General features: G+C 41.7%; 1 protein-coding gene across 1 annotated transcript; it reads left to right on the forward strand.

The window, feature by feature from the left end:
• Nucleotides 1-9,581: 9,581 nt before the first annotated feature.
• LOC309968137 (overexpressed in colon carcinoma 1 protein) lies at nt 9,582-46,292 on the forward strand. The gene is made up of 6 exons (XM_082849279.1): nt 9,582-9,649; nt 24,065-24,089; nt 40,975-41,010; nt 41,832-41,911; nt 43,261-43,296; nt 46,204-46,292. The coding sequence occupies exons 1-5, from the start codon at nt 9,604-9,606 to the stop codon at nt 43,263-43,265; spliced, it is 192 nt and encodes a 63-aa protein (XP_082705405.1). The 5' UTR covers nt 9,582-9,603; the 3' UTR covers nt 43,266-43,296; nt 46,204-46,292.
• Nucleotides 46,293-72,089: the final 25,797 nt, after the last annotated feature.

Here is a 72,089-nt window from a genome sequence, read left to right on the forward strand (position 1 = left end):
GTCTGATCTTCTTCCTACCCAGTCCTCCTTATAGACCTCTCTACTTAGTCTCCCTGTGGGTGACAGACCTGCAATGCAGCCTGAAAGGCTTTCCCTGCCTCCTTCTGATCCTTCCTCCCTGTATCTTTCAGGTGTTTCCTGTAATAAATCTCTTGCTCTGCTAACTCCTAACTCCCAGGAGACCAGAACTCATGGAACCTCTAAGTCACATTTTACTTTTACTCATATTTCATTGGCTAAATCTAATAACATGTCTGTGCCCATCTTCAAGGGGGGTGGGACACCTAATCCAGAAGACAACTAGATATTGGGGCACATTTGTAATATCTATCACAACTACTGATTTAAGCAGCTATTAATTATTCCTCCTTTTTTTTTGGCCAGCAGAGCCCCAATTTTGTTCAAGTGTCTATCCTGCACTTCCTGTCATGACCGGGGCCAACTGTAACTTACCAGAGCCAATTATAAGTGTCCTATTTACCTTCCCAGTGGCTGGACCAGGAAGGGGCATGTGATCTGATCCTGGCCAATGAAATGGGAGAGGAAGTTCTCTGGGTGCCTCCTGGCTTTAGAAAGGAATATGAAGGGGGGAAAGCTCCCTCTTTGTTGCTGAGTATTGTCATGTGTGGTTGAGCTACTCAGAGCTGAGGCAGTTGTCTTGCAACCTGTCAACAGGGAAAAATAGAAAAACAAAAATAAAACTCAGGTTGTCCAACTTTTTGTGGAGAGTCCTTTACAGAAGACAAACCGTGAAAACTGAGACTGACTGAGCTCCATGTTCTCCTGCACCTTGTTTACTCTTTCTTGTCGGATCCTTTTCAGTCACATGCCTTTTCTCTCTCTTTCACACCACATCAGTTCTTGTTTGAAGAATGAAAACAACAGCTAAATGGTGTGATTTAAAACTGGCACAGAGAGAGAAGCTAAAATTGCCCAGTCAGGAAATGAGGCATGCATTAATGATTTTCTTTTGATTCATTGTTTTTCGGAAACATCCAAATGCAGTTAGCCATTGTCCATGAAATAAAATAAGTTCTTAAAAAGGAAAAAGGAGACACTAGACTTATTCTTTCACTTCATGTTAGGGAGAGGACTGACTAACATGGGGCACTTACTGTATGCCTGACATTTTATTAGGAACTTATCATCAAATGATTTTGCATTACCCTTCGAATAAAATCTTAACTTCTTCCAAAGCCCATCCTACCCAGTGCAATTTGGCCTACTTCTTCAGTGAACCCCCTCCATTTCTGCTCTAGTTTAGCCATCCTGACCTTTTTTTTCATTTATGAAACATACCCAGCTTGTTCCTGCCTCAGGACTCTTGCACATCACATTCCTTCTACCTGGAATGCTCTTTCTTTGGTCTTCACATGTCTAATTTCTTCTCATCAATCAGACCTCAGCTAAAATAGCCCTCCCTCAGAGGGGTCTTCCTTGACCATCCAACCTAACACAGACCTCCCTCTTAGGAACCTAGTCCAGTATGCTGCTTTATTTTTTTTCCCATTGCACTTATAGTATCTGAAATTATTTTTTTTTTATTTTGATCTGTCTCCTTGCATTAGATTTTTCCTCTATGCCTTGTTCACTGCTGTATGTCAAGCATTTAGAAGAGTGGCTGGCACAAATGAGACACACAATAGTGTTTGTCCAAAGAATAGGCAGATAGCACACTCTATAACCTTATAAGGCAGAATACGTATGATTTACAAGGGCCAATGTCCTCCAGTCAAAGAATTCCAGGAACATCCTGGTAGTTGAACAAGTTGGGTTTATTGCTCATCATAGTGACAGAGAATGCACACCATGGGGAACCATGAAGCATCTCAGTAACAGAGTGTTAGAAAAGGACTTAAAACATCTGGGTTCAAGTTAGGTGATTTTGGTTGGGATTTAAGGCAGCAGCACTTTTATTTCTGGATTGGATGTTGTCGGGAAGCATGGACAGTTCTATGACAGGATATCCTTAATGAATCTCACTTACAAGGCAGGAAGACTGGAATAGTGCTAAAATTATAACTGGTAAAAAAAAAAAAGTAGCCATCATTTGTATTAGTCAGGATTGGGTGGTGTTTTTTGGTTTGCCAGTGACTTTGTTTTTGTCATATTCAGACAAGATAACTGAGTGGTCTTACTTTTGGTCTACTTCCTCAGAGTTATTGAGCCACCATCTCTGATATTGGTGTTCTGTGCAATTATCTTTAATAGGAGAACATGAAGACCTAGCTGTGAATGTCAGACCATCTTCTGGATGTCAGGGTCTGTTTTTCTCTTTCTTATGAGTGTTCTAGGGCTCCAGTGTCATACAGTGAAGAAATAAGCAAGAGTGTTTCTTTTGGCTGTTTGATAATTCCCCTCTTTCTCCCTCACCAATTCTGTATTTGTAAGGGGGTAGCCGCTGAACCAAGATGGTGGAGGCCAAGGTAGAGAAGCAGCGCTTCTAAGACGGCAGACAACTCAAAAATGCCCTATTTGCCCAAGAGTTAATTACCATCTCAGCATGAGCCCAGCTATACCTAATTTTCAAACGGAGCATGGTGTATCTTTTGTATCCTGAATGATAGGACTACCCACTCCTCACCATTGTCCCAAAGATCATGTTCAACCATCCACCAGGGCCTTGGTTCTAGTTCAAGGTTTCATTTAAACACAGCTGTACGCCTTTAGGAAAGTCTTTGTACCAGTATCCCAGCATCCCCTGGGTTCCCTGTATTCCTCTGTTAGCATCCCTGCTATATTGTAATTAATTTGTTTATAATCTGTCTACCTGGTTAGACCCTCTCCCACATGTTAGTATCCCTGGAACTTAATTTTAACAAAGGTCTTGGCCCAGGCTATAGTCTCTATAAATATTAAATGGATTTAAAATGGAGATTTAATTCCTGGCTTGAATTCATCTCACACAACATCTATTGAGTCTGTCCTATGAGCCAGGAGGACATTTTGATAAACCAGATAGTCCTTACTTTCAGGGAAATAGTGCTCATTTCTAATAGGTTAAAAAAAAGAAGAGCCGGCATTTATTTAGGGTCAAGCACTGTGTTAGGTGCTTTACATGTATCAGAATTATTAGTGCCGTTTTACAGGTAAAACAACTGATAAGTTGTGAGTTAAGTAATTTTGCTGAAGTAACACAGCTATTAAGCGGCAGAGCAGGGATTTTAACTCAGACAGTCTGACTCCAGTAATACTTGCCCAACTATTAGGTTGAAAGATGCCATATAAATTCACAGTTCTGTCATTAAATCAGAGTTCAGGTTGATCTCGGGTGGACTTGGCCTGCAGTGGCTTGAAACAGGATCTCAGTTCCCTGACCAGAGACTGAAGCCAGGCCATGGCAGTGAGAGCCCCAAATCCTAGCCACTAGACCATGAGGGCCAGTGGCTAGTGACAAGGCCCTGGATCGTCTGCTTTGGAGAAAGGAATTTCAACCAAGTGATGGAAAGTAGTGAAACAAGTAAAGCATTTATTAGGAGGAAAAAAGTATATGTGCACAGACACACATGGGTGGGCTCAGAGAAAGTGTAGTTGACAGAGCATACTATGGTCTAGTGCCCCCTCCCTTCTCTGACCTCTGAGGAAACTTTTTGCTGTGTGTAGTTTAGGAGGTTTCCTCGACCTCAAGAATGAGAAATACACAGCAGACAGCAGAAGCAAGAAGAATTACAATCCTGCAGCCTGTGGAACAAAAACCACATTCACAGAAAGATAGACAAGATGAAAAGGCAGAGGGCTATGTGCCAGATGAAGGAACAAGATAAAACCCCAGAAAAACAACTAAATGAAGTGGAGATAGGAAACCTTCCAGAAAAAGAATTCAGAATAATGATAGTGAAGATGATCCAGGACCTCAGAAAAAGAATGGAGACAGAAATTGAGAAGATGCAAGAAATGTTTAAAAAAGACCTAGAAGAATTAAGGAACAAACAAACAGAAATGAGCAATACAATAACTGAATTGAAAACTACACTAGAAGGAATCAATAGCAGAATAACTGAGGCAGAAGAACGGATAAGTGACCTGGAAGAGAGAATGGTGGAATTCACTGCTACAGAACAGAATAAAGAAAAAAGAATGAAAAGAAATGAAGACAGCCTAAGAGACCTCTGGGACAACATTAAATGCAACAGCATTCGCATTACATGGGTCCCAGAAGGAGAAGAGAGAGAGAAAGGACCCGAGAAAATATTTGAAGAGATTATAGCTGAAAACTTCCCTAATATGGGAAAGGAAATAGACACCCAAGTCCAGGAAGCACAGAGAGTCCCATACAGGATAAACGCAAGGAGAAACATGCCTAGACACATAGTAATCAAATTGGCAAAAATTAAAGACAAAGAAAAATTATTGAAAGCAGCAGGGAAAAACAACAAATAACATACAAGGGAACTCGCAGAAGGCTGACAGCTGATTTCTCAGAAGAAACTCTGCAAACTAGAAGGGAGTAGCATGACATATTTAAAGTGATGAAAGGGAAGAAACTACAACCAAGATTACCCAGCAAGAATCTCATTCAGATTCAATGGAGAAATCAAAAGCTTCAGAGACAAGCAAAAGCTAAGAGAATTCAGCACCACCAAACCAGCTCTACAACAAACACTAAAGGAGCTTCTCTAAGTGGGAAACACAAGAGAAGAAAAGGACCTACAAAAACAAACCCAAAACAATTAAGAAAATGGTAATAGGAACATACATATCATTAATTACCTTAACCATGAATGAATTAAATGCTCCAACCAAAAGACACAGGCTCGCTGAATGGATACAAAAGCAAGACCCATATATATGCTGTCTGCAAGAGACCCACTTCAGACCTAGGGACACAAACAGACTGAAAGTGAGGGGATGGAAAAAGATATTCCATGCAAATGGATATCAAAAGAAAGCTGGAGTAGCAATACTCATATCAGATAAAATAGACTTTAAAATAAAAAATATTACAAGAGACAAGGAAGGACACTACATAATGATCAAGGGATCAATCCAACAAGAAGATATATCAATTATGAACATATACGCACCCAACATAGAAGCACCTCAATACATAAGGCAACTGCTAACAACTATAAAAGAGGAAATCATCAGTAACACAATAATAGTGGGGGACTTTAACACCTTACTTACACCAATGGACAGATCATCCAAACAGAAAACTAATAAGGAAACACAAGCTTTAAATGACACAATAGACCAGATAGATTTAATTGATATTTATAGGACATTCCATCCAAAAACAGCAGATTACCCTTTCTTCTCAAGTGCACATGGAACGTTCTCCAGGATAGATCACATCTTGGGTCACAAATCAAGCCTCAGTAAATTTAAGAATATTGAAATCTTATCAAGCATCTTTTCTGACCACAACGCTATGAGATTAGAAATCAATTACAGGGAAAAAAATGTAAAAAACACAAACACATGGAGGCTAAACAATACATTACTAAATAACCAAGAGATCACTGAAGAAATCAAAGAAGAAATCAAAAAATACCTAGATACAAATGACGACAAAAACACGATGATCCAAAACCTATGGGATGTAGCAAAAGCAGTTCTAAGAGGGAATTTTATAGCAGTACAAGCCTATCTCAAGAAACAAGAAAAATCTCAAATAAACAACTGAACATTACACCTAAAGGAACTAGAGAAAGAAGAACAAACAAAACCCAAAGTTAGCAGAAGGATAGAAATCATAAAGGCCAGAGCAGAAATAAATGAAATAGAAACAAAGAAAACAATAGCAAAGATCAATAAAACTAAAAGCTGGTTCTTTGAGAAGATAAACAAAATTGATAAGCCATTAGCCAGACCCATCAAGAAAAAGAGGGAGAGTACTCAAATCAATAAAATTAGAAATGAAAAAGGAGAAGTTACAACAGACACTGCAGAAATACAAAGCATCCTAAGAGACTACAACAAGCAACTCTATGCCAATAAAATGGACAACCTGGAAGAAATGGACAAATTCTTAGGGGAGGTAAAACCTTCCAAGACTGAACCAGGAAGAAATAGAAAATATGAACAGACCAATCACAAGAAATGAAATTGAAACTGTGATTAAAAATCTCCCAACAAACAAAAGTCCAGGACCAGATGGCTTCACAGGTGAATTCCATCAAACATTTAGAGAAGAGCTAACACCCATTCTTCTCAAACTGTCCGAAAAAATTGCAGAGGAAGGAGCACTCCCAAACTCATTCTATGAGGTCACCATCACCCTGATACCAAAACCAGACAAAGATACTACAAAAAAAGAAAATTACAGACCAATATCACTGATGAATATAGATGCAAAAATCCTCAACACAATACTAGCAAACAGAATGCAGATACACATTAAAAGGATCATACACCATGATCAAGTGGGATTTATCCCAGGATGCAAGGGTTCTTCAATATATGCAAATCAATCAATGTGATATACCATATTAACAAATTGAAGAATAAAAACCATATGATCATCTTAATAGATGCAGAAAAAGCTTTTGACAAAATTCAACACCCATTTATGATAAAAGCTCTCCAGAAAGTGGGCACAGAGGGAACCTAACTCAACATAATAAAGGCCATATACGAGAAACCCACAGCAAACATCATTCTCAATGGTGAAAAACTGAAAGCATTTCCTGTAAGATCAGGAACAAGACAAGGATATCCACTCTCACCACTATTATCAACATAGTTTTGGAAGTCCTAGTCACAGCAATCAGAGAAGAAAAAGATATAAAAGAATACAACTTGGAAAATAAGAAGTAAAACTGTCACTGTTTGCAGATGACATGATACTATAAATAGAGATTCCTAAAGACTCTACCAGAAAACCGCTAGAACTAATCAATGAATTTGGTAAAGTAGCAGGATACAAAATTAATGCACAGAAATCTCTTGCATTCCTATACACTCATGATGAAAAATCTGAAAGAGAAATTAAGGAAACACTCCCATTTACCACTGCAACAAAAAGAATAAAATACCTAGGAATAAACCTACCTAGGGAGACAAAAGACCTGTATGCTGAAAACTATAAGACACTGATGAAAGAAATTAAAGATGATACAAACATATGGAGAGATATACTGTGTTCTTGGATTGGAAGAATCAATATTGTGGAAATGACTATACTACCCAAAGCAATCTACAGATTCAATGCAATACCTATCAAGTTACCAATGGCATTTTTTACAGAACTAGAACAAAAAAATCTTAAAATTTGTATGGAGACACAAAAGACCTCGAATAGCCAAAGCAGTCTTGAGGGGAAAAAAATGGAGCTGTAGGAATCAGACTCCCTGACTTCAGACTATACTACAAAGCTACAGTAATCAAGACAATATGGTACTGGCACAAAAACAGAAAGATAGATCAATGGAACAAGATAGAAAGCCCAGAGATAAACCCATGCACCTATCGTCAACTAATCTATGACAGAGTAGGCAAGGATATACAATGGAGAAAAGACAGTCTCTTCAATAAGTGGTGCTGGGAAAACTGGACAGCTACATGTAAAAGAATGAAAGTAGAACACTTCCTAACACCATACACAAAAATAAATTCAAAATGGATTAGAGACCTAAATGTAAGACTGGACACTATAAAACTCTTAGAGGAAAACATAGGAAAAACACTCTTTGACGTAAATCACAGCAAGATCTTTTTTGATCCACCTCCTAGATTAATGGAAATAAAAACAAAAATAAACAAATGGGACCTAAGGAAACTTAAAATCTTTTGCACAGCAAAGGAAACCATAAACAAGACGAAAAGACAACCCTCAGAATGGGAGAAAACATTTACAAACGAATCAACGGACAAAGGATTAATCTCCAAAATATATAAACAGCTCATGCAGCTCAATATTAAAAGAAAAAACAACCCAATCTAACAATGGGAAGAAGACCTAAATAGACATTTCTCCAAAGAAGACACACAGATGGCCAAGAAGCACATGAAAAGCTGCTCAGCATCACTAATTATTAGAGAAATGCAAATCAAAACTACAATGAGGTATCACCTCACACCAGTTAGAATGGGCTTCATCAGAAAATCTACAAGCAACAAATGCTGGAGAGGGTGTGGAGAAAAAGGAACCCTCTTGCACTGTTGGTGGGAATGTAAACTGATACATCCATTACGGAGAACAGTATGGAGGTTCCTTAAAAAACTAAAAATAGAATTACCATATGATCCAGGAATCCCACTACTGGGCATATACCCAGAGAAAACCATAATTCAAAAAGACACATGCACCCCAATGTTCATTGCAGCACTATTTACAATAGCCAGGTCATGGAAGCAACCTAAATGCCCATCGACAGACGAATGGATAAAGAAGTGGTGGTACATATATAATCAATGGAATATGACTCAGCTATAAAAAGGAACGAAATTGGGTCATTTGCTGAGACGTGGATGGATCTAGAGACTGTCATACAGAGTGAGGTAAGTGAGAAAGAGAAAAACAAATATCGTATATTAACGCATATATATGGAACCTAGAAAAATGGTACAGATGAACCGGTTTGCAGGGCAGAAATTGAGACACAAATGTAGAGAATAAACGTATGGACACCAAGGCGGGAAAGCGGCGGGGGGCGGGGGTGGTGGTGTGATGAATTGGGAGATTGGGATTGACATATATACACTAATATGTATAAAATGGATAACTAATAAGAACCTACTGTATAAAAAATATATAAAATAAAATTCAAAAAAAAAAAAAAGAATGAGAAATATGTGGTCTCTTTATCTTCTATCCAAGCAGGACTCAGCTCATCTTTGCTCCTGCCATTATCTTTATCTTGGAGTATCTGTCCACAGGGGACAGATTCCAGCTGCTCAGCCTGGGGCCCACCTATCTCCTGCCTCAAGGTTCTGGATCCAGATCATCACAATTGTGGCAGATATCCATTTTAAAGTCGAGTAGGTTAATATGACCAACATGGGGAAGACTTATGTTGCAACTGTGGATGGGGGAACAGAGTTGCATTGGTTTTCTGTTAGAGCAGAAATGGATTTCAGTGTTGGCTTCAGTCTGTAACATATTTTGGGCGCCCACCGTGCTTAAAACAGCTGTTTCCTGACACTTCCTCTCCTCCCCACATCCTGGAGCAGGGAGGGGAAGTGGCGAAAAGGAAGAAAAGGCAAAGAGGATGTGGAAGGCAAGCAGGTGGGCATCCTCTGCCGTCCAGCCTCACCCTCCAGCCTGCACCGGCAACGCCCCTCGGCCCCGCCCTCGCCCCAACCTACTTTAAACTCCCGCCCCCTCTTAACGACGACCAATGCCCAGCCGGGGAGCCCGCAGGAGGCTGCGGATTGGCCGGCGCCGCGGTTGCCCAGGTGACGGGTGGGTCCTGCTGGGTCCCAGAGCCGGGCGCGGCGGGGGCGAGGGTTGCCCGTTGGTTTCCGTCCCGGCCCGCCCAAGCCTGCGGTGCCCAGGTTTGCGCCCGTCGGTAGCTGGAGGGGGCTGTCCCCGCGCGCCCCTCCGCCCAGTGTGTTTCCTGGCGGCCTCCCGCTAGGGGCGCGACGCCCTCCGCCTCCGTCTCCGCCCCCAGGATCTGCGGCTGCCAGCTTCCGAGCGCGGCTTCCCTGGACGGCGGCGCGATGGGCTGCGGGAACTCCACCGCCACCAGCGCGGGCGCGGGCCAAGGTGAGCGCGGCGGGCGGCTGGGGGCGCGGTGACGGCGACTCGGGGGCTGTGGGGAGCTCTGCAGGGCGGGCCGCCTCTGCGGGAGAGGCCAGGAGAGAGGCGGCGAGAAGGAAGGATGCAGGGACCTCGGGCAGGGCGGGCGAGCAGCCCCCTCTCCCCGTCCCCCATTTTCGGGACAGGTGCAGACTGTCCGGTTTTGGAAAGACCGAAAGCAGGGCATGTCCCCCCTGTGCGGGGGGCGGTCGCGCCGGGACGAGGCGAGCCTGCAGAGCGATCCTGCGGAGGGAGCGCGGGGAGTCCTGGCGGCGGGGCTCCCCTGCAGCGCGTAGACCCGGAACCCTCCTGGGAGAGAGGGTTCCTACTCGTGGCCGGCGTCCGCACCCCCTCGTCCCGCAGTCGCTCCCGCAGGCCTCGCCCCCAGCCCCTCGGAACCCAGAGGCTGCACCTGGAAAAGTGCAGCAGAACAATTCAGGACTTTTTTGGGGGGAGGGGGGTGCTAGTGCGTTGGGAAGAACTGCAAACAGGGCTCTAAAAATTCATCCGAGTCTGTCTTGATGCTTAAGACCCGCTGGGCTGCTTGTACGATTTCTCTGAGAACCTGCAGTATTGAGGATGCTTTAGAATATGTGTGACAGAGCTTTAATATTAGCAGTGATCTGTTCGTATATTTTTCATTTAAAAAATAAAAAAATATTGAAAGTTTTGTTTACACCTCTTCATTTTGTTGATTGGCAGGGGAAGTCTTTTACAGATTTACGCAGTCAGCCAGGCTTTGTATCGAGTGACTTATTCCAAAACTCAACCGTTCTCTTTGATCCAGCTAGTGTCTACTGATTTACGAGTCTGGATCTGTTTTGAGTAATATCTGCTGACCTATTTTGGTGTCTTTTGGATAAAGAACTCATATCTCATCCAGTTGAGATCAATCAGATGCCACATTCCATCCTAGCCAGCAAATGGGAACAGCACTCTGATGCTGCAGTATTTTCCTAGGCGGGCATGGATGCCCTGTCAATGACTTTGTGACCTTGGGTCTGTCACTTCCCTTAACCCAGACCTCCTGGAAGATGTAGTTTAAAATTTAAGCCTTTTTCATTTATTTAAAGTTTATTTTGATGTTCACGTATGGGATCAGATATGGAAATCTGCTCATTTAATTGGCCAAGTTTGTTATTCCTCTTTGGCTGTCAGTGGCCACACAAATGGAATATTTTAAGAAACGGTGCTACAATATGTGGGATTCTAGTCCTAGAGCTTTGAATGAACCCAGGTAATAATTCATTGAAAAGTTTATCTCTTGCAGGTAACATTTACCATCGCGAATTAAGTTCTCAATCTTGTGATAGGCAGAGAGCCACTGGGGAACACATTTTTCAATTCCTGTAACAGTGACATAGGTTAGTTAGCTTAGTTAGTGCCTTAAGGCAAGGACAGGATTCTAACTTGAGAGTGGCCAGAGAGCTCTGCGTGGAAACCTGGAACAGTGTCAAGGCCATTTCCTGCACCAGGAATTACAATTGACTCTTGAGCAACATGAGGTTGAACTGTACAGGTCCACTTATACACGGATAGTTTTCAATAGTAAATACTATTGTACTACACGCTCTTTGGTCGTTTGAATCCGAGGATGTGGAACTGTGGATATAGAGGGCTGACCATAAGTTATACTCGGATTTTCAACTCTGTGGAGGGTTGAGGCCCCTAACCCCTGCGCTGTTCAAGTGTCAAGTGTATATCTCTCGATCTAACATGCACTGTGGCCCTACGCCTGCCACTGCATGTTCACCCTACTTTTAAAAAGGTTAAGAACCATTAACCACAATACACAAAAAAGGAAATTATAGGAAGGATTTGTAACAGATTTCCTTTAGAGTGGAGCTAGTTTACTTCATTTACATTTTTGTTTATTAATGAACTGCTTGTCAGGTTTGGGGATAGAGGGAGGAGTTCCACTGCTAAACCAGAATGATGATAAGGGAGCTCTGCCATGGTAATGTAACAAACAGAGAAAATATAATCCTCTTTACAAATATTTGGTTGACCTCCCCCCCCACCCCAGGAGCACATCCCTTATTATGTAAAGGGAAATACAGTTATATTGAAAAAACACTCCAAGTGCATGTCTTCTTGATGAGTAGCTTCACTTTTGTTCACGAAGGACAGCTCCTGTAAGAGCATGCTGTTCTCTCCTCAAGCTCGCTCTTTGCTAAAAATTACTGTATGTTCAGAGAAGAGCAAGATGCCGAGGGCAGACTGTAAAACGTGAAGGAGGAGAAAACATTTGAGTTGGGAGTTGTTGCATCACTTCTTTGATGGCTCTGCCCTTGTCTCTGAGAAGTCACCCCCCAAACATTTCTCTGCTAGGGAGTCCAGCTGGCTAGCTTCGGGATTTGTTCATTGTTATTTTGAAATTTTCTATCAGCTGGTGGTAGGACTTCTGTTTCAGAAAGGAGGAGAGATGGAAGGTTAAGAAAACAGTTCAGAGAAAGATGGTGGGCAGGTGCTGAACTTGAGTCTGGAGAGTGAGGCTCAAGCTTGACACTGGCACTGTGCTGGCTGTGTTACTGTGGGCATTTCATTTTACTTTTTTGTACTGTAATTATTATATTACAGTACTCTGTACTGTAATTATTATATAGTAGTAGAAACTACAACGTTGAAGGTGAAATGGTTTTCCTTGAATATTTTTCTATACGAACATGGCAAATCTACTTTCAGAGGATGCATTTGCACTTTATAATGATGCCCCCAACCTGAAATCTCCATTGTAAGCCCTGTTTTACTACCTAAGTAATTCAGGTAAAACCAGGTAATTGTTTCTGTTTTCCCTGAGCTATTTGGACAACTGCTTTTCTTGGCTTTTGTCTGGTGAAATTGGTTTCTATGACAAATTGATATTTAGTGGTGTACTTGAGTAAATTTGATTCTGTATGTCCAACATGTGGAAAAACTAAAGTGCAGTACAATGGTCAAATGGCCAGAAGGAATCAGATCATTCAGTCCCTAGATAATTCGGGTTAGATTTCCTTTATAGTAGATTTCTAACTCTATGTGCAAAGCTTTGTACCCTTTTAGGAAATTTTAGGGCAAGGGTAGGGGCAGCCAGCAAGGGATGATTGTAGAATGAAATCAGACTTTCCCCCTCTTAAGAAGCTGATTGTCTAGGTAGGAGGGTTAACCATTTGAGAACAGTTGCAAAGCAAGGTGTAGTAGAATATACATCGAACGTCCAAATGCCCAGGAGATGTTGAATAAGATGCTAGTTTAATCGGAGAAATCTTTGGGGAGGAGTCAAGCTATCAGTGCTTCAGTGTAGATGGGATCATGAGAACCATTCTGCTTACACAAGCGCTCTCTCCATTCTAATGTTTTAATAAGATCACCCTCTCAATGTAGGAATTTGATTTTTCCCAACTTAGAATTATACAAGGACTTCTTGTATTTTCCATTCATTGAAGACTCAGTACATTTTTCCTGCATAGTGTAGAGTCTAGACCCTAAACTGTAGAGAAACATCTGGGTTAAAGAGTCCATTTTTAAAAATTGAAGTATAGTAGATTTATAACATTTTGTTAATTTCTGCTGTACAGCAAAGTGATTCAGTTATACATATATATACTCTTTTATATTCTTTTCCATTATGGTTTATCTCAGGATATTAAATATAGTTCTTTGTGCTATACAGTAGGACCTTGTTATTTATCCATCCTATATATAATAGTTTGCATCTGCTAACCCCAAATGCCCACTCTATCCCCCTCTCACCCTCCCTCCGCCTTGGCAACCACAAGTCTGTTCTCTATGTCTGTGAGTCTGTTTCTGTTTCATAGGTAGGTTCATTTGTGTCATATTTTAGATTCCACATATAAGTGATATCATATGGTATTTATCTTTCTCTTTCTGGCATAAAGAGTCCATTTTTAAGGAGTTGCACTTGCTATAGGGCAGGGAGCTTTTGCTTTCTGTGTGTTTTTCTCTGCTCTCCGTCCCCACCACTCTCTCACTCAGCAATCAGATTCTCTATCCGTTTGTTTTCCCTTGAATGTATTCTCTAATTAGGCCGAGACATGAACACCCTTGCATTTGAACTGATGATCCCCAACAGGTCAGTCGTTTCCTGTATACAGTCATACATGTAGATTGTTGAGCAAGTCTGTAATGTAAACCAGAAAATCCTATTTTATGTGAACCAGAAAATCCCTTCAAAGTTTGCACGGTTCCAGATATCTACAAGAGCCTATCTCGATGCAGGCTATTTTGCAGGCTGTAGAAGCTTTCTGCAGGGCAGAGTCATTTCAGAAGTGTTCTGCTCATGGTAGTTGATTGAATTGGTGAGTTGTAGGTTTTCTACCAGAGATGTGTAACTGGCAGCTATCTGACCATAGCTTACTACTAGAATGTTTCTATAATGGTTCTTCTGTTATTTATATACTAATAGTCTGAGAAGGCGTGGAGGAGGAATTTACCAGTTCTTTATCCTATTTTATCAGTGTACCCAGGGAGTTACTCTAATTCTTTTGAGTCCAATTACTTAGGTTAGTTATCTCCTTATCCTCAATTAGATAGGTAATTGCATTCTCTTCTTTTGCTGTAGCTGTATGGTCCGTCCTTAATCTACATCTGTAAATGGTTTGGTAGTATTAAAATTCTTCCACCGTGCTCAGCATTAGTCCAGGCCATGTGGGGGGGGGGAATAATATAAAATTTTGCTGATGTCATCAAAGAAGTCATTAATATCTTGTGCTACTTCCCCCCAGCTCACTTAGGTCCCAGCCCCACCATCCTTCTTTCTGTTCTTTATGCTGAACTCATTCTTGTTTTCTATCTGTTTGAAACACTCTTTGCTGGAGAGCTGATATTTTGTTAATTTATTTATTGTCTTTTTTGTTCCCCTTCCCCAAAGGTAGGCCTCATGAGAGCCTCGCACATCTTGTTCACAGCTGGACCCTCAGCCTCTAGACCAATATCCAAACTTCCAATGGAATTTTTAGGGTCTTAAAATTTTTTCTTTTGTTGAATGAATAACTATATTGGGGAAACAAAGAAGTTGTAAAATTGAGTCCTAAATTTTCATCATGTACCCTCTGACTGATGTAACACTGGAGGGAATGAAATAAAACCTTAAGCAATCAGGGAAGCCTGCTTGGAGGAGGTGGGACTCGATTTGACTTTGAAGAATAGGTAGGATTTGAATAAGCAGAAAACAGAAAGGAGGGCATTTTTAGAGCCGTATGAAAACATAGGGACAGAAATGGGTTCGGTGCATTTCAGGGCAGTGAGAAGTCAGGCCTGACTGGGTTAGTAGTTCATGTTGGTTGCAGGGTGTTGGAAGTAAGAACAGTTAGGATGGGGGTGAGGAGGACAGAGAGGCAGGAAGGCCTCAGAATTGAGAGGAGGCACTGGAGCCAAAAAATCCTAGTTTGAATCCTGCTTTCATCATTTATCAGCTGCATGACCTTGGGCCACTTGCTTAAACTGTCTGTACCTTAGTTTCCTCAGCTGTAAAATGGGAGAGTAGTTATAGAACCTACTCAAGATTAAATGAGTTAATATATGTAAAGTGCTTAGAGCAGTGCCTCATGTAAGTACTCAGTATGCTATTTATTATTAATATAGGGAAAGACATTCATGACTGGTATAGAAGGAAAGAGCGAGCATGTAGAGTGACATAATTTAACGCTGTTGTCAGGAGTGAGTGAAGTGAGAGGGCCGTCGGTGAGTGATGGAGGCATTGATGTCAGGGACCCCTGGAAGCCAGCTAGGCTGAGGATGGGCTCCATGTGAGGGAGGAAGGGGAAGGGAGAAGGAAAAATGAACCCAAACTCTTAAAGCCTGGGCGACTGGGAGATGTTACTTCCTCTAAAGGAAGGTAAGAGGATGCAGGCGATCCATATACTCTTGGGTGTACCGCATTTGACGTGATGTGAATGATGAGGGGTGTGGAAACGCCTGTGCTCAGACAGTTACCACTGATGCAGCAGAATCAGGAGGTTCACTTGTTCCAACTCCCCAGAATCGATGTTGCAACCATGTGAATGGTTCACGAAGGTGACCCAAGTGAATTACCCAAGTTCTGCCATGAGCCACTTACAGCTCAATCTAGACATGGCTTAAATTATAGCAGCTAACTGTCAACGTGTTACCTTATGTCTGTACTTATATGGTTACCTTTATGTATTAATTTTTACCTGCTGAAAGCATAGCTACTCAGCAAGGACAACCTGTAAGCAAAGAGATTTTCTGTAAGAGCTTCCACGTTCATTAACATAATTGTATTTGCAGTAACATGGATGGACCTAGAGGGTATTATGCTAAGTAAAATAAGTCAGACAGAAAATGACAAATACTCTATGTTATCACTTACATGTTGAATCTAAAAAATGAAACAAATGAGTAACTATAACAAAACAGAAACAGATTCATAGATACAGAAAACAAACTAGTGGCTGCCAGGGGTTGGGGGTGGAGTTACGGGTGAAATAGATGAAGGGGATTAAGAGGTACAAACTACCAATTATAAAATAAGTAAGTCACAGGGATGTAAGGTACAGCACAAGGAATATAGTCAATAATATTTTAATAAGTTTGGTGCATAATCTATAAAAATATTGAATCCTATGTTCTACACCTGAAATATAATATTGTAAAGCAACTATACTTTAAAAAAATTATATTTCTAGGACACGTTGACCTGAATGTTTTTCTGCATTACTGAAGAAATGACTAATGAATCTGTATCTCTTATTGGCTTATTAAAAAATAAACACTGCTTTAGATGAACTAAAGAGCTGTTGTTCTCCTTCTTTGGGCCAAATTGAGACTATGACATAGTTTTAGAACTATTATGGGTCAGAGGAGACGTAGCAAGCTGTCAAAATTAGAGGGAACTCTGTTTATTTTTCTGTAGTTATGTTTATACAGTTCTCAGAGGGACGTTTTTCTTTTATAAAACAAATAAAGAGTAAAATGTTTCTGCATATTTTTATTATTTCCCATGAGAGCCATAATCATTTATATTTCTGATGATTTATGCTGAAAGAAGAGTGATTTGTAAATCTTTAGTACCTTTTAGAAATTCTTCATATACATAGTTTTATTTTTTGGTGTGTGTGTTTAAATTATCACTACTCAGTCTGAACAAAGAGACATGATTTAATATGTAATTTAGCAATTCATTTACTTGTGAATATTTCCAGTATGTTACATGAAAGCTATAAAGTGCATAGAGAACAGTGATGAAAAAGGCATTAATAGACTATATTCTCTAATAGACAGATGTATGTGACCTTTTAAAAAGAGAGAAATATTTTCTTTGTATTAGAATTTGGCACATGTAAGGAAACTCATAACAATAAACGTATGACTCTGAACAATATTGAAAACATACTGGGCAGTACAGCTCAATCTTTTTAACTTATAAGACTGATTAGATTACAAAGGAACATCTGTCTATAGGAACCAAGATGTTATAAATATCTGCTTAATATCACTGAACTGATGTAGTATCTTGCAGCTGGCTTTCTCAGGCACAAGGAATAAAATTTTGTCTGTGTTTGTAGAATGTATGATATGTCATATTAAACTTAATTCTCCCCCAAGATTAATTTTGCTATGTATTTCTTTTCAAAAGGGAATTTCTGTTTTTGGAGAGGTGGAGGAGGCCAGGGATGAGAAGGTGTAGTGGGTTGAATGGTGACCTCTAAAAAGATATGTTCACATCCTAATCCCTGGAATGTGTGAATGCTATCTTGTTTCGAAAAAGGGTCTTTGCAGGTATAATTAAATGAAGAATTTTGAGATGAGGACATCATCCTAGGTTGTCTGGGTAGGCCCTAAATCCAGTGATAAGTTTCCTTATAAGAGACAGACGGGGAGAAGACAGAGATACAGAGAGAAGGTGGTGTGAGGACAGGTGTAGAACAGAAAACGCACTATGTGGCCACAAGCCAAAGAATGCCAAGGAGGGCCTCCTGCCACCAGATGCTAAGAGGCCTAGAACGGATTATTCCGCGGAGCCTCTGTAGGTAGTTGGGGACTCCTGACACCTTGATTTTGTACTTCTGGCCTCCAGAATTCTGAGAGCACGTATTTCTGTTGAGTTAAGCCACCCAACTAGGGGTGATTCGTTACAGCAGCCCTGTGGAACTAATACACAAGGCTTTTTCTGCACTTGTTCTGGGAATGGGATAAAATAAGAAAATATAGTTTACAAACTATACCTGGAGCATAAATAATTATTTGCTGAAGCAAATACAGTGCAACTTAATCTTGGTGTGATTCATAAAGCATTTCAAGGTTGTTCAGGGGGTACCCGATTTTTATGGGGGTACCTGATTTTTGTAAAACATGAAGAATATCTGAGAGGTTTATTCCCTCCAGATGCTATCCACTTCTCCAGTTCTCGTACACCAACTGGGCTGTCCTACCATCCAGTTCAATTCTGATGCTCCTACCCAGAGTTAGTGTCTGTCACCATAGGTTTGAGGGCTCAGTCCCCCGAGATGGTCTCACCTCAGATGCCAGTAGCAAGGATCAGGTCCCCAGCTTACTTGCATTGCCATCTGACTTGGCAGCAAATTTGGGGGTTCTCACAGCCCCCCTCCTCAGATTTGACAATTTGCTAGAATGCCTCACAGAGTTCAGGAAGGCACTTTTCTTACTGGTTTAAACATACCAGTTTCTTATAAAGGACACAAATGAACAGCCAGATGAAGAGGTACAGGGGACATGTTAAGGGTCTCAGGGGCAGGGGGTCTCTGTCTCCATGGAGTTGGGGGCTGCCCCCTCCTGGCACATGGATGTGTTCAACTCAGAACCCTGTCCTTATAGGGTTTTTTTGTTTGTTTGTTTTTGCGGTACGCGGGCCTCTCACTGTTGTGGCCTCTCCCGTTGCGGAGCACAGGCTCCGGACGCGCAGGCTCCGCGGCTATGGCTCACGGGCCCAGCCGCTCCGCGGCATGTGGGATCTTCCCGGACCGGGGCACGAACCCGCGTCCCCTGCATCGGCAGGCGGACTCTCAACCACTGCGCCACCAGGGAAGCCCCTTATAGGGGTTTTTATGGAGGTTTCACTACATAGGCATGATTGTTCAAATCACTGGCCATTGCTGATTAACTTAATCTCCAGCCCCTCTCTTTTCCCAGGAGGACAGGGAATGGGGCTGAAAGTTCCAAGCTTCTAATCAAGCCTTGCCTTTTCTGGTGACCAGCTCCCGTCCTGAAGCTGTGTAGGGGCTGCCAAGAGTCTCCTCACTGGAATGAAAGAGGTTCCTATCACCTCTATCTCTCAGGAAATTCCAAGGGTTCTAGAAGCTCTGTGCCAGGAATGGGGAACAAAGATCAAATATCTTTCTGTGACTCCTCAATATCAGATTAAGTTTTTTAAATGTTTAAAATAAATTGAATTTGCTATGCATTTTTAAGTGACTGAGGCTTTTGACTTGGAGAATCATGAATACAATTTTAAAATCGTTTGATGAAAGTATTGATAAAAGGTATAGACTTCCCTGGCGGTCCAGTGGTTAAGACTCCACGCTCCCACTGTGGGGAGCACAGGTTCGATCCCTGGTCGGCGAATCCAACGTGCCATGCAGAGCGGCCAAAAAAAAAAAACCAACGGTGTACATAATAACGGTGAAGTGAAGTGATATTGTGAACAAGCAATAATCTTTAAGTGTTAAAGAAACAGTTACATTCAGAAGGAAATATTCTTCTTTACATACCCTAACCATTTACAATATTTGTCACTGGAACTGTATATGATACTTTTCTGAGAGCAGACCTTCCCCCCTTCTACTTTTTAGGAAGATATTTAAAATTATAATTATCAGTACTACAATTTAGGAAAATCGTCATTAAATCTTTTGACTGACAAAAATTCTAATGGTCTAGATATTTTGTGGTGCTTTTATCACACAAGAAACATTTTTACCTTGCCTCCCTTCTATTAAGGTACCACGGCTATGTTCAAATAGTAAAGAGTCATTTTGGCAGGAAATGAAGTGGTACTAACAGGAACAAATGTTCTATCCCAGACGGCTTGAAAGAAGTAGCTACACCACTATAAATATTTGTTCAATAAATGATGAATCACATGAACCATAAACATAACTTAAAGCAAATGGGATTTTGGCACTATCTGAATAGTTGTAGTCAAAGGATCTTTTGCATGAATTATCTAGAGAAGAACTCTCCGTCTGGTTAATTATAATCAATACATAGGTGAAGTGTGATTAAAATGTTGCACTGAGGGTAATCAGAATTTTTCTTCTATTTCTAATAATTTTATGATTTTATACTTTTGCAGAACAAAGAGATATTTCACATTTTATATGCCTAGATATTCTGATAGTTTTGCTGAGGGTTTCAACAATTACAGTCGTCTTTTTTTTTCCTTTTTCTCTGTGAAGCTGTGTGTTGGGAGTCGTGTTCTACCTGCCCTGGTTATAACCTTATCATTAACCCCCTGCTACCTTGCTCCTAAGAAGATGCACATCTTCTTCCCTTTTATAAAGATGGAGTGTACATTACAATCATATGTATATACTGGATTTAGTGTTTTTGACTTCTTGGCCTCCTTTACTTTGCAGTTATTAAATAGACGTTGCCCTTTAAATGAGGGACATTTGAGAACAGAAGAAATGGCCTGCTGACTTCCTTCTGGAAGGTAGTACGTGGCATCTGCCTTGAGCCTGCTGGGATGTTAGATGGTGAACCCAGCAGGGAAGCGGCCATAAGGGTGCCTGGAGCCTGGTGCAGTCAAGGTGAAGTGGATGCAGGGTTGCTGGTGGCTGATTAAAATAGGCACTGAGGAGGCAACGTGTGGCTGTTTTGAAGTGAATTTCACAGCCATTTATTGTACTTTGTCTTCTCAGCTGCCTTTGTCGGCCCAGTATTAGAAACTGAAGCTGGGTGAACTAGTGACTGTCAAACAAATACTGGAGCAGGAATTTTACTTGGGTCTTCTGCCTTCCAGTTCCACACTGTTCTTTCCCTACCACCCTGCTGCCATTCCCTGAGACACAGTGGGGCAGCTTCTGTCTGCTGTGCCCTCCCTGTGGATTGTGCCTGATGGCCCTTCATCTCTAAAGGCCCAGCACTCATGACCCATCATGATCGCTTTCTTCTCTCTGTAAGACATCACAGAATCAGTTCCCAACACCTCCAGCTCTCCCTTCCCCTGAGTGCAGCAACCCCCCAATCATTCCCTGTCCTTTTCCATGAAAATGAAAATAAGAAAATGAGGATATTTATTTTCTTTTTAGACTTTCTTCCAGATTCTTATGCTTGTTTTGACTCTGAAATAAAACGTTAATTTTTATGGGTTTTTGGTGGCACTAATCCTTTATTTTTACCTATCAAAACACTCCACTGTTCTTATGTTAAGGTTTAAAAAATTTTACGTTTTTCTTTTTTGGTTTTATGATCTCAGATTCCAAAGCAGTTTTTATTTATATAATTTTAATGAGAATTGTGGGAACAGAAATGTTACTCTTCCCTGAGTAAAGACTCAAGTTTGTTACAAAGTTCAGGTTTGGTCAAAGCCTTAAAAGAATTTATTTGAGACATAGTCTTGATTACCTTTATGCTCTGCTTTGAATTTGCAAAATTATAGATCCTAGATTAATATCACCGGGGTACAGTTTTTACAATTTTGGCAATAACTTTTTTGCAGACTTACTTGTTTATTTTGTAGCACATTTTCCTTTATTTTCACGCCTCTGTGACTTGTGCAGAAGTTAATTTAATTCCCATTTCATAGATATGGAAATTGAGATATTAAGGAAAATGTGACTGCTAATAATAACAACTTAGTGAGCTATTTTTATGTGCCAGACTTTGTGCTGTTTACATCTTTTTATAATTTTTAAAATTTATTAAATTTTTTTTACTGAGATGTCATTGACATATAACATTGTATTGGTTTCAGGTGTACAATGAAATGATTCTGTATTTGTATACACAGTGAGATCATCACCACAATAAGTCTAGTTACCATCTGTCACCATGCATAGTTAACTTTTAGGATTTACTCTCTTGGCAACTTTAAAGTATGCTCTACAGTATTATTGACTGTAGTCACTGTGCTGTACGTGACATCCCCATGACTTATTTATTTTAGAACTGGAAGTTTATATCTCTTGACCCCTGTCACTTGTTTTGCCCATTCCCTAACCCACCTCCCCTCTGGCAACCACCATTCCTTTCTCTATATCTTTGACTTTTGTTTTGTTTTCATTTGTTTTGTTTTTTAGATTCCACATATAAGTGAAACCACATGGTATGTGTCTTTCTCTGACTTATTTTGCTTAGCATAATTCTCTCAAGGTCCGTCCATGTTTTCGCAAATGGCAAGATTTCCTTCTTTTTTTTATTGCTGAGTAGAATTCTATTATTCTAGCCTCTTATATATATAGGTATATCTATATATATCTCACATCTCCTTAATCCATTTATCCAGCAATGGACACTTGTTTTCAATCTTGGCTATTGTGGATAATGCTGCAATGAACATAGGGGTGTATATATCTTTTTGAATTAGTGTTTTTGTTTTCTTTGGATAAATACCCAGGAGTAGAATTGCTGGATTGTATGGTAGTTCTGTTTTTAATTTTTTGAGGAACTTCCATACTGTTTTCCGTAGTGGCTGCACCAATTTACATTCCCACCAACATGTGCACTGGTGCCCCCTTTTTTCCAGATCACTTACCAATACTTGTTATTTGTTGTCTTTTTGATAGTATCCATTCTAACAGGTGTGAGGTGATATCTTGTAGTTTTGATTTGCATTTCTCTGATGATTAGTGATATTGAGTATCATTTCATGTGCCTGTTGACCATCTGTATATCTTCTTTGGAAAAATTTCTATTCAGATGTTTGTGCATTTTAAAATCAGGTTGGTTTCTCTCTCTCTCTCTTTTTTGCTATTGAGTTTCATGAGTTCTTTATATATTTAGAATATTAACCCCAATCAGATATGTGATTTAGAAATATTTTTTCCCATTCAGTAGGTTGTCTTTTCATTTTGTTGATGGTTTCCTTTGCTGTGCAGAAGTTTTAAAATTTGATGTAGTCCCACTTGTTTACTTTTGCTTCTGTTGCCTTTGCTTTTGGAATCAGATCCAAGCATTAATTTCCAAGACTGGTGTCAAGTAGCTTACCACCCGTGTTTTCCTCCAGGAGTTTTTATGGTATCAGGTCTTACATTTAAGTCTTTAATCCATTTTGTGTTAATTTTTGCATATGATGTAAGATAATAGTTTAGTTTCATTCTTTTGCATATGACTGTCCAGTTTTCCCGACACCATTTATTGAAGAGACTGTCCTTTCCCTATTGTATATTCTTGCCTCATTTGTCATAAATTAATTGACCATGTATGCATGGGTTTATTTTTGGTTTCTCTAGTCTGTTCCATTGATCTGTGTACCTGTTTTTTGCCAGTACCATACTGTTTTGATTACTATAGCTTTGTCATATAGTTAGAAATCAGGGAGCATGATGCCTCCAGATTTGTTCTTTCTCAAGATTGCTTTGGCAATTCAGGGTCTCTTGTGGTTCCATAAAAATTTTAGGATTATTTGTTCTATTTCTTTGAAAAATGTCATTAGTATTTTGATAAGGATATACATCTTTTAAAGAACTTCACAATAACCTTTGAGAAAGGTATTCTTATTTTCCTAATTTGTCACAAGAGGGAAGTGAGTTTTTAAGAGATTAAAGTCTGCTTAATGCCATGTGGCTTGTAAAGTTGGAACCAAGTTCTGTATTGTTCAGGTAAGGATATTAGGGGGAGGAAGTGCAGATGGAACTGTGCTGTGGGCAGAGAATCTGCGTTAAGTGATAGGACTGGGGTCCAAAAGAGATGGGTTGTTTATGCCACGTGAGTGGGAAGCAGAAACGAGAGGGTTCAGTAGCAAATAGAAGCAGAGTTAGAAATGTATGTTACTCCTTTTGGAGCTGGGCTGGCATCCTTGAGTCTTGCTAATTTATTTAGGACATCACCTCCATTTTGTCTTGTGACTTTGCTTTACTGTATGATTAGTACATAGTGTGACTTATAACAGTTCCATGTAGGTACTAGCTTAGAAAAGAAAATATTTCTCAAATCTGTCAGTTTCCTAATCTGCTCATCTGTAAAATGAGCAGATTAGTTTGGGCGGTCTGTAAAATCCCTTTCAGAAACAACACCTTATAATTTATAGGAATTGTTAAAAATGGGCAGAATAAATTCTAAACCGAAGATTTGGATTTTATGATTTTCCTGCTCTCCTTTTCTTTTTTTAAGAGGATCTTTCAAAAAATCATATTCTCAACTCATCTCTTATAAAATATTATTTTAGTTGGGTATTGGGCTTAAGATTTTTGTAGCAATACTATCAAGATAATGGAAAGCTATCTTTTTCTTTTTTTCTAGGCCCTGCAGGAGCAGCTAAAGATGTGTAAGTACTTAATATTATGATTTTCTAAACTCTTTCTGAGGAAGACACTGTTTTCATGGTTATGACCTTTAGATATGTAGGTTTGGCTGAAAAGACATGGAAGTACTTTCTGTACTGAGCACAAATTAAGATTATTGTTTGGTTTATAACTAAAGGGTATTTGAAGAATGGGTTTGTTTGTGACTTTTCATTTTAGCGTTTCAGTTGCCCTAGCATTTTAACTCAGAACTTTAAGAAAGGGAAATGTTTAACTCTGTTTCTATACCAGCTTGTGTAGAGATTTCTTCTAATTGCAAGCAAGTGATTATGGAAGAATTAAGCACCTAGCTCCTATGACTATGCAACATCTTAGAGTTTAGCCAGTGAGGAGGGCCTGGAGCCAAGCATTTACCAAATGCACGCTGAATCGTTTTAAAGTCGATAATTAGACGTTTGAGTGAATGTATATGACCATTCAAGGTAATCAGTATTGAGTTGAACTTCATACCACAGGACCCTTTCAGTGTTTCCATCATGCCCCTTCTTTGCATCTTCCTACCTCAAATCTAGGTATAGTAAGGACACTGCAGTAGTTCACTATTTAAGAGTGTTTGTGGCACAGGAAACTGTATTCAATATTCTGTAATAAACCGTAATGGAAGAGAATATGAAGAAAATATATAACTGAATCACTTTGCTGTATACCACAAACTAACACAACATTGTAAATCAACTATACTTCAGTGAAAAAAATAAATAAAAATCAGCAGTTCTGGAAAAAAAAAAAAAGTGCCATTAGGGAGCTGGACATTGGGATTGGGGGAGGGAGAAGGTGGGGATGGAGAACCCCAAGAACGACAACAACAAAAAGAGTGTTTGCAGTCACTCCATGGATTGTGGAATCAACCTCTGCCCAAGCCACCCCAGCTGGTTTGGATGTCAAGACCGATGGTGCCACACACACACCAAGAGGGTAGGAAAAGGTGTATTGCTCACATAATGAGGCTTTCTGGGGAGAGCAGGGTGGCTCCCGAACTGGTCCATTCAGTCTGAGTGAAGGAAGGGGTGAGCAGCTTTGGTTTTTATTGGGCGTGGGGCTGGGGTGAAGGCTCCTGTGCATGGGCAGAGGAGTGCCTGGCTGTATCTTCCCCGCCAGCACACATGTACGAGTTCCCAGCTTTCTTAAAGGCTTTCACAGCAGGGGCAAATGGAGTGGTGGGCCTTAAAAGCTTTCGTCAAAAGCAGAGTTGGACTTTTTTTTTAATTATAAAAAGGAATCTGGAGAAGATTAGAATAGGGTTGTAAAGTTTTTTGGGAATTAAATAAGCTTTCTATATGGGACTTTCGAGTCCCATATAAAAGGAGGCAGTATAGAATGCTTCAGTGTCCTGGTTGCAGTGGTTGAGTTTATTACCAAAACGTTTAGCAACAATGTGTTCAGCATCCTTACCTGTTCCTGTTATTGCAGTATCTGGGTCTCTCTTCAGTCTCTCCCTCCCTTTCTATATGTTGTTGCCAGATTAATCCCCTGCCCTTTTAGGCCCTCCACTCCCAACTTTTGATTAGTCTCCACTGCCCACGGGATTGAGCCCAGAATCCTTTGGGAATAGGAAGGCCCTTTAGGTTTCAGCCTTTAGGGGGAAGGAAACCCTGCAGTTAGAGAGTGAATGAGGCCCAGGACCCAGAGGTGAGCTGAAGTCCTGCTCTGAGACCACTCTCATGGTCTCAAACTGACCTCCTGTTTCCTGTCTTGGCTCCTTGTTTTTTTTTGCTATTCCCTCTGCCTGGAATGGCATTTTCCCCAATTCTGTCTGTGAAAATTCTATCTGTTCTCCTGGGTTTATATCTTATCCTTTATGAGAAGAACTTCCTGGATCTCTCTACTGGATATGTCTTCCTCTTCTGAACTTTCACAGCAGCTTGGACCTGTCTTATGATATGTCATATTGGGCTTATAGTGTTATTTATCTCCTTGTCTTTTCTCCCTTGGGAATTGAGAGACGTCTCCTCTAGTTAATAGTATCGTGCTGTGGACATAGTGTTTAATAAATGAATTCCATCATTTCTCTTTAAGGAGAGATTGATTTCATGACTTCCTCTTTCTTTCAGAAGCATGGAAATTTCTAAGAAGATTTAGTGATACCTTTGTGGACATTTTGTCAACATTAACTACTCCAGGACATGAGACGCCATTTAACTACTTTCTAAAATCCTGAATTCTCTAGAATTTAAACTTTCTGTGGCTTCGTGTACCTCATAGGTTCTATAACTAAAAAGATGTAATTTTACTCAATAAATGACCCTTTAAAAAATAAATATGGTAAATTTAATTGGAAAAAATTGAAGAATATTATAGTATTATTTTTCCTTGCACAAAAGGTATATTCAAACCCTTTTTTAAGAAAAAATCAGAAGCTGTAGATTTATAAATCTTGACCATAACATTGGGGGGTGCTATGAAATTAGGGGGTGCCATGAAAGGAGCTAAGAAATTAAGACAATTTAAACTTATATTATGAAGATTTAAATTTTTTCTTTTTGTTTTAAATCTGAAGACACTGATTTCAAGGCAAAAGAAGTGGCCAAACTCACGTAATGGATGCTAATAGTACAGAACTTCAAATAGGGCAACCACCATAGTGTACAGACCACGTAAAAGTCTTTGGGGGGGGAATTACGATTGTTTTTTACAAGTCAGAAACGTTATGATTTCTCCCTTAATATATAATAAAAATAGTTCTCTAGGGAAGGTTTGGGATTTTTATTATATCTCCACTTACCTGTTTATTTGCCTGTTTTCTATAGGCAAGAAGCCAGGATTTAATAACAAATAAAATGATATTTCTGCCCTAAAGTAGGTCAGTGGCTACTGGGGACCAAAACACAGTGTGATTTTAAGTGTTAATTATTAAAATAGTTAATTATTAAATAGTCAAAATTTAATGCTTGTCTGGGTCTTGAAGGGTGAGTAAGAGTTTGTGTAGGAAGGAGAAGGATGGCAACCCAGGGCAGGAGAAAGAGCACGAAAGGAGGCACATGGGTGCAGGAGAGCCCCAGCTCTTCTGGGAAGTCAACCAGTCTGCTCTGAGCCTGTGGTGTAGGCTCAGCAGAGGTGGAAGATGAGGCTGGTGGGCTGGAGCCGGCTTGTGGAGGGCCTTTGGTGCCAGGCCGGTCATTGTACTTGGTTTTTATATGCATTCAAGAGCCATTCAGAATTTTAAGGTGGGGAATTACATGACTGTGTTTGAGCTTTAGGGTGATGACTCCCAAGGCAGTGGGATATGTGAGATGGGGGAGGGGTGGAGGCACAGGGGATTAATGGCGCTGAGGCCACGAGAGGGTTAGACAGCAGACAGGACACTGGAAAGGAGCAGAGGTGGTGTGTTCAAGGCGCACTCGGAAATACAATTGATAAGACCCGTTGAATGACTGAATGGGGAAGTAAAGGAAAGGAAAATCTGAGGCGAAGATGACCCTGTGGTTTCAAACTTGAGCCAAGGGAAGGGATGGCTGATGATCCAAAGAGATCACATGGGCTAAAGGGAGAAGAGAAGCCAGTGCATGTAGAGTGACAGCCACACTGGTCACTTGGTTTCAGTTGGGTGATGTGAGTTCTCTGATGGAGTCAGGGTGAAAGCGAACTTAGGAGTGAGGAAGGGATGCCTGGTCTTTTGTTTTACAACAAAAAGGCAGTAAGGGATAGAAAGATGTTAGTAGCTTAAAGAGGAAGCATATTTTAAGAAATACATTTCCTTTGTTTTTTTGGCCACGCCGTGTGGCTTGTGGGATCTTAGTTCTCCAACCAGGGATTGAAACCTGTGCCCCCTGCAGTGGAAGTGCAGAGTCTTAACCACTGGACCACCAGGGAAGTCCCAAGAAATATATTTGTTATAAAAGGAATACTAAGGAAGTTCAGAAGGTATGGAAAAGCATTTTTTTTTTAAAAAGAAAAAATCAGCTATTATCCTCCCACCAGAGACAATCATCATTAATATTTTACACTGTTTTCTTCCGTTTCTTTGTGATTATTTCTGCCTAGTTATGTGTATGGATGATTTTGTATATTGAAGTCTGTTTTTCTTTTTCTGTTTAGTTTTTACATGGAGGAGAGGTAGGTGTGCCCATAGGCAAAAGGGTAGGAGCAAGTTGAGTACGAAGAGCTGAGGGTAGTTTGGGGAGGTGTTATCTGTGTGGCTGAGGGAGTTATCAATGTACATAGATTCTACAACATGCAAGAAGGATTAAAAACATAGAAGGGTCCCCTTAGCAACTTGAGATAAGGAGGAAAGCATGGGTGAAGATATATAGAAATTTAATCATCATAAGACAGACCCACATGTATATCAGGGAGTGGGAATTTCTTTTTTTTCTTTTTTGCGGTACGCAGGCCTCTTACTGTTGTGGCCTCTCCCGTTGGGGAGCACAGGCTCCGGACGCGCAGGATCAGCGGCCATGGCTCACGGGCCCAGCCGCTCCGCGGCATGTGGGATCTTCCCGGACCGGGGCACGAACCCGTGTCCCCTGCATCGGCAGGCGGACTCTCAACCACTGCGCCACCAGGGAAGCCCGAGACTTTCTTTTTTCTCTCCCTCTCTTTTCAAAAATAAATTACAGTACACTAACATGCAGAACAAAACAGAAGTAAATTCAATGTGATGACATTTGGCTATTTTCACAAACCTGCGAATCAACCATGCTTTTATTTTTTATTTTTTTTAACAGCTTTATTGGAGTATAATTGCTTTACCATGGTGTGTTAGTTTCTGCTTTATAACAAAGTGAATCAGTTATACATATACATATGTTCCCATATCTCTTCCTTCTTGCGTCTCCCTCCCTCCCACCCTCCCTTTCCCACCCCTCCAGGTGGTCACAAAGCACCGAGCTGATCTCCCTGTGCTATGGGGCTGCTTCCCACTAGCTATCTACCTTACATTTGGTAGTGTATATATGTCCATGCCACTCTCTCGCTTTGTCACAGCTTACCCTTCCCCCTCCCCAAATCCTCAAGTCCATTCTCTAGTAGGTCTGTGTCTTTATTCCCATACCCCAGCCATGCTTTTATTTTATTTCTGCGAATTATCTTAGCTCTTTGGCACAAATAGGTCGTGTTGGGATATTTTTGGTTGGAAATGGCAGAAGCCCAGCTTAAACTGGCCTAAACAAACAAACATAAAGGAATTTATTGGCATGTGTAACGGAAAACTTCCAAGGGTTAGGCCTTAGTCACAGCTGGATCCAGGTGATTGAATGACAGGAAGAAACTCTCATCTCTACTTTCCTGTTTTTGGCTCCATGCTAAGGCAGCTTTCCCCCAGTGGTGATGGAGATGGCCAGTTTCTATCTCATCAGCTTAATAATTCCTGTAGAAAAAGAGCTTCTCTTTCCCCGTAGTTTGATCAAAAGTCCTAGGGCTAGGCTTTCCCTGGCTAAGACGTGGGGTCAGGTGCCTCTCCCTGAACCAGTCAGTGGGCCAGGGGAACGTGGGCTCTCATTGGCCAGGTCTGGGTCACGTGCCCGCTGCTGCAGCCAATTGGTGTCATTAACCTCACCTACCCATATGGCTAAACAGTGGGAGAGTGGTGATGCTGTTACCAGAATGGGAGAGAATTATAACTGGGCAGGCAGAAGAGAAGCAGCTTCTCCATGTAGGTCACCTTCCATGTTATTTCAGAAAAAATCTCTTGATTTTTAAGAATACATATATTCTATATATATGAATTTTCCAAATATATGTTGAATAACAAGTTGACTCAAATTTAATGTCTGCTGTTGAACATAAAAGCTCATGGCCACTCAATTTAAACAAGGTTATTCAAATACTTCTTTCACTTAAAACTTGTAAAGTGATATTTCATTAAGATTTTTTTCTGGGGAAAGTAATTTTATTGTTATGGAAGGTGACAGCTATAGAGAAAAATATCTTGGAATGAGTTATCATAAAACACGCCGAAGGGACTTTCCTGGCAGTCCAGTGGTTGAGACTTTGCCTTCCAAGGCAGGGGATGCGGGTTCAATCCCTGGTCGGGGAAGCTGAGATCCCGCATGCCCCGAGGCCAAAAAAACCCAAAATATAAAGCAGAAGCAATATGGTAACAAATTAAAGACTTTAAAAATGGTCCACATCACACAAAAAAATCTTTAAAACAACAACAACAACAAAAACATGCTGAAACTCTTTTTTTTTTTTTGCGGTACGCGGGCCTCTCACTGCTGTGGCCTCTCCCGCTGCGGAGCACAGGCTCTGGAGGCGCAGGCTCAGCGGCCATGGCTCATGGGCCCAGCCGCTCCGCGGCATGTGGGATCTTCCCAGACCAGGGCACGAACCTGTGTCCCCTACATCGGCAGGCGGACTCTCTACCACTGCGCCACCAGGGAAGCCCAGCTCTGTCTTTTTTAAAACATGAAATTATGTATCTCTAATCTTGAGTTTCCTTGGAATTCTTTATAAATTTCTCGTGTCATATACACCCGTGTCAGCTGAGCCCTCTCCTAATTAGAAGCCTGAGGGTATCTGATAGCCTTGTTTCTCCTCTGTGACATGGCAGGCAAGGCTGTCTTCTGAAGTGAGGTAGCATTGAAAAATTCTACCCGTCTTCTGGGGTGGAAGTAGCATTGAAAAAGCATGCATTTTGGAAGCAGACAGACCTCTGTTTAAACTGCTCTCCATCCTTTACTAGCTGTGTGATATTGTGTCTTTAATCTTCTTATCCGTAAAATTGGGATAATAATAACTGTTCAGGGTAACCGTCTTCATCATTATCCTCATCATTCTCAATTTTAATAGCTCATCTTTATTGAGAATTGCATACCATAGAGTGATTTCCAGCACTTTAAGTACATTATCTCATTCAGTACCCCCAACAGGCTGATGAAGACAGTAGTGCTCTTTCATTTTACAAATGAGGAGATGGGACACAGAGAGGTTAAGTAACTGCTTAATGGTTATGATGGTTATTAGTACAGTATATTCAGCTCCTAGGATAATACTTGGTATTATGTGTTGCTATCCTGCTCCCCCATCCTGTCCCCCCGCCCCCCGCCCGTAAATGGTAGCTAAAATTATTAGGTGGTTTAAGGGTTGTTGAAAAGATTTGGCAGTGCCTCTGTTATGAATCCCTGATGGTAGAAGACCCAGTGCATTGAGGGCCTTGCTGTGGTTAGAAATCTCACATTCCCATTGGTTGCTCATCAATACATGGTCAGATTTTCCTTGGTGGGACCCAGTGGAATAAAAGGCAGAGAAGCAATTGAGTGGGTTCATTCAGGGATAGAGAGGGGTTGGTGGTGACCGGCAAGTATGGTTGAAATGCTTGACTGCAAGGCACATGCTAGAGAGAGGGGGAGGGGAAGCCCTAAGGGGCTGATGAATGGGGAGAGCTGGGGCTGGAGGCTTCTTGGGAATTGTGGGGAGGGGAGAAAGAAGGATTTTTTTTTTTCCCTAAGGAGTGGGATTGGCTACTCTAAAATATCAGAGGTGAAATAATTGCAGGAACTAAGCTCCATGGAGCACTCCTGGGATTAAGTTCTTAGAGCAGCAGTAAAAGTTGCTGGGATAGAGGAAGTCAGCAAAATGTGAAGCAAGAGGTCGTTTAGGTGGTTTTCATGGGATTTAAAATTGTCCAAGGTAATGACGGTTAGGAAGAAAACCTTTGAGTCAGGGCCGAGATGTTTAGTGCGTCCGGGGCTGTTATGGCAGGGCTGATGCCAGCGAGGAGAGTTTTTGAGTGAAAATGAAATTGGCCCCATCTAAAGCAGTGCTTTGGGGAGGTTGGGAGCATTCTGGCTCTGTCTCCTGTTTGGAGACCCTGGGACGAGGGAAAACAAGCTGCTTATTCCCAAGGTTTTGAGAAAAGTGATACATCTGGGAAAAGCAAGGTTTCTTAAAGGGGAGAGAACACTCCTGCCTGCTTTGTAGCAAAGGATACTTCTACAGCCAATGTTGAAATAATCCAGCACTGTGTGCTTCTTAGAAGGAGAACAGAAGAGGGGTAGGGAAATTGCAGTTTAATTCTTGATCCATTACCCCGTACAAAGAGCAAATGTCACTCATGTTCTCCGGTAGTACATTCTGGAAGAAAGAAAGGGACCCATCCAAGGAGAGAGACTTAAAGCTAACTGTCCTAAGAAGTTTTGAAATTGTGAAGACATGAATGAGATTACATACAGGCCCTAACAGTCAATGATAAAGTGTTAATTCTGTCCAATATCATATGTAATTAAATGCTTGGTAGAATCGATTGGAACCTCCGTGAAAAGGAGGGGTCATCATAAAAACATATTATAGAGAAAATTAAATGATTCCACTTTATCTAGAGGATGGTAGTGTCAAAGGGAAGTAAACGTTGTCAATTAATAAGCTTATTCCAAAAGATGATCATGAATGCTAACTAAAAATAGATCATTGGAGCTACACGCATGATCTCCTGAGGCTTCCGTGTTGAAATTGTACCGTTTACAAATCAAAATGAGTTTGGCCTCTGTAGTGACACTGCAAATATGGAAAAAGAAAAGGCTGCAGCCTGTTTTTCTGCTTTTTAGATCATCGCTAATAAGAATAGCTCTGTATTTAGAACATTTTTGTTGATGAATAAGTGAAAAATAAATCCTTTCTTTGCCACAGAACTATGTCGTTCTGGAAGTCTAGGGCAGTGAGAACGTTCTGAATTTTAAGGCACCTGTAGCCACCGTGCGTGAGGAGCTATTAATTGGAGTGGCTAGCGGCTGCCTCATGTTTATCATCTGTGTTTGTTCTAGAGAATGCACATAATGTGTCCATGCCGTGGTTCCATTATTTTACCTTTGAAACCCTTTTTGTAGGTCACTTGGGACAGCTATTTTATACAACCCAGAAACTAAGCAAATATTGTGACGAAAATATTCTGATTACCATGTGCCACTGAAGAAGAAAAAAGGTAGTGGTTTATATTTACTGTAGTAACTCTGAATAAGGTCTCGCTTCATTGAAGTGATCGTTATTGATAGGATGGTAACCAGAGCGGTATAAATGGATTGAAAGGTTTATGTGTTTTGTGTGGAGAGTTAGCTTTAAATAGGTATATGCACGAAATACATTAATGAAGAAAGGACAGGCAGAGGAAAGCCAGCCAGCCCCAAAGAGCAACCACAGACATGGAGCTGGTTTGGAAGTGTCTCACCTTCTGGAACCTTGACTTAAAAGAAGTCAGAGCTTTATGGTTAGAGAGAAATTCAGTGCTTTATGGTTAGAGAGAAATTCAGTGTCTCTGCTTCATTTAGGAGAAGGTCTGCAAAGCTAGTAGGAAGCAGATGGGTGTGCAGTGACCTAGAGAATCTGGATCAGTATAGATACTCAATCTGAGAAGCGTGAGGAGAGTGCCACGCTGGCTTCAAAGGAAGTAGGCTAGAAGTATTTGGTGGAAACTCTGAGATATAAGAAAGCAGTTTTGAAACCAACGGTTGCTTTTTTTTTTCTTTTTCTGACATCGCCCCAAATAGGGGCAACTTTGGTAAGATAGCGATCACTAAACACTATATTGCTCTGCAAAGGTGTGTCTTTTTTTTTTTAACATCTTTATTGGAGTATAATAGCTTTACAATGGTGTGTTAGTTTCTGTTTTATAACAAGATGTGTCATTTTTAAACTATCAACTGAGGATTTAGCTTTTCAGCAATCCCCAAAGTGGGAGGAAATGACGGACTGGTGGTCTACCCTCAATCACACTTTGCTCTGCAAACACTTTTATGAATGCAGTGGCCGAAAATCTGAGTCAGACACTGGGAGCATGTGAGCTCACTCTAGGAGATTATCATGAGACTCAGTGGATGGCTTTAACTTGGACACATTGTTTCTCCTCCAACACCTGTCCTTTGATAAAAGAAGCTAAATCTTTGTTAACAAAGAGAGACCCGGTGGTAATTAAATGCCCAGTGTATTTTTTAAACCTGGTCCCAAATTGTTAACATATGCTCCATGGTTCTTAGGAAATGTTCTTGTGGTTTAAAAGGTTTTTTTCAAAAGATGTGATGTGACCTTTTGATTAAACAATATCGCACTATTACATTTTCTTTCTAAATGTTACATCACTTTCCACAAATTTTCAGATGCTGTATATGCCCAGAAATAAGACACTGTCTTGAGACCAGAGAAAGCAATTTACCAAGAGGCTTTTGGTCATGCTCCCTCTGGAAAAAAACAGGTTTATTACACAAGTTTACTCTGTAGAGTAGTGGCTCATGGGGATTTAAAAATGGAGGAACTAGGCTTCCCTGGTGGCGCAGTGGTTGAGAGTCCGCCTGCCGATGCAGGGGATACGGGTTCGTGCCCCTGTCCGGGAAGATCCCACATGCCGCGGAAACGCTGGGCCCGTGAGCCATGGCCGCTGAGCCTGCGCGTCCGGAGCCTGTGCTCCGCAACAGGAGAGGCCACAGCAGTGAGAGGCCCGCGTACCGCAAAAAAAAAAAAAAAAAAAAAATGGAGGCACTACTTGCTAAACTTAATCTAGGCCTTTTAGTACCTCTTCGCTCCTTTACTCTTTGGACCCAAGAAGTAAGTCTTCCTTCTAAAATGTGTCCTGGGCACAACTGTGAAACGAACCCTGTTTATATAAGACCCCAGCTCTTAGTTCCAGCCCCTCCCCTGGGGCCCGGCCTCCTCTTTCACGTGCCTCTCCCTTCATTGACACTGAGGCACATGTGATGGATAATAGAGAACTTGAATTTGTAACTTTAGCTAACAGGTAAAATTAAACTATATTTAAATCTTAGCCTTTCCAGACCCTCAAAATTATTCAAATGGGTGGTTGCTTACACCACTGAATAAAAAAAGCCAGCCTACCTGCCTCTTTACACTCCACCCTGCCTTCCTCTTCACTTAGTTGGGGACGCCAGAAATCGAGGGGGGCCGTGACCTTCTCTTGCCATGATATTAAGGCATTAAGACTGTGTTAAGTGGCCGGGCTTTCTTTGTTAGCTGTTTTAGATTCAGTTACACATTGCAGGGAGTAGTCTGTGGCCATTTAGTCCCTGGTTAGATTAGAGACAGCTGTTGTAGCCTCGTCTATTTCCCATTTCCTCTCTCAAGAGCACTAGACTGGGCTAAATTAAAATTGAGGTGAAGCTAATGATGAAGAGCTGACTTTCTCTCCCCATCTGTGCCAGCCAGAAACTTTCTGTTTTCCTGGCAGGGCCTTTGAGAATGGGGTAGACCAGCTGGGTAAGAGGCATGGAATTGGGTCCCCTCGCCTGGGTGATTGCCTTGCTAGGGGGTGCTTGTCCCCCTCAGGACCTACTGCAACCACCCCTTATTGCTACGGGACCCACAAATAGAATCAGATCTCAGGATGCTCCCACGGGACAAGCACAATGTCTGACCTGGGAAGAAAGAGCTTATACTGCAAAGTAATTGCAGGCTTGTGCATTTTCTTCTACCAGAATCCTCAGGAATATGTATGGCAATGGCTTCTAAGGGTGTGAGACCAAGGAGAAGCAGTGTATGCTGAGACTGAATTTATTGATATTGTTGTATTTAACAGAGATTCCAGATTTAATTTAGGTGCATGGCTAGGACTCTTAACAGTTTAGTCAACTTGGTTGATGAAACTAAACTGAAGGAGCTTATGCTCTCACCAGGGGAGGAGTATGTCAGAACTTCTCTGGTGTGATGGAGAGGAAGGAATCCAAAGGCTTGAAGAGATAGGAAAGCTGGTGTGAATTTCTCAAGTGTGAGCTGCTCCCCACTGCGGAGGAGACCCCCTTCCCTAGGAGACTGAGCAAATTGAGAGACACATAGTGAAAGGAGTATCCAAGATGACTGTCCTCTATAACGTGGCGATGACAGTTGGGAGATGCTGCCCTTGAGATGGGTTCTTTGTTTCCTTGGGTGTGACAGGATCCCAGAGAAGCAGAGGCCAAGAACTGAACCACCTAAGACAAGGTGGGCACACTTGCCATAACAGACAGCAGGGATGAAGAGGCAGAATGTTTCATCCTGGAAGGAATTTTAATGAGAGCTAGTTGATCACAATCTCCCTAGGGATAGATGAGAAAGATGGCCACCTAAGGGTTCATTTTCTCCCTCTGTATATTTTATAAGAGGAAGACTTCTGGTCTGTGAGCCAGAAAGCTAAGCTGAGTCATCACAATGGAAAGGCATAGCCTCTTAACCCAGTTTCCAAACCCAAGTCAGACTCAGAGTAATTAAGGCCACATTCCCTTGAGGGAATTTTAAACACGGCCACATGTATGTACGGTAGATATTTTTTCACATCTTCCCCAAAGGATTTGTGTTCATTTACTAGAGCAACTGTGTGCAGAACAAAAGGAAGTGCCTGGACCTTTTAGAGATTTCTAGGCACTGGCTCTGAGTTGCTGTTAACACCTGAGGACCCAAAATGCCATTATGGGGGATCAGTCCATGTGTGGGCTTATAGTGGTCAGGTAAAAAATGGAATTTTGGCTAACCTAAAAATTGCAGTGAGTCCAGTAGTCTGCAGATCCCATACTCTGGTTATTTCCTCAGTTTGTGAGTTCATAATCAGAGTAGATGTATTTGGCAACTGGAAGAATCCCCAGATTGGCTCTCTGACCTGTGAAGGAAGGGCTATCTTGGTAGGAAGGGTCAAGTAGAAGCCTATGGAATTTCCCTTCTATACCAGAATAATATACAAAAAGGAATACTGCATTCCTGGTGGAGTTGCAGAAATTGGTGCCGTCACCAAAGACTTGAAAAAATGAAGACGCTTCTCATGTCTCCTTTTAACTTGCCTCTTTGGCCCATGTGGAAGGCAGATTTATTTTAGAGAGTGACTTTGGATTCTTGTAAACTTGATGAAATGGTGATTCCAATTTCAGCTGCTGTTCAAGGTGTGGTATTTTTATTGAAAACGCTCAACATAGCCCCTAGCTCCTGTTTTGCAACCTTTGGCGAATACTTTACCTCTGAACTGGTTTGCGAGGATAACAGAAGCAGTTTGCTTTTACCTGGCAAGGCCAACAGTATACCATCACAGTGTTGCCGTTCATCCTCTATTCGGCAGTATCTTGATGTTACTGATGTCCCACAGCACGTCATACTGGTCCAATACACTGATGACATAGTAATTGGGCCTGATAAACAGGAAATAACAGGTACTTTAAATGCTTTAGTGAGACACGTTCAATGCAGGGCTGGGAGATAAACCCTACTCTTGCTACCAAGTAATGTGTCAGTTCGTGTCCAGTCAGGGTAAAGGAAACCACATTAAATATTTTAGCAGAGAGAAATTACTATTAGGAAATAGTTAAACAGGTCATGGAGGATTGAGGATGTAAGAAGGGAAGGCTGAGGTCGTAGGGAGAGTTATAATAGGAAGTGGCTACTGTTCCTAGGGCAGGAGTGACAAAGGAAGGAAGTTGGGGTTATTGGAATCTAGGACCTGGAAGAGGAGCGGTTCTCTGGGGCTGGGACACTGACTTCTGGAGAGAGGGCACTGCCAGGCTGGTGTAATCGCAGCTGAATGTTGTAATCCAGCAGTAACCACAGTTGGAGGCCACATAGTAGCCACTGCCCACCCACTTGAGCTGTAGTGACCCGAAAAGGAGTGTTAACAGGGCCTGTCCTGGAAACTGGAGCCAGCTGCTGGGGTGCTGTAGGCTGGAGCAGCACGCAGAGCTAGAAGGAGCAGCCCTTTCCCCTCTTTTTGCATTGTATGTCTCTTGAGCATCCCATTTGGTAGAACCTAACAGGGAGCCGGGTGGCAAAGGAGGATGCTTCTCAGAGTCCTCGCCCCTGCGTTGCAGAACGTGGGGAGGGTGAGTCCAGCACAGGTTCCCTGGCCAGAGCAGATTTTGTGTTGCTAGGCCACATAGTTGTTTCCAGTTGTCGACCCCTTGGTAATTTGTGCTGGCTTTCCTTCCCCTTATTGACATCAGCCTCCATGGTGGTGAAATTGGGACCGGAGCGGGGGGAGCGGGGAGGGAAACTGGTGAAAGTTACCTTTCACTTTTTGTTTTTAGGTGATTTGATTGATGGTATCTGGTCCCTTGCCTCCTATAACCCCGTGTTTTGGTTCCCTTGGTAGAAGCCTTATTCTCAAGGTTTCTTCCCTATTTATGGTAGATTCAGGGGTGTTCTCGTCCCTGAATCCCTTCATTCACACTTCCCCTTTTCAGTGCCTCTGCCTGTAGGCACCTGGGCATTGACTCCTGCACTGTGCTTCCGAACTATTATTTAGAAGTGGGTTGCTACACTAGGAGATTTCTCCTGGTTGAGGTATGTCCACTTGCTTCTTGTCTAAAGGAGCAAGTGTACGGGTAGGCTGAGTTTGTGGAGATATTTGGACCAATTAACTCCGAGCAGTGAGGTCTGGCCTTTTCCAGCTCATCTAATGTGAATCGGCCTCTTTTTCACTTTGTCGTTTCCAGCATGGACTAATTCAATCTTCAGTCTCTGTTTTCTAAGGGAAGACTCCAGGGTGAAGTCATCTCATTCTTTGTCTTTAGTACCAACAGAAAATAGGGCCATGATGTCCGTGATCGAGGGCCCTCCAGACTCTGTCAGCGACTGCTGTTCTCGCCAAGGCGGAGTCCGTGTGGCTTTCTGTCCTGCGCTTCCTCCCCACTTCCTTCCCTGCTTTAGGAACCAGTCTTGTGATCCGTCAGCAATCACAGCTGCAGGCTGCACAATAACCACTGCCCTTCCACTAAAGCTGTCGTGACCAGAAGAGAAAAATAATCAAGTCCCTCATGAAAAACAGTGGCTCATCCAAGGGCTCCGTGGTGGGGGGTGATCTGGCCCGAGCGCAGTTCCTAGCCCGACGCTCTGGATTGGCAGCGTCGAAGAAGGCCCACAGGCTATGTTCATTACTTTAGAAACTAAACGGAAATCTGCATGTGCCTACGTCGAGGCTGCCCAGGCTCTACATTAGCAAAATATAAGATTTATTTGCCTTGGATTCGAATTACACAAACACCCTGTGGGAACCATCCCATGCACATCAGAGGCTCCCTTTGGCACTTGTGTGTCTAAGAAAATTATCAGCAAGTGAGATAGTAAGGCCAGTTGATAACAAAATCTTTCAAAATATGTTCTGTGAGGGGAAACAAGTACAGTGATTTAAAGTGGTGCACAGGTGGGGCAGCCCAGGTGTTCGGACGGCCAGGCCATTACTCAAAACCTAAAACAGTTGGGTTTTAGGGCATTGAATAATTTATGAGAGATAATAGATTAAAAATAATTCACTGTTTTTTTACATTAAGGGAAGTTAAATATATTTTAAAACACTGAATAAATCCTTAAGATGGATTAGGCAAAAGGGGAAAGATTTAAAATATACAGATATGTCATTGGATATGAAAAGAATATCTGTGAGAAAAAACGAGACATTGTATATGTCCAAATCTGCCAGTTTCAGCTTCACAAAGAATTTCATTATAATGTTGGCCATTCAGAACCAGAGTAAACAGCTCTGATAATCTTGAACGAGTTTGTCACCATCATTTTTCCTAGTATCTATACTAACGGGTTATAAATCCATTTTAATTAAAACTGGTAAACAGCACCTGAAAGTGTTATACCACTTCAATAAGCATAGCACCAGTTCTAATACAGCATGACTTTGACACCTTTGAATTAAAAAACGATCCAACTTTAGCAAGAAATAAATGAAGTTGATAATTAAAAGTGGGTTATGGGCTCAATTTGGACAAATTAGATTGCAGGGTGGCTTTTGCCCTCTATTGGAGTATTTTCTGCGTGCATGGCCAGTGTTTAACAGATAATTTCCAAATCTCCACTTCCTTTCTCTATAGACTTCTGATTTATGGGCTGTTGCAATGAAGCAAAATCTCATGTACATATATACATTCACAGCTTTTAAATGTGTGAAACCATGAAATGACAATCCCAGCAATTAAAAGATTCAGTGAAGCTGCTTAGATGTTTTCAGTCTGCTTTCTTCTTAACTGAAGCCCCTTATAATTACAAGTTGAGTTCAGCGAGATACATTTGAACCTTGTTTTTTTTTGTTTTTTTTTTTCTTTCAGAAAAATAACTAATGTATGCTAGCTAGTACTTCAAGGTAAACTTCCTGATCTAAAAATACGCCAAGGAATTCTAGTAGAATATGGATTCCTCTTATTCAAGGAAAGATACTGTGCATTTTAAAGTAGTGATTCCCTCTAGAAATTTCCTTTGAACATTTCCCTCTTTGCAGTAGATCATGTATAAAATGGCTGGTTTTTTTTAGATAAAAGAAAGTTAAATTGACTTTAACTCTTTTTGCACTAAGGAAATCTTTCATACCTAGAATTGTGCTGCTAAACTGGCATAAGAGACACAAACTCATAGTGTGTTAGGACTAGAAGGGACCTTGGGCGTCATCTGGTCGACCCTGTTATTTTACAGATGAGATACAGGCCGGCAACTTGCCCGCAGCCTGTCACACGGGGAGCGGGTGGCACAGCCAGACAAGAACCCAGGCTTTCTGACACCCAATTTATGTGCTCTTTCCAGTATTGGCTGCCCTCAGGTTTTTTGTTTTTTGTCCCTCGAATTAGTGTTTTCTGTTTTTTTAATTGAAGTATAGTTGATTTACAGTCTTGTGCCTATCTCTGCTGTACAGCAAAGTGACTCAGTTATACACATATGGACATTCTTTTCTTTATATTCTTTTCCATTATGGTTACCTCAGTGTTTGATCTTGTTCAGCAATTGGACTTATTGGCATTTGATGGATTTGCGCTTTTTGGTAAGTAGAAAACTGCCAATTTCTTAGTGTATAAATGATTGAGGTGAAGAGAGAATCCTGTGTTACAGAAATACTTGATGGAAGAACTAGAAATAAACAAAATTGGCTTTAACTCGTCAGTCCCTCTTTTCTCAGAGCCAAAAATGAAGTCTCTGACTGTGTAACCAAACAGCTCATAGCAAACGTTTTTGACCTTTTAGAACAGAAGAATCAATAACAGAAGATGACAAGAGGAGGTATGTTTGGTGTTGAAGCTACCTTTAATTTGAATAATTTTGGTCCCACCTCATGGATTTAATTTAACATGAATTAATTTAACTCATGCATTTAATCGACCACTGTAGCACATTGCCAGTAATACAGATTCCACCAGGAAAACTTTTGGCACAGAGAATACAGGTAGGAGCATGCAGTGTGATAAATATCTTGCCCAGGGACCATAATCTTTGCTTCTTCCAAACAAGCTTGGTTTGTCCTGTGCACACAGCTTGTGCTAGTTTCCATCTTGTGGCCTTTGGATGTGCTGTTCTTTAAAATTGGATGATATCTCTTCCTTCCTTCCGCCTTCTCCGTCCTTCCATCCTCTGATTAGCAGAACTCCACTCTCATTACTCCTTATCTCTCTCTCTTCCTCCTCACTTTATACCTACCTACAGGTAAAGTGTTTTTGTATGTCCGTAGCACCTCATACCACATTGACCACTCTGAATTCTTGATAAATGTTGACTGATTAACTGTAACATGTCACGCTACTGATATTTATTACTCTACTAAATTGTAAAAATCCTAACTTCTCTTCTTTCTCATTGCAAGTAAAATATCTAAAAATTCTACTACACAGCTTTCTTTTTTTTATATATAGCTTCTTTTTTTTAACATAGAAAAACAATGATTTCTCCAAGGGCAATAATATTCTGAATTCTACTTTGGAAAGTCATGAGTTATTTTAATAATTCTATAATTGTTTGAAGGGCCCCATGCTCTCATCATTTTCTGCAAATGTTTAGTAACCATGTAGTTTGGTCTGATTTTTCTATCTCTGCTTCTTTTCATCAAGAAACTATGGAGGGGTGTATGTTGGTCTGCCATCTGAAGCTGTCAATATGGTGTCCAATCAAACAAAGACTGTGCGAAAAAGTAAGTAAAACCATGTGATGTTTACTCTCTCTACATGTTTATTTTTTTTTGTTTTGTGAAAAACGTATGAAATGTATATTTCAGCTTGCCTGACTCACCCTACATATTTCTGACTTGCAGTGAACCGTGTATAAGAGCCATAGCTGGGACTTCCCTGGCAGTCCAGTGGTTAAGACCCTGTGCTTCCACTGCAGGGGGCGTAGGTTTGACCCCTGGTCGGGGAGCTAAGATTCCGCATGCCGCTCAGTGCGGCCTTAAAAAAAAAAAAAAAAAAATCCATATCTGCTCATTGTAATCATTTGTTGAAATTGCCACCCACATGATGAGAGTAATTCCAGAGCAAAATTTAGCTTCTGTTTGTCATTATGCTCCATGGATATTTTACATTTCTTGTTAATTTCAGTGATGATCAGTGTGAAAATGAAAGCAAACATTTCAGTAAGTTTATGGAGTTTTTGTAGAACATAAAGGTACATTCCTATAATATATTATAAATGTGACTGATAAGTAGTCTGATGATTAGAAGAAAATTAACTGTCTTTTGTATAATGAAATGAAGTGGAGACTCCTTTTTCTGAGTTTTAGTAGTTAGTAATTGCAGGGCTAATGAAGTTCTTTTGATAATAGGTACGATTGCAGCCTTGTAGATAGCTTCTTGCTTAAGTAAATTTTTTTTTAATTTATTTTTATTTATATTATTTATTTTTGGCTGTGTTGGGTCCTCTTTGCTGTGCATGGGCCTTCTCTAGTTGCGGCGAGCAGGGGCTACTCTTCACTGCAGTGCTCGGGCTTCTCGTTGCGGTGGCTTCTCTTGTTGCGGAGCACAGGCTCTAGGTGCATGGGCTTCAGTAGTTGTGGCACATGGGCTCAGTAGTTGTAGCCCTTGGGTTCTAGAGCACAGGCTCAGTAGTTGTGGCGCACGGGCTTGGTTGCTCCGCGGCATGTGGGATCTTCCTGAACCAGGGATTGAACCTGTGTCCCCTGCATTGGCAGGCGGATTCCTAACCACTCCGCCACCAGGGACGTCCCTTAAGTAAATTTTTAAGTGTGGCTCGTGGTGAAGAATGCTGATTTACTAATCACTGTACAGTTGTCTGATAATATGGTTTTAAAGAACTATTAATATGTACACATAAAATTACATATATGTAATATTTGATTTAATTTGTACACAAGCCTTTATTATTTCTTAACGTACTATGTTTATTTGTTCCTCATTTTTTTTCTCTACTCGATGATTTAGACTAGCAAATACATATATGTCACAACTATTTGTAGTTTTGTAGGAAACTGGAATATATTCTTTATAACTGAACATTTAACTTTTCTTAATTTTCTCTTTTTTTAAGATTAGAAGAAAGTAATATCATGACAATAATCAAGAGGTACTGTATATTTTTCTAAATAATTCTCTATATTTAGCCTGGATGAATGAACTGTAGATATTAATGCTCTATATTTCTAAGAAATCTCGAACTTGAGTATGAGGAGGGGTCTCGTCTTGTGGTTAAATCTATGGAACCCAATATATTTTATTGTAAAGAGGTCTTTAATGACTAGATCAATTTTCTTTGCAGTTACTTTTTTTCATTAATATTTTTTCAAATGTAACTTAATTCATTTAATAAGAACAAGCTGTTTGCCTATACTACCAGGGTTTCACTCTTCATTGCCAAAATCTTTGAGGGGCTAGGACCTTGGAAGTGACAGACAAGGAGAGACTAGAGAGGTTGGGAATTAGATTAGGATCAATATTAAATGTTTGGCAATAGTCAGGGGTAGTTGACATACAGAGAGAAGATGTACCAGTACCAAAACTCCAGTAGAGATAGGCAATTGTCAGTGTGCAAAGATGCAGCTTTTCAGGAAGGAATAGTAAAATCATAGACCAAGTTTAAAAGATGAAGCACTGTGGACCTGGTGAAGAGCTTGGAGTTAGAATTATAAGACAAACAAGAACAAGGACAGAAGAAAAATAGCTTTCATTTATTAACTACTGTCTGGGTACTAGTCTCTAGAAGCTACTGAGCAGCATTTCCATTGAGGAGAAGAGTTTCTGTTTACCTGGACCAAAATGCATGCAATGCTTAGATCCCCACTGTCTTTCAGTCTTGCTGAATGACATCCCACCTCTTTTGAACATCCAGTGATCAGGAATGCTCTGTCCCCTGAGATAGCCCATTCTCTTTTGGGTGTCAAACAACCCTGGATTTGAATTTAGGCTCTTTCACTTTCTAGCTGGGCAAGTTTCTTCCCCTGATGCTTATTGAAGGGTTTGTGTTAGGATTAAATGTGAAGTAAATGGTAGCTTCTGCTATAATTGTCATTGTCATCATCACCATCAATATCATCATCACTGTACCATCATCCTTTTTTGTAACCAGAATCCAGCCATTGGAAGATCAGAAGCAAGACTGATTTGATATTGAACCAGCTTCTGGCTGAGGGCCAGTACTGATGCTGGTGTCTGGGATGGGATGGGTTGCAGAATAAGCTCACAGGTGGAGACAAATAAGCTTTCCTACTGGAGGAAAGGGACATGGAAGTTGTAACTGGTTTCTTCTGGACAAGAAATACCACAATATTGGGCAGCTGCTTTTTCAAAGACCCTCTCATCAAGGCTACAGCATTATGGAGCATTATTCCCTAGTGCCCATAACCGTGTTAGGGTGTTGAGCTTCTCTTTAGGAACTTGCTGGAGATTTTCTATTTCTAGTATTTTTAACAGAGTTCTAACTCTCATGTAGATTTCTAAGTTCCCTGCTAGTTTTCCCTGATGCAGCAGTAGTTTTACTATTTGCATCAAATAGAAAAGATAATCTAGTTGAAAGTAAACATATATTAGTGTTTACCCTCCTGAAAACAGGGTGTATTTCAAAAAGCATCTGAATAGAGTGGGAAGAAGTGCTGTGTAGATAGATATCTGGAGACTTGGTAGCTCTGCTGTTAACACAGGACCTTAGATGAATCCCTTACCTTCTCCCAGCTTCACCCAATTTCAGTTTTTACGTGACAGAGTTACACAAGATGATTGTCCAGCTTTGTATATGGATCTAAAATTTCCTGATAACAGTTGAGCACTATTGCTGGTTAGTCAGTCCACATAACATTAGACAGCTAGGGAGAATATTTCCCTACTGCTCGTGGCTATCAATATAAAAATAAAAACTATTTTATTGCCATCCCTCTCTCTCAATTTCTGCCATTCTTTACCTCTATTGCTAAACAATCCATTTGCCTCTTTTGAATTATCTGAAAAGTTTTCTACGTTGATAGGCTGTCCATTTACTCAGTTGCTAAGCGCCCATTGTGGTACTTATCTGTGAGGCATCTGGATGCATGGCATCTGAGCTTAAATTATTGGGCAGAAACCCTGATGAGAAGAGACATTTTATGGAAAAGATTGGAGACACTTTTTTTTTTTGACCTAACATATAAAACCTCTCTAGAAATAAAGCCACCGAACTCACTCAGTGACCCAACTTCAAAGTTGATTTGGTAACTTTTTTTTTTTGGTGGTACGCGGGCCTCTCACTGTTGTGGCCTCTCCCTTTGCGGAGCACAGGCTCCGGACGCGCAGGCTCAGCGGCCATGGCTCACGGGCCCAGCCGCTCCGCGGCATGTGAGATCCTCCCGGACCGGGGCACGAACCCGTGTCCGCTGCATCGGCAGGTGGACTCTCAACCACTGCGCCACCAGGGAAGCCCTGATTTGGTTACTTTCTGAAGCAAATTGAGGAATGATTTCAGAATCAAAGTTACTTATATCACGATACAAATGTGTAGTTTCTTCCCTAGATGACCCAAGGGTGAAAGTTATGCCCATTTAGGTATACGGCGTGCTGCCAGCACAGTGATGCTTCTCAAATGCCAGTGGATGGGCTCGCTGCATCAGATCCCCTGGGGGAGCTCGAGGTGAAGTGGATGGCTCTCCCCTCTTCCCAAGGGGGTCTGACCAAACAAGGAAGGGATAGACCGTGGCTGAGCAGTTGGTATCTCTGTGAGGTTGCCGTGCAGCTTGGTTCAGGCATCCTCCTGTTGTATTTTGGTTATAAGTTTAGAAGTCTCTCTCTCCACCTGACTTGGTCTCTTCATATAAGTGTCATCAGTGCTTCACACTGTGCTGGCCACATATTCAGTCTCAAGTCAGTACTGGACAGACGTTGAACGTGTGTTTTACTGAAAAGAAAATCAGTAAATAATTTGCAGGCTTAACGCTGATATGTTTTTATCTAAGTGGTGCCTTTTTGCGCTTGCTAACTCTTTTCCCTTTTTTGTTTGTTGCCTTCATAGCCTGCTCATCAAGATCTGGATGGAATTTTTGCTTTGTGGGATTTTGTAACGTGCACAGACATCTCCAAGGAAATTCTAAGCAGTCGCCCCCCACTGCCCCAAATTCTTAGTTTATAGTTAAAGCCATGGTACATATTGAATGTTGTGGTACTAGAAAGCAATTGGTTAAACAACACACGTATATGGAACTATATTTGATCCACCTGCGGAAGACAAGCTTACAAAGGGTTCTTGCCCAGCTGGCTGCTGTGTCCCAGCTGCGTTCTCACCCTGGCCATCCCCACAGCTCATGAAGATCATGTCTTTTCACTGATACGTTTTTGATAGTTTTTATATAACAAAATCCTTTATCTATTTATAACTCACAATAATAAGGCACTATCGATGAATTACCCAAAGTAATATATTTGTCTGTATCTTTCACTATTTCTACTTCATGTTAATTTTTAGCTGTAAAATTGTTAAATTGATTCTTACTGTTATCTCTTTCCTTTTTTACTATTTGGTTTTCAGCTTTATTTAAATATCAGAGGAGTTTCTTTATTGAGAACAGTGTACTACATGGCAGTACTTAAACTGTTGAGGTTTGCATGCCGTATGTACATTTTGATTAATTTCCTATTTTCTTTAGTCAAAGGCTTAGGTAACTACAAATACTTCCTAGCCATTGAGTCTCCCATTCTACCTGTGTGTGATCAGAGCATCTCATCATGTTAGTTCTACACTGTTTTCAAGGACTTGTCACTGATGTTAGTCGGATATTTGGAAAGTTCTTAATTCAATAGTGATCGTGTGTATCCACTTAGTACTGAAATGTAAGTCACTCAATTTACCAGTGTATTTCAACAATTAAAACATTTTTATCCCTCTTTACCTGGATTTCTTCATTATTTTTCAAAAGAGCACTTTCAAGTAAGTCACACATTGTGATGTATAGATATAATATATCAGTATAAAAATAAAAATGTATAAATAGATTACTATGAAAAACCAAAATTTTTCACAAGAAAAACATTATCTTGTATATTTGGTCCATACAACTATCATAGGGACATCAAATTTTTTTTTTATATCTTTACTGGAGTATAATTGCTTTACAATGTTGGGTTCGTTTCTGCTGTACAACAAAGTGAATCAGCTATGTGTATACATATATCCCCATAGCCCCTCCCTCTTGAGCCTCCCTCCCACCCTCCCTCTCCCACCCCTCTAGAGGGACATCCGATTGATCCGAAAAATAAAGCTGAAGATTAGAGTCACTGAGAAATGATTACGATACACCTACTCCTGTCCCATATCCACATGTCCATGATGGAATTTAGGTGAAACATCAGCAGTTTATCCCATTGGAGATAACAGATGCACTTTTTGAAAACTTTTAATTTTGAAATAACTTTAGATTTACAGAGGAGTATGAGGATGGTACAGAGAGTTCCTATATGCCTTCATTTTTAAAAACATTAACTTTTATTGGAGTATAGTTGATTTACAATGTTGTGTTAGTTTCTGCTGTACAGCAAAGTGAATCAGTTATACGTATACATGTATATCCACTCGTTTTTAGATTCTGTTCCCATATAGGTCATTACAGAGTATTGAGTAGAGTTCCCTGTGCTATACAGCAGGTTCTTATTAGTTATCTATTTTATATATAGTCGTGTGTATATGTCAACCCCAATTTCCCAATTTATCCCTCTCCTTCCCCCGTGGTATCCGTAAGTTTGTTTTCTACGTCTGTGACTCTATTTCTGTTTTGTAAATAGGTTCATTTGTACCATTTTTTTTTAGATTCCACGTATAAGCAATATCATATGATATTTGTCCTTCCTTGTCTTTCTATGTCTGACCAGCTTCCCCTAATGTTAAATAACATCTTACAAAACGTAGCACATTTGTCAAAACTGAGAAATTGAACTTTGGTACAATGCTATAAACTAAACTGCAGCCTCTCATTGGATTCCATTAGTTTTTCTATTACTATCCTTTTTCTGTTCCGGGATCCAACCCAAGATTGCATTGCATTCTGCCGCATTTAGTCATCCTGTCTCCTGAGTCTCCTCTCCCTGGCATTTTTCTCAGTCTTTCTTTGTTTTTCACCACAGAGGTGAAGCGCCCCTCTCATCACATCATATCATAATATCTCATGATTTCAACATAACTTGTTATTGGTGATATTAACCATGATCACTTGGATAGGGGTGTCTGTCAGGTTTCTCCACTGTAAGGTTTCTTGTTTACTGTTTCCATCCTCTGTTCCTTATAAGTGAATCATAAGTTTAGACCACACTCAAAGGAGAGGGGAATTAAGCTCAACCTCCTGGAGGAAAGAGTATCAAGAAATTTCTGGAATTTTCTTTTTAATTTACTATCTTAGCCATTTAAAAAAATATTTATTTATTTATTTTTGGCTGCGTTGAGTCTTCGTTGCTGTGCGCGGGCGTTCTCTAGTTGTGGTGAGTGGGAGCTACTCTTCGTTGCACGGGCTTCTCATTGCGGTGGCTTCTCTTGTCGCGGAGCACGGGCTCTAGGCGAGCGGGCTTCAGTAGTTGTGACACACGGGCTCAATAGTTGTGGCTTGTGGGCTCTAGGGCGCAGGCTCCGTAGTTGTGGCGCACGGGCTTAGTTGCTCTTTGTCATGTGGGATTGTCCCGGACCAGGGCTCGAACCCATGTTCCCTGCATTGGCAGGCAGATTCTTAACCACTGTGCCACCAGGGAAGTCCCTGGAATTTGTTAGAAGCATTTTTAATATATGTGTGTGTGCGTATGTGTGCGTGCACTTTTATATATAGGCATTATATATTATGTATATAATGAAATACTATTCAGCCATAAAAGGAATGAAAATCTTGCCATTTGTGACAACATGGATGGACTTAGAGGGTATTATACTTAATGAAATAAGTCAGACAAAGAAAGACAAATACTGTATGATTTCACTTATATGTGGAATCTAAAAAACAAAACAAAGGAACAAACATTACAAAACAGAAACAGAGTCATAGACATAAACAGCTGTTTGCCAGAGGGGAGGAGCTGGGGGAAAGAGTGAAATCGCTGAAGGAGATTAAGAAGTACAAACTTCCAGTTACAAAAAAAGGAGTCGCAGGGATGAAATGTACATTGTGGGGAATATAGTCAATAATAATGTAGCATCTTTGTATGGTGACAGATGGTAACTAGACTCGTGATCATTTCGAAATGTATAGAAATATCAAGTCACTCTGTTGTGCACCTGGAAGTAACAAAATGTTGTAGGTCAATTATACTTCAGATCAAGAGGGAAAGGGGAAAAACCAAGCACCACAGTAATTATTAATTATGTTGGGGGAGATACTTTGAGACTCTGCACATGTCCTGTTTCTCCCTAAAGATTTGTCCGCTAATTTTAGCATTCACCTTTGGACCTTGCCTGTAGCATATACTGTGGTGTTCCAATGCTGATTTTCTACTCCCCTTGTTCCTTCACATGTGTTACTTGGAATTCTTCTCTAAGGAATATTTTGTCTTATCTCCCAAATTTACTTTTTATTCAATCATTTATTTATATCCATATGGACTCATAGATATTAATTTCTTTAGGTTATAATCCAACACTATAGTCACTATTTTATTGCTCAGATTGTTCAAGCTTTGCCCATTGGTAGTGTTTTCATGTTGGTTCTTGACAAACCCCATCCTTTTTTTCTTCTTAGGTTGACTTTTAATAGCAAGCAGAATAAAAATCCAATTCAAAAGTTAGTTAAAACGCATTCCTAAAACTTCATCAAATTTAATTATAAATGAACAGTGTTTTCCATATTATGACAAGTCTTACCATTTTCCTTCAACTAGACATTATTTAAATTTAGAACCTCATGATTCTTACCAGTTAATAATACTTACCACCCACTTACCTATGTCTTAAGGTTAATGATTATAATTTTTATTAAGTATTGCAAAGATCTTGAGTGAAAGTCTTAGAGAAGAATAATTACTAACATTAGGAGCTTTCAAAAGAAAAGTGAGAGATTAGAAAAGCCTTTAAAATGCCTGAAATTTAAGAGTTAATAGCTTTTCAAACTATATTCTGCTTCTTTGTAAGATTGTTATTGAAATGTATGTGTACTGGAGAGAGGAGTTTCAGAGAATTTCTGATTAATAAAATTGTTTGTTTAGATTAGAAAAGGTTTTCTTAAGAAACCTTCTAGGTCAGGAGACATTTATTCCTAGACTTGGTTAAAGGAGACTGCTAGAATTTAGTTTTGGAGGAACTGTTTCAGTCTCTGGAATGTAGAAATCTGGTTTGGCAAGTACAACTAACTTCTGGGATTTTATGGAAGAGTGGCTGGCTTGATGAACTGAGTTCTCAAAAGTGATATGGAGGGCTTCCCTGGCGGTGCAGTGGTTGAGAGTCCGCCTGCCGATGCAGGGGACACGGGTTCGTGTCCCGGTCCGGGAAGATCCCACATGCCGCAGAGCGGCAGGGCCCGTGAGCCATGGCCGCTGAGCCTGCACGTCCGGAGCCTGTGCTCCGCAACGGGAGAGGCCACAGCAGTGAGAGACCCGCGTACCGCAAAAAAAAAAAAAAAAAAAAGTGAGCTGGACTAGGCTTTGGGGAGAGGAACAGAATGACAGAAGGGGCTAAATTAGTACAACTGGGAAGTTATCTCTCTGGGCTTTTGAATTGAGAAGAGCTTGAAGAGGAGAAGAAAACAGGTTCCGTTTTGCAAATGGGAGCTTTATGTAGTCATGTTATATCTATGCCCAAAGTTGTGAAGAATTTCAGGAGGGAAAAGTTATGTAAGGAACTCATTCGCAGGAAGATAGTTTACATTTTCTTCCATTTCATTTTACATTTTCTTTACATTACTTTTACTTAATGCACATGATAAATCCCAGCAGTACAAAATGATGTGCTTTTCCATAGATTGGGTTCTGATACCCCATTCTGATTTTTAGTTGTTTATCAATCATCACCACTTGAGTTCTTCCTGTGCCCCACTTGGGGCACACTAGTTACCAAGGGTACTGCTGGAAGACCCACCCCCTACATTCGGGGCTCTTTAGAATAGTGGGGTTACACTGGTTAACCTGTAATAAACACAGAGCAATGCCCAGGGGACCATGATGACTCTGGGAGCACAGCGTAGGGGCACCCATGTCAGACTCATGGCTTAGGGAAGACTCCCCAGAGAGCAGTCCCCTGCAGAGCCACAAGGGAGAGCACCAGGTAGCCAAGTATAGGCAGGAAAAGAAGAGAAGTTTGGGCAGAGAGCCATAGGTGCAAAGGCGCAGAGCCCTGAGGACCCTCAGCGTGGTCTGGGAACTGCTGGGAGTTCATCCTGGGTGGGTGGGAGGAGGTGGGAATGGGGTCAGAGAGGTGGGCGAGGTGAGCTGCGGAGAGCATCATGGGCCACGCTGGACCTTCTCCTGAAGCCTGTGCGAAACCACTGTGGACAGAAGCAATTGTGAGGTTTACCTGCTGGGTCCCTCCATTCACCTGGGGGCCATCAGAAGGCTTTGTCTTATGGTCTGTTCCAACTCCTGGTTTGTGAGTCTCTCTCTGTAGGAAGCATGATCAATACTTGCAGTTGTGTTTTGTGAAGGTGGGCCTTTCCCATTTAATCCATAATACAAAAGACTTGGAGTTTTCAGACACACGTGCAATTTGTAGAAACATTTGTTAGACAAACAATAAGGTCCATCTCCTATACGAGACACTCCTTCCAGACTGGAGAGGTGGCTGGCTGTTTAATCTAATGCATAGAAACCAGCACAGAGAGTCAAGGAAAATGAAGAAACAGAAGTGTATATTCCAAACAAAACATTCCATTAGGAAGGTCAGAAACATTCCATAGGGCAGGGCAATGCCTACCCTAGCAGCAGGTATAACCAGGTGCTTAGTAATTGGGTTTTTGATAATGTTGAAGCCATCACATTGCTCTCCCACTTCTCTCTCCACTAAAGCAATCCCTTAAATGAAGACAAACTTCTTTCTCCACAAGTAGAGTCTGTAACACTTAGATAATTCAGCACTTGATTACCTATTTTGCTTATCCTCTAAATATTTAATAGAAGAGTATTGCAGACTCCCTAGAATGCAGGTGCCTTGTATATTCTTTTCCATTCTTCTTAGAATTGGGTCCCAGGAACGTATTATGAAGAAATGGCCTTGGGTTGGTGTGAAAGCAAGATAATTTGTGACTCTCAGACAGGGACAGACTGTGGTGTCTTCTCTAGAGCAGTAGTATCTTTGGAACAGATTTAAGGCCTTTAGTAAATCATTTGGCTTTTCTGTGCCTTGGAAATTTTCAATGAATGGGACAAAATCTATTCTAATTTTCCTCTAGGATTATTAGCAGAATTCATTCATTCATTGATTCATTCATCAAACTATTATTTTCTGAGTGTCTACTCTAGGCCTGGCATTGTTTTAGGTATTGGAGATGCAGTGGTGAACAAATCAGACAAAGGTCCCTGATATCATGTGTTTTAGGTTTTACAGAGGGGAGATGCACTAAGTGAATAAATATTATATATGTAGTTGTCAGAGTAATAAGTTCTATGGGGAAAACTAAACTAGAGAAGGGGGAATAAAGAGCTAGTTGGAAAGGTGGGTATTGCAATTTTAATCTTAAATAGGACAATCAGGGAATTACTCACCGAAAAGATGACATTTGAAGGCAAAGAACTGACGGAGAAGTAACTACCCATGTGGGTTCCAGCAGAAGGACATTTTAAGGAGAATTGGCAAGTTAAAATGCCCCATGCAAAAGTGTGTCTGGAATATTTGAAGAAGAGTAAAGAACTCAGTGTGGCTGGAAAAGGATGGCAAATGGGAGAGTCATAGTAGAGGTTAGAGGGCTGCTGGGAAGGGGGATTTTGGAGGAAGATCAGGACTATTACAGACCATTTGCTTTTTAATTTTTTAAAATGTATTTTAAAATAAAATTTGTATATATTTATGGTGTTCAACATGATTTGATATACATAGTGAAATGAGTACTACTGTCAAACTAACACATTATCTCCCATACATTTTTGTGTGTGATGAGATCACTTGAAATCTACTTTCGTAACGTATTTCAGGTATTCAACACAGTATTATTAACTATAGTCATCATGCTGTACATGAGATGTCTAGACTTATTCATCCTCCATAATGGCAACTTTTTACCCTTTAACCAACATCTCCCCGTTTCCCCCGCTCTCCCAGACCCTGGTACCCACTGTTCTACTCTGTTTGTTTGTTTTTTAAATTTTTATTTATTTATATTTATTTTTGGCTGTGTTGGGGCTTCGTTTCTGTGAGAGGGCTTTCTCTAGTTGCGGCAAGCGGGGGCCACTCTTCATCGTGGTGCGCGGGCCTCTCACTATCACGGCCTCTCTTGTTGTGGAGCACAAGCTCCAGACATGCAGGCTCAGTAGTTGTGGCCCACGGGCCTAGTTGCTCCGCGGCATGTGGGATCTTCCCAGACCAGGGCTCGAACCCGTGTCCCCTGCATTGGCAGGCGGATTCTCAACCACTGCACCACCAGGGAAGCCCTACTCTCTGTTTTTATGAGTTCATTTTTTTGTTGTTGTAAGATTCCACTTACAAGTGAGATCAGACAGTATTTCTCTTTGGTTTATTTTACTTAGCATAATGTTCTCCAGGTTCATCTATGTTGTTGCAAATGGCAGGATTTCCTTCTTTTTATGGCTGAGTAATATTCCATTGTATATGTACACCACATTTCTTTATCCATTCCTCCATCAACAGACACCGAGATTGTTTCCATGTCTTGACTATTGTGAATAATACTGCAGTAAATATGGGGGTGCAGATACCTCTTTGAGATAGTGATTTCATTTCTTTCAGCTATATACCCAGAAGGAGAATTGCTGGATCCTATAGTAGTTCTGTTTTTAGTTTTTTGAGGAACTTCTTTACTGTTTTCCATAGTGACTGCACCAATTTACATTCCCATCAACAGAGTACAAGGATTTCCTTTTCCCCACATCCTCTCCAGGACTTACTGTTTGTCTTTTTGATGGTGACCATTCTAACAGGTGTGAGGTGATACTTCATTGTGGGTTTGATTTACATTTTCCTGATGATGGGTCGCGTTGAACACTTTTCATGTACTTGGCTCTTTGTATTTCTCCTTTTGAGAAATGTCTATTCAGGTTCTTTACCCATTTTCTTAATTGGGTTATTTGTTTTCTTGCTCTTGAGTTGAGTTTATATTTTTTGGATATTAACCCCTTATCAGAAAGATACATGGTTCACAAATATTTCCACCCATTTCATAAGTTTCTCTTCACTCAATTGTTTCCTTTGCTGTGTTCAACAATAAAGGAATACTTAAAAATTATGAGTCAGCTACACAGGAATATTACATAGTCAGAAAAATCATGCTTTTGAAGAATGTAATTCAATGGGAAAATATGCATAGTATATTTCAGAAAGCAGAGATAAAAATTATATACAGAATTATCCCGTGTGTGTGTGTGTGTGTGTACACACAGAATAAGGGTGAGTGGGGTGTAGTGCAGTGGTGGGGAGGGTCCTTGTCTCTCACTGTTCAGTGACCTTCATGCCTGGTACACCCTGACCCCTAGCACTAGTGAAGTGTTAGGCTCACAGGCGTGAATAAAAAATGAAGTGAGGCTCACAGGCGTGAATAAAAAATGAAGTGAATATTGACGGATGAAGTCCTTTCATCAGTTTACCAGATCTTGACAGTTTATAAGACATTTTAAACTATATTATATTTAACCCTCACAGCAATCTTCTACACTTTAAGGTGATAGGAAAAAGTTTGAATTGATTTCTTCCTTAACAATCGGCATAAAATCTGCGATAACTTTCAGACTTTAACGTCTTAAAAAAAGACAAACTCCATGGGCTAGGGTCATGCCTGTGTAATGCATACATTTACTGCCCTCTGGTGGAATCAAATCTAATAGCAGCTTAATTTTTTTCCCCTTTATTGCTGTTGGGAAGTAATCCTTATCTTACTTTCCTTAATATATTCATGCATACGAGGATTCATCAGTTTCTTCATAATGGCCAAGAGTTTATATCCTGGCTTTGCCACTTACTAGCTATGTATCTTGGGCAATTTACTTAACTTCTCTGGGTCTCAGTTTCCTAATCTGTAAAATGGAGACAAGTAACTACGATAAAATATCAAAAAAGCAATAGGTATCAAGTGTTTCCTACATGCCATGCATTAACTCATTGAATTTCCACAATAATCCTATCATAATAGGAACAAATGTTATTTCCATTTTACAAAACAAGGAAACCAAAGACCCAGAGAAAAATAGTTTCTACTTCTCAGAGGTGTGAGAATCAAGTGAGTTAATATATGTAAAGTGATTTGAAGATGGCCTGACTGGAGGAAGTGTTCAGTAACGTCATCAACATTATGAGGGTTACAAGACTGGATCTGTGCCAGAGACATTGCCATGGACCACACGGATCCTTATTTATGTTTGGATTCCTCCCACTTGTAACACATGCCAATTACTTGCATAATGAAACATACACTATACCAAAGAGTAAACTGTGTTTATTTATATGTATTCTTCTAGACACTTTTCTTAAGTCAGGACATAATTCCTTCTCGTTTCTCCAGGGGCTGATGTCAGGTCAGCCTATTTCACTGCTGACTGCCCTGGGAAATTCAGGGGAGGGGAAGAAAGGATAAAAGGGCAGATGTAGTATTTATATTAGTTTGTGATTGTCTGCTGGTAAATGGGATCTCCACATATTTTCCCAGGTCTGAGAATGGGGAGTGTGAATGAGGGAACCAGGATGGTGCCCAAAGCTATTCATGTACCTCATTATGCTGCCCATTGCTTTATTCATCTACTCAAAAAATATGTACTGAGTCCCCTCATGTCTTGTATTATTCTAAGCACTGGCCTCTCCCTCAATTCTCCTTTACGAAATTCATCATGCTGCTGATACCAACAGAAATTAAAGAACTGGGGACACAGATGAGGTTGAGAACACAGCTAACATATGGATTTTCTCATAGACAAATTTTTTTTAAAGTTTTATTTATTTTTATATATATATTTGGCTGCATTGGGTCTTCGTTGCTGCGCCCTGGCTTTTTCCAGTTGCGGCGAGTGAGGATTTCTCTTCATTGCGGTGCGCGGGCTTCTCATTGCAGTGGCTTCTCTTGTTGTGGAGCACGGGCTCTAGGCACGTGGCCTTCCGTAGTCACAGCACGTGGGCTCAGTAGTTGCGGCATGGGGGCCCTAGGGCGCGCGGGCTTCAGTAGTTGTGGCGTGTGGGCTCAATAGTTGTGGCTCGCAGGCTCTAGAGCACAGGCTCAGCAGTTGTGGCACACGGGCTGATAGGCTTAGTTGCTCCGCGACATGTGGAATCTTCCCGGACCAGGGATCAAACCCGTGACCTCTGCATTGGCAGGCGGATTCTTAACCACTGCGCCACCAGGGAAATTCCAGACAAATTTTTTTACATTGCATCTTAAAAAGAAAAAATAGGTATTGTGTAAAGAAATTCAATATATGTACTGTGAACATTTGAACGTTCAACAACTGACATTACATTTGATTCTTTTTTTAAAACTATTTTATTTATTTATTTGGCTGCACCAGGTCTTAGCTGCGGCATGTGGGATCTTCGCTGCCGCTTGCGGGATCTTTTTAGTTGCCGCATGAGGGATCTTTAGTTGTGGCATGTGGGATCTAGTTCCCTGACCAGGGATCGAACCTGGGCCCCCTGCATTGGGCGCGTGGAGTCTTAGCCAGTGGACCACCAGGGAAGTCTCACATTTGAATCTTGATCAAAGGGCTGCTCATGCAAAATTAAAAATTGAACTTCTGACAATTTAAATAATCAAGTTCAATATTAATGGAGGCCGGTAATTGAAGGTGGGAGGGAGTACATTTTGGAACTTGATTTTTTAAAAAACAAATAGAGCACTAGAGGACAGCATATAGAAAGCTGAGGGAGTATTAAGAGAATGTGCTAGGGAATGACCAGCACATAGGACGTTCCAGGGAAAGATGGGCTTGGTGCCCATTTCACTTTGAAGATGAGTGGTATAATGACAGCATGGCTGCTTCATGGGAAACAGGCAGCTGCTCTGCAATGCCTGTTACCGGAAACTGCCGGTTCTTACCAATACTGTTGCTGTGCAAGTACATACTGAATCTGTCCAGCTTCCTACCCAGCATAGAGTGAAGTCTCATCCATGGTCTTTCAACTTAACCTGAAGACTTTAGAATCTAAGTCCCTTCTTCTTTCCTTCCTTCTTCCCCCTCTGCCTCCCTCCCCGCTCCTTTCCTCCCTCCCTCCCTTTCTTCCTTCCTTCCCTTCCTTCGTTCCTTCCCCCTCCCTCCCTCCTCCTTCGTTTCTCTCTCTCTCTCTCTCCCCCTTTCTTTTTCTCTTTCTTTCCTCCTTCCTTCCTTCCTCCCTCCCTCCCGCCCTCCATCCCTCCATCCTTTCTTTCTTATTGTTGCCAGGATGGGGAATCCTTTTAGACAGGAACGCAGAAGTGCAGACCATGATCCGTCCTACCACCCACAGTCCTTGAATCCCTCAAGCCCATCGCACTGCTCAGGATAATGGCCATGTGACCCCTGGCCCCCCCGCTTAAGCTTCACTTTTCAAGGACATTTTGTTTCCAGAGATCCCAGGTGATAATATAATTGCTGGATTTACCCATGAAATGCCATGCACTACTAGAGTCCCATCTTACAATTTTGGCTGTAATCTCCCAACTTCAGAGCCAGTCGAGCCAGAAATCCATCCCTGATGCCCTTGTCCTTGAGTGTCCACCGCCAGTGACAACCCCTGACAGTATTTACTATAACAGTCAGGGCTTTTGTTGAAACAGCAGAGTCTGCCTTAACTAATTTTAGCATAAAATGAATTAATGAAAGGATATTAGGAGTGCAAGAATCTGGGGTGCGGGAGAAGAAGGAAGGCAGAGAGTGTCAGGCTCTGAGGCTATTTCAGCCAGAAGCAACACCCAGGCCATCCCATGGGGGCTGCCCCAGTGAAGATCCCACCGCTGCTGCTGCCGCTCAGTGCAGACACTGATGGTGATGGAACTGGACACTCATGCTGTTGTGACTGGATACCAGAAGTCCTGCCACTGCTGCCCGTCTTCAGCCACCTCTTCCAGGAAGCCTTGCCTGACTCCACGAGGAATCAGGCCCAAAGGGCTGGTAGATGGCAAGGTGGGGCTTGAGTCTAGGTTTGTACAACCTCAAAGACTTTCTACTACAGCATAGTAATATTTGTCACAGACTTAACTAACAAAAGAGTGGTTAAAAAGCAAAAAGAAAGAGAGATAAGAGGAAATGGCAGGGAAGAAAAGAAAAAAGTATGCAGGAGAGAGATGACCTCATTACTGTGTGGTTTAGAGCAGGGGTCCGCAACCCCCAGGCCACGGACTGGCACCGATCCGCAGCCTGTTAGGAACCAGGCGGCACAGCAGGAGGTGAGCGGCAGCCGAAGCTTCATCAGCCGCTCCCCATCGCTCCCCATCGCTCGCGTTACCGCCTGAGCCATCCCCCCCATCCCCCCCATCCGTGGAAAAACTGTCTTCCATGAAACCGGTCCCTGGTGCCAAAAAGGTTGGGGACCGCTGGTTTAGAGATTGCAAATAGGCAACATTCGTGTTAGATATGACAGCTGGACTTTTAGGAGATAAAGAAACAACAGTCTTTTCTTCCTCTCCCAGTTGGAACCAGTGTAGAGATAGACACAGGAATCAGACAGGTGGAGATTAAAATATCACTCTTAAAAAAAATCTGTTGAGTTGAATAGCATCCCCCTCCAAAATTCATGTCCACTCAGCACCTCAGAATGTGACCTGATTTGGAAATAGGGTCCTTGAAGATGTAATTAGTTAAGATGAGCTCATACCGGCTTAAATGGGCCTTAAATCCAACATGTCTGGTGTCTTACAAGAAGGAAAAACAAAGACACAAAGGGAGTATGTCATATGAAGATGAAGACAGAGGTGGGAGTGATGCAGTTGTAAGCCACGGAATGCCAAGGATTACCAGGAGGCACCAGAAGCTAGCAAGGGCAAGAAAAGATTCATCCCTAAAATCTTCAGAGGATGTATGGCCCTGCTAACACCTTAGATTTGGATTTCTGGCCTCCAGAACTGTGAGAGACTACATTCTGCAGTACTTCATTATGGCATCCACAGGAAATTAAAACACCACAAAAGCAGTTTGGAGAACACGACTTTCTGCTCACAAGGAAGTGGGTTTGTGAGTGCCGCATCCCTCGATAGATGGACTTTCCCACCCAGCCTTTCTTTGAAGCTTTACCCCAGGGCAGGCTGGCTCAGGAGGAGGATGGAGATTAGCTGAGCAAGCCCAGTTCCTTCCTGGAAACTGACCAATCAGAGGGGAAGGATGGGGGACTGGGGGTAGTCCAGGTAAAGTTCTTCCCACAGGAAACACGAGGAGTGGGGAATAAGAGTTCCTGCCTAACAGTGGACTGCGGATGCCAGTTTTCCAGGCTGCACCGTGTTTTTTTCTAAAAATATTTGAATCAGTTCCCATAAAAGTTGGGAGATTTCATATAAAATCCAGATTTCAAGCTTCTCTTGGAAAATGGAAAATCTGGCCACACTGGGCCACTTCCCCACAGGGCTAGGACTGGCTGCTGCCGCCAGTTGGTGCCTTCTTCAGATGGGGGCCCTCCGGCTCCCCGTTCTGCCTGCCACTCCCCATGTCTTACCCCTGGTCCACACCATCCTCTCTGCTCCCACTTGGCGCCTTTAGACGTTTTAGCTTAGGATTCTCAGATTAGTGGTTGAGAGCAGACTCAAGTCAGACAAACCCTGGGTTCAAATTTGTCCTCCTTACTTCCTAAATGTGTGGGCTTGGGAAAATCTACTTCACCTCCTTGAGCCTCAGTTTCCTCATATGTAAAGTGGGAATAAAAATAGAACCTACCTTATGCAGCCATGGAGAGGATTCAAGAATATAATCCTGTGAGTCTTACACACGCCAGACACATTGTAAGTGCTCAATAGACAGGGGCTCTTGCTGCTGTTCGAAAAGCCAAACTGGACATTGTAAGAGGAAACCTCACAGAGAGAAAGCCTCTGGCATGAAGTGTGCTTTGTCTGGTTTTAGGGCTGCCCTCCATCTCACCAAATTTCAGAAAAATATTTTAATAAGCCAGCTACCAAGGAGCTCCTTTCTGTAGTAAGAAGTCCAATAGCAGTTTTGGGAGTCAGAGGTCCAATTAAGGTGGATTTTTCCTCCTCCTCGACAGTTTGATTCTCTTCTGGAAGGAGGTCTTGGGGAGGCAGGAAACTCTGGATCCCATCCAAATACTTTGATGTCTGGGTTTTAAAATAGTTGCAATCTTAGCTGGCTTTGCAGACTTCCTAGTGGCCCTCAAAGGACAGCTTCTGCTCGGACTGATCACTTCTCCTGGGAGGCCTGGAATGATGGAAGATGCAGAAGGAACCAACTGACTTCAAATAGCCTACTTCCAGGTGGAGGCGAGAAGCCAGATGAATTGGGAAGGAGGCAGGGTGACAGAGAGGAAAGGTTTTTTTTTTTTGTTTGTTTGTTTTTTTTTTAATGAAGGACATATAAACTTTTCCTTGTGAGAAGGAAGGCCCAGTTAGGAGGCCATCAGCCTCTGAAATGGTTGCAAGCTACAGAAACCAACTCAAGCCAGTCCTTGTAAAAACGTGAATTTATTTGGAGGGATAATGGAGTATTTCATAGAACCCAAGGCCAGTGAGGCTTCCCCAGGGACTAGAACCAGGAACTGGGAAGTGATCAGGTACACAGTGCAAAGTATACAACTTAGTTGTTGATACAACTGGACGGCTGCCTGGTTGTTCAAGCATCATGTATTGAATAATCCATCTTTTCTCAACAGGTTTGAAATGACACCTTTATCACTTTTTTGGTGTTTGGGTCAATTCTGGTAAAATTCTACTTCATCTGCTATTCCTGGTTATTATGGGTTGAACTGTATCCCATGAAAGAGACATGTGGAAGTCCTAACCCCCAGGACCTCAGAATGTGGCCTTATTTGGAAAGTGGGTCTTTACATAGGTAATCAAGTTAACATGAGTTCATTAGGGTGGACCTTAATCCAATATAATTTCTGTCCTTATAAAAAGGGGATGTTTGGACACAGAGATAGATGTCCCCCTTCACAGAGGGAAGGCAGTCATACGAAGAAGAAGAACCGGGTTGATGTACCTATAAGCCAAGGAATGCCAAAGAGTACCTGTGAACCACCAGAAGTCAGTAAGAGGTGAGGATCCTTCCCCATGTCTCAGAGGGAGCATGGCCCTGCCAACACCTTGATTTTGGACTTCCAGCTTCCAGGACTGTGAGACAATACATTTCTCCCAGTTTGTGGTACTTTGTTATAGCAGCCCTAGCAAGCTAATACAGTGCTTCAATGTCTCAAACCGTTTTGATTATTATAGCTTTATAATATTTAAAAATATCTGGTCATGTTAATCCCAGGGATCTTATTTTTGAGATGGGAAAGTTTAGATCTCATGTAAATGCTAAAGATTATAATCTAGAATACTATTATTAAAGTTAATTTTAATTATCTAGGAAACTCATTGAAATGTACTCTTGAAATGGGTTCATTTTATTGCATGTTAACTATCCCTCAATAAAATTGATTAAAAAGAACAGTAAGACTCAAATGTATCATATCCTACCATGTAGCAAAGCGGGGTGGGGGTCACCACCATTTTGCTTTTTAACGTATGTTGCATGGTTTATGCAACTTTGGACCAGAGCTCTGCACATATTTAAAATTCTGGTGGAAGTCTCATTAACTGATGGGGCTGGAGTGTTACACTAAAATTTAGAAACAATTTAGGCCAGCACGCATCTACTTGCCTGAAACTGCTAGTGGATAAATTCTTGTAACACAATTGTGGACTGAACATTCAAAACGAAATAAATTAGTTGTGAAGTATTCTGTAACAATCTGACAGAACAGAAATTGAGATTTCTAGTAATTAAAAATGTTGTCATCGAATGTTTCAAGGTATGTTTGAAAAGTGTTCTGGTTTTTCAAAACAAGGAAAATCAAAATTGGCTGAAGACTTGTTCGTCACATCCCTCCTAAGACAACAGTTAGTAGTTAAGGAACGTGAATAATTGTTAATGTTAGCGATTCATTGTTAGACCAATTAATTCCTACTATCTCTCAAGCTCTGAGTCTGTTCCAGTAAACTGAGATTGGAAGGTGAGCTATGAAAGCTTTTACCTGTGTAGCTACTTATGTAAATTAAGTGAGCCGTGGTACTATGGGTTTTGTTTGTCTAGCACACTTTCCTTTACCCCTTGTTCTGCTAACAGAAGCCCTCCTCCCCCTTGGAAACCGATTCTTCATGGATGGGAAGGGCTGACCTCACACCCTCCCTCATCCCGAGATGACAATGTGACCCTAACCTGGTCAAGAAGAGTTCCCTATTGTCATTATCTGTAGTCATCCCTTCTGAGAAGAGAATGTGCATCTGCCCTGAAATTTTCTCCAGAACTTTAGGGAAAATTTTTTCCCTTTATGATCATAGCTTTAACTATAATGTAAGCCTACAGCTATTGAGGCCACCTTTCCTTCCAATACAGGGATGCTCTCTGAGAATAAAGCCACCTTGAGGGAGAGCAGGGTTGAGAGGTGGGGAGAGAGGGAGATGAAAAGATTGCCAGGGCTGAAGCTCTTTAAGTCCTTGACTCTTTCTTATGGGAACTGATAAATGCTCCCTCTATTTTGTTTTCCTTAATCTGAGTTGAACTGAGTTTCTCTCATGTGCAACGTAAAGATGGCAAATTGTAATTATAATTACTGGCACATGGCCTAACTGTGAAAATCAAGGTCTTCTTGGAACTGTGCAACAGCAATAACACAACTTAGATGCTGAAGCTAATATAGGACCGAACTCTCCTACATTATGCAGAATCCCACAGTATAATTTGTTGGATTTATCCAAAGAACCTCAATCAAATTCAATGGCAGATAACTTGAAATTAAAATGATACCTTTAACAACATGATAAATATAATTCACACTGCCGTGTGTTATATTCGAAAGTTAAGAGAGCAAATCCTCGAGCTCTCAACACAAGGAGAAAATTTTTTTTTCTATTTCTTTAATTTTGTATCTACATGAGATGGATGTTTGCTAAACGTACTGTGTTGATCATTTCCTGTTGTATGTAAGTCAAGTCATTATGCTGTACACCTTAAACTTATACCATGCTGAATGTCAATTATATCTCAATAAAACTGGAAGAAAAACATAAAATTATACATTTATATAAAAAATACTACTTTACCCATTTTCTGCATTATGGTTTTGGATAAAATTTCATTGGACAAAAGTGTTCTCTTGCTAGAAATGATTTGAAAATGACTATATTGGGTCATTCCTCACAGCTCTCCTAGCCTTGAGATTAAATTTCCTTTTCTAGATTGAATGGAAGAGAGAAAAATCTCATGGAGAAGGAATGTTAGTCTCGTTTAGTTTTTTTTCTGAACTAACCAGTCTGCGTTGGTCCTCAGCTGGGCTGTGTAGCCAGGGAAGAGGCCCCCTTAGGGGAATACGTGGATTCATTGGAGCCTGAGGTGGGGATGGATCCTCAGGGAAAATGGCCAGAAGAACTTTTGGAAGGATGTAAATGGGAGATTTTTTTTTTTTTTTTCGGTATGAGGGCCTCTCACTGCTGTGGCCTCTCCCGTTGCGGAGCACAGGCTCCGGACGCGCAGGCTCAGCGGCCATGGCTCACGGGCCCAGCTGCTCCGCGGCATGTGGGATCTTCCCGGACCGGTGCACGAACCCGTGTCCCCTGCATCGGCAGGCGGACTCTCAACCACTGCACCACCAGGGAAGCCCAAATGGAGATTTTTGAGATGCTCCCCTTTATATTACTTCTTCCCCAAGTTGCTCAGAGCTCTCTTCTTGGCAAGAGTTGTTTGGTTAAGGACAGGTATGCTCATTTGTTCAGCACTAGTTTTCTTTTTTCTTTCTTTCTTTCTTTCTTTCTTCTTTCTTTCTTTTTTTTTAATGATAAAGAGAAATGAACTGGTTTCCTCTCATGAGCAGGATATTTCTGAAGCCTTCCTTTATTGGCTCCATTTAAACACCAGGAGGCCTTTCTACTTGCTGTTCCTTCTACTTGCTCTCTCTGGAGAGGAGTTGGTTTTCCATCCCCCATCAGCTCTGAGGTAGAATGAACCACAGACACACAAGACGGAACTGGCATGTTGAGCAGGAAATGTGGCATCTGTACCCTCATCAACCCCCCCCCCAAGGCTGACATCTTCCGTGGCTGAATAACAGAAGTAATGATCATTTATAGATCTCTGGCCACATGCCCGGCACTACTCAGGTTCTCAATCTCATTTCATCCTCACAAGTATCCATGAGGTAAATACAGTTATCTCTCATGACCTCTCCAGACTGAATTTGCCTCTCCCATACTCTAGTATGATGTTCTGTAACTTTCCCTCAGAGCTCTTACGTCAATTTTATATAATATAAATTATACTTATTTATGTCTCCCCCACTGGAATGTAATCTTAACCAGGACATGTAATCTCAACTATGTCTATTAATTATGGATGTGCAGCCCTAACACAGTACCTGACGTGTAGCAGGCACTTAGGAAACACTTGTTGAATAAATGAATCCTCATTTAATATGGAGAAATGAAAGCTCAGAGAGGCTAAGTATCTTGCTTAAGATTGCATAGCTAGCAACCCGTGTAGCCAGTGTTGGAATACATGTTCTTATTACTTTGCCTCCCAGGAGGGAAACCTTCTTTCCAGGCTGCCTCTGTTGATGCCGTCTTGGACAGGGGAGAAACTGTGTCCAGTGTAGTTAAAGCGACATTGTATTTGAGTAACTAGGGTGAGAATCCTGTACCAATTGATGGGCATCTGCAGGACTAGAGTGGACAGCGTGGACTCGGCATCATTGTAAAGGAGATGAGGTTGGCTTTCAGAACTCACCTGTGGCCAGTCCCTGATGTTCGACTTTTGGTTCTGGATGATAGTCACCGAATGTATCATTTTCCCCAGAAGTGCTTGAATTGTAATAGGAGATAAGTATTTCAATTACAGGAGTGGCTGTCTTGCATTGAGGTCTCTAACTTATTAACTGATTACCAAATCATACCTTGGTAGAGGTAGTGTAGACCCTCTCCTAACTGATGTCCATTTAATGGTCTTGCCATCCTCTGACCATGCCAGAGGATGTGAGTACATCCACACTCTCCTTTCTCTCTCTAAAACTTACTGAATGAGGTTCAAGGTGTGTTAAATGGCCGTGGCTACTGGGCTACGCTACAGAACCCCGCACTTTTTCTCCCAACTCATTGTGTTCTTACCAAGAGGGAATTGTGTTTGTTTCCAGAACTATCCCACCAATTACACTTAATGCAACTCTTTACCAATAAAATATTTTTTAAATGTTAAAAATGGATGAAACATGAGTGTAGAAAAAGGGTTGTTTTATGAAAATTAGACTGTTTCAAAACGTAAAAATGAGATGCTTAAAAAACTCATTAAGGGACTTCCCTGGTGGCGCAATGGATAAGAATCCTGCCAATGCAGGGGACACGGATTCGATCCCTGGTCCGGGAAGATCCCCCATGCCACAGAGCAACTAAGCCCGTGTGCCACAACTACTGAGCCCGTGTGCCACAACTGCTGAGCCCACGTGCCACAGCTGCTGAAGCCCATGAGCCCTAGAGCCCATGCTCCGCAACAAGAGAAGCCACCACAATGAGAAGCCCATGCACCACAGTGAAGACTAGCCCCCACTCACCACAACTAGAGAAAGCCTGTGAGCAGCAACGAAGACCCAACGCAGCCAAAATAAATTTTAAAAAATACTAAAAAATGGGCTTCCCTGGTGGTGCAGTGGTTGAGAGTCCGCCTGCCGATGCAGGGGACATGGGTTCGTGCCTCGGTCCGGAAGGATCCTGCGTGCCGCGGAGTGGCTGCGCCCATGAGCCATGGCCGCTGAGCCTGCGCGTCCGGAGCCTGTGCTCCGCAATGGGAGAGGCCACAACAGTGAGAGGCCTGCGTACCGCAAAAAAAAAAAAAAAAAAAAAAAACTAAAAAAAACTCATTAAAATAGTTGTGGGATGAAAAAATTTATCAAAAATTTAGAAGGACTCTTCAATCAGATTACTTACAAGCACCTTTAAGTTCTTATTCCATTTTAAAGAAACAGAAATAGGATATCTTAGCTAATGCAAAACGGCGGTGATTTATGCCAGAAAGAAAGAATGGAACTCCAATCAGCCCATCCATATTCAAAGCAAAACCCTTGGCCCAAACATCTTAACGTTGCACTAGTTTGTTTCCTTTCTTCCTTTCCCTTCCTCCCTCCCTCCCTCCCTTCCTTCCTTCCTTGTTTTCTAATGATAAAAAGAAATGAACTGATTTCCTCTCAGTAGCAATAACAGAATATTTCAGGATTTTTTGTGTGGTTTTTTGGTTTTAAAGTTAAAATAAAATACTCAAGGTATGTATGTATCATTAAAAAAAAAAAAGATTCCCTGCTTTCTCAGTCTTTTTTGGTTGACAGTCTCTGGAGTCATTCAGGTCGTAGGGTCTTTACTGTAAATATCAACTTCTACAAGAGATTTCCAGATCCTCCCAAGATGGTGAATTAGCACAGATTTCAAAAGCTCTACCTGTAACCCAACCCCCGATCAATTCAGAAAAAATTTTAGAGGAAAACACGGAATACAGAAAATAAATAAAAAATAAAACCCAGAACAAAACAACAGCAACCATCCAACCCCAAGCTCTTGGGAGACGGACAGCTGCTTTGAACTGTAGGTTTGGGTGGGGAAGGGGGGAAGGTGGAGGTGGAGGTTGCTGTAGCCTGGGGCAGAGGACCACATGCTCAGATAAATTAGAACTACCCGGCTAAGGTGCCCCAGAGTTCCTGAGCCACAGAAACTGTGAGATAATAAACATCTGTTATCATCTTAAGCTGCTAAATTTTGGAGTCATTTGTTATGCTGCAATAGCTGTAAATACACTGTTCTCTATCCTTGTTTCAATTCCTAAGTTCTTTCCCCCCTTTGCCTTCATATGGCTCTCAGGTGTGCGTGCGTGTAGTCGAAACCTTTCCCCGACTGACATTTCTGGGCCTCTATTGAGCCCTTTCTGCCATTGCCTGTTTCAGGGAAGGATTCAGTACAGAAAGATCCTTTTTTTTTTTTTTTTTGCGGTACGCGGGCCTCTCACTGTTGTGGCCTCTCCCGTTGCGGAGCACAAGCTCCGGACGCGCAGGCTCAGCGGCCATGGCTCATGGGCGCAGCCACTCCGCGGCACGCAGGATCCTCCCGGACCGAGGCACGAACCCATGTCCCCTGCATCGGCAGGCGGACTCTCAACCACTGCGCCACCAAGGAAGCCCTCGGACAGCTTTTAAAATGATGTTCTTTCGACTAAGGATGTGTGGTTGAGAGTCAAGCTGTTGGAAGAGGCTTTTGGCGACTTGAGGACATTCTAATGAACTTGTGTCCTTCCTCTTGAATTTTAGGCTGTCCCCTGTTGAGTTCTACTGGACACTCAGAAATGCGTGTCTAAGTTGTTCCTTTTTGATGGTTGGCATCAGCATTTTTGTCCCACTCTAGCCTCAACATCTGGACTTTTTTTTATGTGAGCAGAGTGCAGGTTCTAATCTCCAACTGATCTCAAAGTCTCTACTTTTGATGTTCTTGTTTTAGGGGGCTGTGATGGGCTTGATAGTTTCTGTGCTAAAATGCTCTGTGTCTTCCAATAAAAATAAGAGTCGCCCTTTCCTTAGTGGTCACTCTGGGTCAGACACAAATCAGGCACTGTGCTCAGTGGTGTATTTGTATTATCTTATCGAACCCACCACAAAGCTGTGTGGTGAGGACCTGTGCTGTAGACGGGGCAGCTGACACTGACAGGTGAAGTGATTTGTCTGAGGTCGTGTAGTCAGTGCAAGGGAAGAGAACTGACCCCAGGCCAGTGGGATCCTAAAGCTGGTTTGTTTGACACAGCACCAGGAGGCCACCCCTGCTATGCCAGGAAGACTTCTGCCTGGATGGCACCTGGAAAAGCTGAGGGGAGCAGAGCAGAGGCTACCTGCTGGCCCAAACCCTCACCCAGGGGGTTCAGCAGGCTACGCGACACCAAACATTGTTGTCCCACCTGGAAGAACTTAAAAACTGATCAGTACACCCATGACTGCAATGACAACAACAAAGGTCTTTTAGCAAATTCTGTCTTCCTTCGGGGAAGTCCATATTGAGGAGCCTTGATGCACTGCATCATCTTGGGGGTTGTGTGTGTGTGTGTGTGTGTGTGTGTGTGTGTGTGTGTGTGTGTGTGTGTGTGAGTGTGAAGGTGCATATATGAGGCCTTGTCTCAAATATCCCAGCTCGCTCTCCTTTGTCCCAGCCCTGTCCCTGGCACATCCTGGATACCATCTTTTCCACCTGCAGTAGTGCTCTGCATCCTGGGTATGCCAGCCACTCCCACTGGATGTTGCCAACACCTTCACTCACTCTGCAGCACAGGGCATTCTCCTTTAACGCTTTGAGGGGCACCCCACATATCTGTGTCTCTGCTGAGCTCCTCTAGCCATGACCCAGCCTTTTGAGAGCGTGAATGCCCCTCTTCCAGAGCCAGGATGGTGTGGTGCTCAGCAACGGTCAGGCTGCCATGGTTGCTCTCCTGGCTTGACTCCCTGCTCCCTGTGTGTCCTCAGGCACGTCTGTGAACCCCTCTGAACTTTAGCTTCCCTATCTGTGAAGTAGAGATCATGGTACCCATCCCATTGCTAGCAGTGAAGAGTTACTGAGATGATGTACGTAAACGCTAGTAGATGGCATCATCTAGGAAACGGAGGCCTTTTTATGTTTTCCTTAATTCAAACATCATAATTTCTTTATTGCTATCATATCTTGAAGTCAGTGGGAATATGTTCCAGCAGCTCAGGGTCCGCAGGGCTCTCGGTTCTCATAGACTGTGGACAGGCTGCGGCTTCAGGTGAACCCAGGTGTTACCCAGCAAGGGCTCGCTGCCTGACACTCAGAGAAGCCAACATGACAGAGCCAGCTTTTGAGAAAAGGAGTTGTATTGTGAGATCGACTGACGAAGAGACAGGAGGCAAGGCTCACCAATCTACCTCCCGGATCCAGGGTCCAGGGAGAAATTTACAGGGTCAGGGGAATTTCAAACTTGGAGGCTGATTGGCTAGCCTCCAACCCGTCCGTATTAGCTACTCGGGCTGCTGGAGGCCAGATGTTCCTTATTGAAGCACTTCTTGCTTCATAAAAGGCTCTGGTGGCAGCATTTCTATTCTTTGAGCTCCGTAGACTGAAGATTCCCGGGTCATCCTGGAGACGGCCTCCTGTCTTGCACATGCCAGTCCTGCCTCAGTAAAAATAACTCAAAGTTTGACTAACCAATCATCCTATTTAAGGAGGCAAAACTCATTTTAGCTGGTAAGTGTTTCACGTGCTGTTTCACAGGTGCTTCCCTTTTTGGTTTTCTCCTCTTCCTTCACGGGTTTCAGGGTCTGACTCAGCATTGAGGACTCAGTGTGCTCAACACCGGCCTCCATCCTCCTGGTGAGATCCCCCACCCTCCCCGTTCAGCTCCAGGCCTCGGAGACGAGTGTGTGACATCGACATGACCCCTCGTGGGGCCCCTGTGCTGTGCTAGCGACATTATCATCCTCCGTGCAGTTTCACTTGTAATGACCTGAGAGACAAGATCATGCTTGTGAAAGGGCCCATCTCCTCTTTCCCTTGGCTGGAAAATGGTGATCCTGGCTGAAAGAGATTTTCACAATCTTGAGAACCATGGAATGCGAGCGCTACAAAGGCCTGCAGTTCAAAATCCATTTTACAGAGGAGGAAACCCAAGGCCAGGAGAAGGGAGAGGGCTGTGTGTTACAGGAAGACAGTGCAGGCTGGTCAGGAAGCCGACTCAGGTTCAAATCCAGGTTCCTTCACGTACTCTGTGACCCTGAGTAAATCATGGGGTGTCTCTAAATCTCGACTTTGTCTCCTGAAAGTGGGAATGACAGTAGTGCCTGACTCCTCGTGGAGTCCTGAGGATTAAATGAGGTTGTGTGTGTGTGTGTGTATCTCTCAGTCCAGAGCCTGGCACCGAGGCAGCGCTCCACCAGTTCTAACGCTTGCCCTCTGCCCTAATTCCCCTTCACTTTTCTTCATCTATTCAGTGCCCTTGCTGTGGAGTGTGCCTCACAGCACCCAAGGGAGCTGTAGCAGAAGCCCCACTCCTTCCCCTTCACGATGCCCATGATTCTGGAAACTGGGGACCTGGGAATTACCCTCATTTTGTTTTCAGGTTTCCCATGGTCACATATGTTGCATAAGCTTTGGGGACAACTTTGGTTTTCCTTACTTATAATTATGTCATAGTAATTGCAAAAAATTGTATAATCACGTTTTTTAAAATTGAATTATAGTTGATTTACAGTGTTGTGTTAGTTTTAGGTGTATAGCAAAATGATTCAGATATATGTATATAAAACTCTGTTTCTCTATCTCTCTCTCTCTCTCTCTCTCTCTCTCTCTCTATATATATATATATATATATCTTCTGTTTCAGATTCTTTTCCCTTATAGATTATTACAAGATATTGACTGTAGTTCCCTGTGCTATATGATAGGTCCTTGTTGTTTATCTATTTTATATATAGTAGTGTGTATCTGTTAATCCCAAACTCCTAATTTATCCCTCCCTCCTTTGGTAACCACAAGTTTGTTTTCTATGTCTGTTTTGTAAATAAGTTCATTTTTTTAGATGCCACATCTAAGTGATATCATATGATATTTGTCTTTCTCTGACTTACTTCACTTAGTATGCTAATCTCTAGGTCCACCCATGTTGCTGCAAATGGCATTATTTCATTCTTTTTATAATTACATTTATCATAAAGAGTAACAGGCACCTATGGCATGTGTCCGCGATGGCACCGTGCGTGAATCTTCCCAGCCCTCCTTATGCAGATGACGAGCCCGAGGCATTGAGAAGCTAAGGATCTGCTCAAGGTCACTAGCTGCTTGGTGTCCAGATACGGCCCCAGAGCACTCTGGTTTTGGAGTTGCTGTGCCTCTCCCTCCACACGCAGCCAGCGTGCCTTCACTACTCTTAGCTATTGCCTTATTTAAAGAGGATCATCCACTTTTCTTTTGTCTTTTAAATCCATGTTGGCTTTTCAAGTTTTATGAAATTGGAGATGGCCGAGCTCTCCCCGTCGGCTTCAGATGTTTGACAGCTGGTATTCTCTGCCACATTTGCTCTTTCCATTTAACAACTTTTGCCTCAGATGGAAAGATTTATAGTTTTTTAAAATGGCTTTTTACAAAATTTGAGGGTTGGAGGTGATGGGTGGAAAAACAGGCAGGGTAGAGGAGAAAGTCTTTATTTTTGAGTCTGGTCTCATTTAAAAAGCTCTTTTTGCACTCTCTTCAACGTTTTGGCTTTCCAGTTTTTCTCTTGTTAGTGGTTTTGCCCTGTCTCAGTTTATTCTGTGACTCGTGCCTGAGGGGACATGTTCTCCAAAGAGAATGCCCCCCACTACATCTTGTTCTGGCCATGTACTGCCCCCTGTCTCTCAGTCAAGGCCCTCTCTGTGAGGGGAGCGGAGGGTTCACTCTGGTGAACGGGATGCCATATAGGAGCAACCGTTAGACGGGGTAGGGATGGAAGGAACTTCCCTTAGAAGAGCCAGACATTTGAGTGAGTAAACCCATGACACGATGTTTTTCCTGGCACCAGGACCCCTTAAGCAGCAGATTAGTCCAGAGGATTCTCCTGTGGGTGACGGAAGCACATCATGATTCCTGTTGTTTTAGTCAGAACGGAGAACAGAACACTTCA

Source organism: Leucopleurus acutus, assembly GCF_964270905.1.
Source record: "Leucopleurus acutus genome assembly, chromosome: 11".
NCBI classification, from domain to species: domain Eukaryota; kingdom Metazoa; phylum Chordata; class Mammalia; order Artiodactyla; family Delphinidae; genus Leucopleurus; species Leucopleurus acutus.

Bases quoted from the DNA above. Each gene is read 5' to 3' on its own strand.
- LOC309968137 (XM_082849279.1), top strand. From the start codon at position 9,604: ATGGGCTGCGGGAACTCCACCGCCACCAGCGCGGGCGCGGGCCAAG. The intron at 9,650-24,064 runs GTGAGCGCGGCG...CTTTTTTTCTAG, and splicing joins CAGCGCGGGCGCGGGCCAAG to GCCCTGCAGGAGCAGCTAAA. The intron at 41,011-41,831 runs GTATGTTTGGTG...CTTTTCATCAAG, and splicing joins ACAGAAGATGACAAGAGGAG to AAACTATGGAGGGGTGTATG.